General features: G+C 43.6%; 5 protein-coding genes across 6 annotated transcripts in view; 3 read left to right on the top strand and 2 right to left on the bottom strand.

The window, feature by feature from the left end:
- The window catches only part of LOC311105577 (gap junction delta-2 protein-like), a gene marked incomplete at both ends in the record, with an annotated part of 27,632 nt that extends 10,755 nt beyond the window's left edge, over positions 1-16,877 (bottom strand). The window contains one exon of the mRNA XM_084147763.1: positions 16,807-16,877. Coding sequence (XP_084003889.1) covers positions 16,807-16,877 — 71 coding nt within the window. The remainder of the gene's footprint in view (positions 1-16,806) is intronic.
- Positions 16,878-22,952: 6,075 nt separating this feature from the next.
- Positions 22,953-28,063, bottom strand: LOC311105754 (ribosome biogenesis protein NOP53-like; the record flags this gene model as incomplete). The annotated part of the gene is made up of 10 exons (XM_084147962.1): positions 22,953-23,635; positions 24,282-24,358; positions 24,784-24,850; positions 25,176-25,351; positions 25,452-25,601; positions 25,705-25,806; positions 25,962-26,057; positions 26,214-26,269; positions 26,427-26,565; positions 27,992-28,063. 10 exons carry the CDS (start codon positions 28,061-28,063, stop codon positions 23,575-23,577), a joined length of 996 nt encoding a protein of 331 aa, XP_084004088.1. The 3' UTR covers positions 22,953-23,574.
- Positions 28,064-28,768: 705 nt separating this feature from the next.
- On the top strand, positions 28,769-32,985 carry LOC311105819 (histone H3.3A). The gene is made up of 4 exons (XM_084148023.1): positions 28,769-28,883; positions 31,265-31,408; positions 31,545-31,698; positions 32,223-32,985. Exons 2-4 carry the CDS (start codon positions 31,281-31,283, stop codon positions 32,349-32,351), a joined length of 411 nt encoding a protein of 136 aa, XP_084004149.1. The 5' UTR covers positions 28,769-28,883; positions 31,265-31,280; the 3' UTR covers positions 32,352-32,985.
- A 320-nt stretch (positions 32,986-33,305) lies between these two features.
- Positions 33,306-37,048, top strand: LOC311105647 (histone H3.3A). 2 transcript variants are annotated; one of them, XM_084147858.1, is made up of 4 exons: positions 33,306-33,591; positions 34,879-35,022; positions 35,242-35,395; positions 35,667-37,048. In XM_084147858.1, the coding sequence occupies exons 2-4, from the start codon at positions 34,895-34,897 to the stop codon at positions 35,793-35,795; spliced, it is 411 nt and encodes a 136-aa protein (XP_084003984.1). In that variant the 5' UTR covers positions 33,306-33,591; positions 34,879-34,894; the 3' UTR covers positions 35,796-37,048. The 2 variants fall into 2 exon arrangements, with proteins under 2 accessions (XP_084003984.1, XP_084003983.1); XM_084147857.1 differs by having other exon boundaries at positions 33,520-34,013.
- A 24,559-nt stretch (positions 37,049-61,607) lies between these two features.
- On the top strand, positions 61,608-63,820 carry LOC311105600 (homeobox protein otx5-like; the record flags this gene model as incomplete). Its single annotated transcript, XM_084147794.1, has 3 exons — positions 61,608-61,704; positions 62,869-63,020; positions 63,188-63,820. The coding sequence occupies 3 exons, from the start codon at positions 61,608-61,610 to the stop codon at positions 63,818-63,820; spliced, it is 882 nt and encodes a 293-aa protein (XP_084003920.1).
- Between the last annotated feature and the right edge of the window lie 8,269 nt (positions 63,821-72,089).

The following is a 72,089-nucleotide window of genomic DNA, read 5'->3' as shown; positions in this document are numbered from 1 at the left end:
CAAGTCCTACCACTGGTCTGAAAATACACACATGCACCCTCCCCCCACACACAATATCCACAATCTCCTCCTCAATATCCCAGTGCAGCTGATCAGTACTGAGAGACAGACTGGGGTCATGGCACACTGGTGTCCTCTCTCGGTGGACACACACAAGGGCACTAGAGTGACTGGAGCTGCATTTTGTACTGATGATTTAATTACACACAGCACAGCAGTGATTAATCCGCATTTACCACATGAGTAGCTCCAAGTACACTCACAGTGTCACAGCAGTCCTGTACAGCGCCACAGAGACCTCCACTCCACAGTAATCAACTGATAACAGAATCGGTGGGCTATAGGGCTGGTATCGTCATGGCAACACAGCCATCAGAGTAGAGCGCTGGGTTTGAGAAGGTCATGAGGTGTGAGCTGGGAAGAGAGCAGCAGTCAGAGATCGGGATGGGAGCACGGCTATAATCCACATTTAATCTTTCTGTTTTGGACAATCCAGGGCCTGCGAGTGTGGCCCCTGCCAAGGCCAAAACCCAAATCACTCTCAGTCACACATGCTGGAAGCATTCTCCAGCGACTACCAACCACGCATGGTTAGCACACACTCCTCTATCGCTCCTAAATCTATACTAAACATGTACAGTCGTGGTCAAAAGTTTAGAGAATGACACAAATATAAATTTTCTCAAAGTCTGCTGCCTCAGTTGTTATGATGGCAATTTGCATATACTCCAGAATGTTATGAAGAGTGATCAGATGAATTGCAATTAATTGCAAAGTCCCTCTTTGCCATGAAAATGAACTTAATCCCCAAAAAACATTTCCACTGCATTTCAGCCCTGACACAAAAGGACCAGCTGACATCATGTCAGTGATTCTCTTGTTAACACAGGTGAGAGTGTTGACGAGGACAAGGCTGGAGATCACTCTGTCATGCTGATTGAGTTAGAATAACAGACTGGAAGCTTTAAAAGGAGGGTGGTGCTTGAAATCATTGTTCTTCCTCTGTTAACCATGGTTACCTGCAAGGAAACACGTGCCGTCATTATTGCTTTGCACAAAAAGGGCTTCACAGGCAAAGATATTGCTGCTAGTAAGATTGCACCTAAATCAACCATTTATCGGATCATCAAGAACTTCAAGGAGAGAGGTTCAATTGTTGTGAAGAAGGCTTCAGGGCGCCCAAGAAAGTCCAGCAAGCGCCAGGACCGTCTCCTAAAGTTGATTCAGCTGCGGGATCGGGGCACCACCAGTGCAGAGCTTGCTCAGGAATGGCAGCAGGCAGGTGTGAGTGCATCTGCACGCACAGTAAGGCGAAGACTTTTGGAGGATGGCCTGGTGTCAAGAATGGCAGCGAGGAAGCCACTTCTCTCCAGGAAAAACATCAGGGACAGACTGATATTCTGCAAAAGGTACAGGGATTGGACTGCTGAGGACTGGGGTAAAGTCATTTTCTCTGATGAATCCCCTTTCCGATTGTTTGGGGCATCCGGAAAACACCTTGTCCGGAGAAGACAAGGTGAGCGCTACCATCAGTCCTGTGTCATACCAACAGTAAAGCATCCTGAGACCATTCATGTGTGGGGTTGCTTCTCAGCCAAGGGAGTGGGCTCACTCACAATTCTGCCCAAGAACACAGCGATGATTAAAGAATGGTACCAACACATCCTCTGAGAGCAACTTCTCCCAACCATTCAAGAACAGTTTGGTGACGAACAATGCCTTTTCCAGCATGATGGAGCACCTTGCCATAAGGCAAAAGTGATAACTAAGTGACTTGGGGAACAAAACATAGAAATGTTGGGTCCATGGCCAGGAAACTCCCCAGACCTTAATCCCATTGAGAATTTGTGGTCAATCCTCAAGAGGCGGGTGGACAAACAAAAACCCACAAATTCTGACAAACTCCAAGCATTGATTATGCAAGAATGGGCTGCCATCAGTCAGGATGTGGCCCAGAAGTTTATTGACAGCATGCCAGGGTGGATTGCAGAGGTCTTGAAAAAGAAGGGTCAACACTGCAAATACAAATACCTAATGTCATTGTCAATAAAAGCCTTTGACACTTATGGAATGCTTGTAATTATACTTCAGTATACCATAGTAACATCTGACAAAAATATCTAAAAACACTGAAGCAGCAAACTTTGTGAAGACCAATACTTGTGACATTCTCAAAACTTTTGACCACGACTGTACACTACAGAGAAGTATTCTAAATATATTCTAAACATGTACAGTACAGAGAAGTATTCTACATATATTCTAAACATGTACAGTACAGAGAAGTATTCTAAATCTATTCTAAACATGTACAGTACAGAGAAGTATGCAGGGACCCCAGACGTTCTGATTCACGAGACATTTCACATCACAATTGATGTGTATTTGAGTGTGCATTTGAGCGTGATGAACGTCTACATTTTGGGTGAAGTTTGTGTGTTTTAATGCTTGTGTGTTTACCTGTTTATAGGTTGGAATGTGTGCATGTGTTTGTGTGTGGGGGAGGATATGTATTTATGTTTGTGTTAATGTTGCTGTGCAAACCCAATCTCCTCTTCCACAGTAGTCTCCAGAGTGATTGTATCGTTTATCAGTCTCAGCTTTCACTAAGGTGTGATGCTCTGATCTATCTCTAATCCCCATCTGAGGCCTAAGGAGATCAGACACATGAAACCACTGCTCTCTTATAGCGTGTGTGTGTTGTGTGTGTTTGTGTGTGTGTGTGTGTGTGTGTGTGTGTGTGTGTGTGTGTGTGTGTGTGTGTGTGTGTGTGTGTGTGTGTGTGTGTGTGTGTGTGTGTGTGTGTGTGTGTGTGTGTGTGTGCGTGCGTGCATATATTCGTGTGCATGTACGATACATGTCCCAAATGTTTGTAACACAATTTGCTTGGAAAGAGTGGAAATCAATTCAGTATATTATTGCCAGTCAAATGGCCCCTCTCTCTCTCTCTGCAGCATGGTGAGTTGAATGCTGAATAGTTAATGGGAAGATAAGTGAATTTGATAACATGTGTTAGGTGGAGTGTGAATTCATTGTCACATTTAGCATGCGGTTATTAATATTTGGCTGCTAACAGTGTGTGGCTTACTCAGTTTTGTCAGTGTAAACATTTGTCTGAGAGTGTAAGAGTAAATATAGCATCCGCACTGCAATTTGCTTATGCTTGTGTTTGGCCGGCCATCTGGCTGTATGACTGTGTGTGTGTGTGTTGGGGGATGAACTTGTGAGTCAAACGAGGATCTGTTTCACAAGTGTCTGTTTATGTTTGTCTATCTGTGTTGGAGGGAGCATGATGCATGTCTCTTATTGGTCCATGTAAGGTGTTTCACTGGTGTTTGTGTGCGTGATTAAGTATGTATTTCTGTGTGTGTGTGTGTGTGTGTGTGTGTGAGTGAGCTGTCTGGCTCTCTCATCAGCTCCTATCACTTTGACTCAACCACACACAGCAGCTGCTGCTGCAAGCCCTGAGGGACAACGTTGGACACAGTGGACAAACACACACACACACACACACACCAATGCCATATCTCCCATGCCCTCATCATGCCTATAGCCCAAACATTGCAGCAGAATGATAGGATGCAGGTTGTCTCAGTCCCTCCCTCCCTCTCAAGGCCTTCTAGTTCTATCTGTTCAGCGAACAAGCGAACGAGAGAGAGAGAGAGAGAGAGAGAGAGAGAGAGAGAGACAGATGTCAATGCCATATCTCCCCATTCCCTCATTACGCCTATAGCCCATTGCAGCAGAATGATAGGATGCAGGTTGTGTCTCAGTCCCTCCCTCCCTCGCAAGGCCTTCTAGTTCTATCATTCTGAGAGAGAGAGAGAGAGAGAGAGAGAGAGAGAGAGAGAGAGAGAGAGAGAGAGAGAGAGAGAGAGAGAGAGAGAGAGAGAGAGAGAGAGAGAGAGAGAGAGAGAGAGAGAGAGAGATACAGAGAGGGAGACCTTATGAAAATGAGTTCAGCACCACAAGTCACCGTAGAAAAACATTGAGAGAGGCGGTATAAGAAAATGCATCAGAGATGTATGGGATAGATATGATCTGCACTAGGTGCAAATCAATACCCACAGACACTTCATCCATCTTACTCTCACAGATAGAGTGAGAGCACTGGTGCAGTCAGTGGATCTCATTATGAGTCTATGGAAGCTTAGAACAAATGGAAAAGGTTCCTAACAAACTGAAACAACCTTTCATATGCTTCTTGCTCAGTAAGATAATGAAAACTCACTGTTCTGTTGTTGAGAGCCCAACGCTAGTGTGAGGCCTATACAATGAGGCCTTTACTTAATCTTTGACAAACCATGGTATGGCTCTTTGAGAAGGCTGAATCTATGGCTCCATGGCTGTTTGAGGTGTTGACATGGGTTAAGATTATAAGATAATAATTAAGAGTGGTCTGGGACACTGTGTCTATTCTATTCTCTCCCTGTGAGTCTTACAGTCATTTAAGGTCAGTCTTATGGTCATTTATAACCCCTTTAAGTCATAAGCGCTGACTCATGGACTGAACCCTCATTAACAGCCCAGCCTCTCAACGGCCAGAGTCACTGACCTCTCCTCCACTCTTTTTCTCTCTCCCTCTCTTTAACTTTCTCTCCGTCTCTCTGTCTCTCTCTCGCTCTCTCTCCCTCCTTCTCTCTCTTAAGATTCCTAATCGTCTGTTGATTTTTTACCCAGCTGTTTGGGGGTACAGTAAATAGTAGCGTGCTGCCGTTACAACCGCCCCTAATCTTGGTGATCGTGACGTGGTGTTTCACCAGGACATCTGGATAAAGCCAGTCAGATGAGAGAAAAACACTCTGAAGTCTCCGAATGTAACAATTGTGTATACGATATCTTACACCTTTTTCAAAGTTACATGGTTTATCTAAACACTCATCCATACACTCATACACGTAAGACAAGGGTTTATCTGTATGACTTTAACAGGGATGACAGGAAGCTTAGCATTAAAGTATTGAGTTATTGGAATAATGGAAAGAAAATAAGAAATGGTGAGAGAGGAGGAATGGGTTGTGGGAGGAAAGAGAGAAGTGGGAGATATTGAATGAGTACAGAAAATTTGAAAACCAAGAATGAGAGGAGAATAAAGGAAGTGAGAATATATTTGCATCAAAATGCATTTGTACATATATTTGTACACACTGTGGTGCATGTTGATAGACACGTTTATTGGCTGTAGGGCAGAGGTCGGCAACAGGTGGCCCACGGGCCAAAACCGTCCCGCAAGTAAAACAGGACCAGGACCTCCACATCCGGCTTCTTCACCTGCGGGATCGTCTGACACCAGCCACCCGGACAGCTGATGAAACTGTGGGTTTGCACAACCGAATAATTTCTGCACAAACTGTCAGAAACCGTCTCAGGGAAGCTCATCTGCATGCTCAGCGTCGTAACCGACTTCGGTAGGCAAATACTCACCTTTGAAAGCCACTGGCACACTGGACAAGTGTGCTCTTCACGGATGAATACCGGTCTCAACTGTACTGGACAGAAGGCAGACGATGTGAACAGAGTGCCCCATTGCTTGAAATTGAGCTGAGATGCATCCTGTTTCCATTGATCATCCTTGAGATGTTTCTACAACTTGATTGGCGTTCACCTGTGGTAAATTCAATTGATTGGACATGATTTAGAAAGGCATACCCCATGTCTATATAAGGTCCCACAGTTGACAGTGCATGTCAGAGCAAAAACCAAGCCATGAGGTCGAAGGAATTGTCCTAAGAGCTAAGAGACAGGATTGTGTCGAGGCACAGATCTGGGGAAGGGTACCAAAACATTTCTGCAGCATTGAAGGTCCCCAAGAACACAGTGGCTGCCATCATTCTTAAATGGAACAAGTTTGGAACCACCAAGACTCTTCTAGAGCTGGTCTCCCTGCCAAACTGAGCAATCGGGGGAGAAGGGCTTTGGTCAGGGAGGTGACCAAGAACCCGATGGTCACTTTGACAGAGCGCCAAAGTTCCTCTGTGGAGATGGGAAAACCTTCCAAAAGGACCACCATCTCTGCAGCACTCCACCAATCAGGCCTTTATGATAGAGTGGCCAGATGGAAGCCACTCCTCAGTAAAAGGCACATGACAGCCCACTTTGAGTTTGCCAAAAGTAACCTAAAGGACTCTCAGACCATGAGAAACAAGATTCTCTGTTCTGATGAAACCAAGATTGAATTATTTGGCCTGAATGCCAAGCGTCACGTCTGGAGGAAACCTGGCACAATCCCTACGGTGAAGCATGGTGGTGGCAGCATCATGCTGTGGGGATGTTTTTCAGCGGCAGGGACTGGGAGACTAGTCAGGATCGAGGGAAAGATGAATGGAGCAAAGTACAGAGAGATCCTTGATGAAAACCTGATCCAGAGCGCTCAGGACCTCAGACCGGGGTGAAGGTTCACCTTCCAACAGGACAATGACCCTAAGCACACAGCCAAAACTACGCAGGAGTGGGTTCGGGACAAGTATCTGAATGTCCTTGAGTGGCCCAGCAAGAGTCCGGACTTGAACCCGATCTAACATCTCTGGAGAGACCTGAAAATAGTTGTGTAGTGACACTCTCCATCCAACCTGACAGCGCTTGCAAGGATCTGCAGGGAAGAATGAGAGAAACTCCCCAAATACAGGTGTGCCAAGATTGTAGCGTCATACCCAAGAAGACTCAAGGCTGTAATCGCTGCCAAAGGTGCTTCAAGAAAGTACTGAGTAAAGGGTCTGAATACTTATGTAAATGTGCTATTTCAGTTTATAATTTTTATAAATTTGCAAAAAAAATCTAAAAACCTGTTTTTGCTTTGTCATTATGGGGTATTGCGTTCAGATTGATGAGGGGAAAAAACTATTTAATCCATTTTAGAATAAGGCTGTAATGTAACAAAATGTGGAAAAAGTCAGGTGTGGTCTGAATACTTTCTGAATGCACAGTAAAAATACAGTACCAGTCAAAAGTTTGGACACACCTACTCATTCAAAGGTTTTTCTTAATTTTTTACTATTTTCTACATTGTAGAATAATAGTGAAGACATCAAAACTATTAAATAACACATATGGAATCATGTAGTAACCAAAAAAGTGTTAAACAAATCAAAATATATTTTATATTTGAGATTCTTCAAAGTAGTCACCCTTTGCCTTGATGACAGCTTTGCACACTCTTGGCATTCTCTCAACCAGCTTCACCTGGAATGCTTTTCCAACAGTCTTGAATGAGTTCCCACATATGCTGAGCACTTGTTGGCTGCTTTTCCTTCACTCTGCGGTCCAACTCATCCCAAACCATCTCAATTGGGTTGAGGTCGGTTGATTGTGGAGGCCAGGTCATCTGATGCAGCACTCCATCACTCTCCTTCTTGGTCAAATAGCCATTACACAGCCTGGAGGTGTGTTGAGTCATTGTCCTGTTTAAAAACAAATGATAGTCCCACTAAACGCAAACCAGATGGGATGGTGTATAACTGCATAATGCTGTGGTAGCCATGCTGGTTAAGTGTGCCTTGAATTCTAAATAAATCACTGAAAATGTCACCAATAAAGTACCCCCACAGCATCACACCTCCTCCTCCATGCTTCACGGTGGGAACCACACATGCGGAGATCATCTGTTCACCTACTCTGCGTCTCACAAAGACACTGCGGTTGGAACCAAAAATCTCAAATATGGACTCATCAGACCAAAGGACATATTTCCACCGGTCTAATGTCCATTGCTCGTGTTTCTTGGCCCAAGCAAGTCTCTTCTTCTTATTGGTGTCCTTTAGTAGTAGTTTCTTTGCAGCAATTTGACCATGAAGGCCTGATTCACACAGTCTCCTCTGAACAGTTGATTTTGAGATGTGTCTGTTACTTAAACTCTGTGAAGCATTTATTTGGGCTGCAATTTCTGAGGCTGGTAACTCTAATGAACTTATCCTCTGCAGCAGAGGTAACTGTGGGTCTTCCTTTCCTGTGGCGGTCCTCATGAGAGCCAGTTTCATCTTTGGTTCAAACTGCTGTGTCTTTGTGAGACGCGGTGTGGGTAAACGGATGATCTCCGCATGTGTAGTTCCCTCCTAAAAAGGAGGTGTTATGGTGTGGGGGTGCTTTGCTGGTGACACTGTCTGTGATTTATTTAGAATTCAAGGCACACTTAACCAGCATGGCTACCACAGCATTCTGCAGCGATACGCCATCCCATCTGGTTTGGGCTTAGTGGGACTATCACTTGTTTTTCAACAGGACAATGACCCAACACACCTCCAGGCTGTGTAAGGGCTATTTGACCAAGAAGGAGAGTGATGGAGTGCTGCATCAAATGACCTGGCCTCCACAATCCCCCAACCTCAACCCAATTGAGATGGTTTGGGATGAGTTGGACGACAGAGTGAAGGAAAAGCAGCCAACAAGTGCTCAGCATATGTGGGAACTCCTTCAAGACTGTTGGAAAAGCATTCCAGGTGAAACTGGTTGAGAGAATGCCAAGATTGTGCAAAGCTGTCATCAAGGCAAAGGGTGGCTATTTGAAGAATGTCAAATATAAAATATATTTTGATTTGTTTAACACTTTTTTGGTACTTACATGATTCCATATGTGTTATTTCATAATTTCGACGTCTCCACTATTATTCTACAATATAGAAAATAGTAAAAATAAAGAAAAACCCTTGACTGAGTAGGTGTGTCCAAACTTTTGACTGGTACTGTATATATAATTTTTTTTTTAAATATATATATATTTTCCTTTATTACTTTCCCCTAACTCTACCACCCCTCCCGTAATTGGAGTAAACTAATGGACAACAACACTTCGGCTTCTACTTCCAGCTTATACATACTATATAGATTTTACGGACACAATGTATTTTACAATAGTTCTATTTTTTTTGTTTTTAGTCCCACCCTTCAGCTCCACTCAACCCCTCCCATCTATCTCTTAACACCATCCAGTTTTGATTTCTATTTGCCATATATTTTTCAACTGTGCTGTGATGTTTCACAAAAGTTCTGAACCTTTCCAATTGCATTTTATCTATGTCAATTTGAACGCACAGATACCGTGACTAGATCCTGAGGCCCATTGTTGTGCCATTCATCCGCCGCCATCACCTCATGTTTCAGGATGATAATGCACAGCCCCATGTCACAAGGATCTGTACACAATTCCTGGAAGCTGAAAATGTCCCAGTTCTTCCATGGCCTGCATACTCACCAGACATGTCACCCATTGAGCATGTTTGGGATGCTCTGGATCAACGTGTAAGACAGCGTGTTCCAGTTCCCGCCAATATCCAGCAACTTTGCACAGCCATTGAAGAGGAGTGGGACAACATTCCACAGGCCACAATCAACAGCCTGATCAACTCTATGCGAAAGAGATGTGTCACGTTTAATGAGGCAAATGGTGGTCACACCAGATACTGACTAGTTTTCTGATCCACCGCCTACTTTTCTTTTAAGGTATCTGTGACCAATAGATGCATATCTGTATTCCCAGTCATATGAAATCCATAGATTAGGGCCTAATTAATTTATTTATATTGGCTGATTTCCTTATATGAACTGTAACTCAGTAAAATGAACAGTCAAATCTTTGAAATTGTTGCATGTTGCGTTTATATTTTTGTAAGGTGTAGTTTTTGGTTAAAAAAAAAGACTTTAAAATCACCACGAATTCAACTAAAAATATATATAATTTAGGAAGTCTGTTCCCACGTATTCCCACGAATAAAAAAAGAGATGTGATCGTGTCTCAATGTAATCAAGGTATATAATGATTGTTATTTTCAAATACAATCTCTTTTTGGGCTTAGTTCTGTAAAAAGTATTATTATTATTTTCCAGCCCACTGACAATTCACTCCGATCTAGTTGCCTGCTGTAAGGGGAAGAAGCGACTGTAAACACTCTAGGGGCCAATGTATCTGAAATGAGGATTGTAATAAATAGACCTGTGGGGGACTCCGCAAGGTATGGGTCCTCTAATACAACCACAGTGCATTCTCATCATGGTCTATTATACACACACACACACACACACACACACACACACACACACACACACACACACACACACACACACACACACACACACACCGATGTGCTCTCTCAGTGCTCTCCCTCCTAAATAGCCATTACCTCACAGCTCCCTCATTCCAATACTCTCACCAGAGCTGAACAGCACTCACACTGATTGAACAAAATGATAATTGGTTAAAATGAGCCGGAACTACACAGAGCCATGCTCCAGCAAAGATCAAATAATTTTTTTAATTAAATAAATGTATATAATTCCAATCAATCAATTCATCCAACTCAAAAAAGAATGTTTATCGCATTCAAATTACTCAACTTAAATGTGTGTAGATGACCTGTACTTTAGTATAGGCTATGTGTTTTTGTGTTTATACACTGATTCATGTCTACTATAGACTGTACAGTCGTGTCAAAAGTTTTGAGAATGACACAAGTATTGGTCTTCACAAAGTTTGCTGCTTCAGTGTTTTTAGATATTTTTGTCAGATGTTACTATGGTATACTGAAGTATAATTACAAGCATTCCATAAGTGTCAAAGGCTTTTATTGACAATTACATTAAGTTTATGCAAAGAGTCAATATTTGCAGTGTTGACCCTTCTTTTTCAAGACCTCTGCAATCCGCCCTGGCATGCTGTCAATTAACTTCTGGGCCACATCCTGACTGATGGCAGCCCATTATTGCATAATCAATGCTTGGAGTTTGTCAGAATTTGTGGGTTTTTGTTTGTCCACCCGCCTCTTGAGGATTGACCACAAGTTCTCAATGGGATTAAGGTCTGGGGAGTTTCCCGGCCATGGACCCAAAATGTCGATGTTTTGTTCCCTGAGCTACTTAGTTATCACTTTTGCCTTATGGCAAGGTGCTCCATCATGCTGGAAAAGGCATTGTTCATCACCAAACTGTTCTTGGATGGTTGGGAGAAGTTGCTCTCGGAGGATGTGTTGGTACCATTCTTTATTCATGGCTGTGTTCTTAGGCAAAATTGTGAGTGAGCCCACTCCCTTGGCTGAGAAGCAACCCCACACATTAATGGTCTCAGGATGCTTTACTGTTGGCATGGCACAGGACTGATGGTAGCGCTCACCTTTTCTTCTCCGGACAAGGTGTTTTCCGGATGCCCCAAACAATCGGAAAGGGGATTCATCAGAGAAAATGACTTTACCCCAGTCCTCAGCAGTCCAATCCCTGTACCTTTTGCAGAATATCAGTCTGTCCCTGATGTTTTTCCTGGAGAGAAGTGGCTTCCTCGCTGCCCTTCTTGACACCAGGCCATCCTCCAAAAGTCTTCGCCTCACTGTGCGTGCAGATGCACTCACACCTGCCTGCTGCCATTCGTGAGCAAGCTCTGCACTGGTGGTGCCCCGATCCCGCAGCTGAATCAACTTTAGGAGACGGTCCTGGCGCTTGCTGGACTTTCTTGGGCGCCCTGAAGCCTTCTTCACAACAATTGAACCTCTCTCCTTGAAGTTCTTGATGATCCGATAAATGGTTGATTTAGGTAGGTGCAATCTTACTAGCAGCAATATCCTTGCCTTTGAAGCCCTTTTTGTGCAAAGCAATGATGACGGCACGTGTTTCCTTGCAGGTAACCATGATTAACAGAGGAAGAACAATGATTTCAAGCACCACCCTCCTTTTAAAGCTTCCAGTCTGTTATTCTAACTCTATCAGCATGACAGAGTGATCTCCAGCCTTGTCCTCGTCAACACACTCACCTGTGTTAACGAGAGAATCACTGACATGATGTCAGCTGGTCCTTTTGTGGCAGGGCTGAAATGCAGTGGAAATGTTTTTTTGGGGATTAAGTTCATTCTCATGGCAAAGAGGGACTTTGCAATTAATCTGATCACTCTTCATAACATTCTGGACTATTTGCAAATTGCCATCATAAAAACTGAGGCAGCAGACTTTGTGAAAATTAATATGTGTCATTCTCAAAACGTTTGACCATGACTGTAGATGTGTTGGTGCATGTTTGGAGCACAGTGGGTATAGTCCTCTTCATCTTCCTCTTCCTCATGCTGAGTGACAGGAGAGGAAGAGAGCATGGTGCACACACACACACACACACACACACAGCCATGTGCACATTGACACAAACACATGTAAAAAACACACAATACATTCATATACCAACAAAGTCCCCCAATCCTTTGCTAACACACATATGCTGCCTTTCTAACCCAAAGCTGCCCACGCAGCAAAAGAAAACAGTGTGTAATATATTATATTTTATTATGCTATCTCTAATACACAATGACATTACCCTGAGGCAAGGCACAGATAATGCCATACCATGTAGGCTAGCTCCTCTACCTATGGTAAGTATGGTAGACCCTGTTTCTGGAAGCCATAGTTTGGGCTGGTTGCTTCAGCGCTACTAAGATTAGTAAGTAACTACAAGAAATCCATCAGGTTAAAATATCCTACTAATTGGTGTCCAACCAAATGGTTTCCACCAGGTTTAACCTGACTGGAGCATGGGTTCCCTCACATGTTCAATTTCCTACTCCTCTATCCAAGTCTAACCCAACTCAAAATAATAAGTTACTCTAATTTGTATCTAACTCAAAACAATACGTTTTCCCAACTCCTACTCCCCATGTCTGTTGCTGTCTACAATGTTTTTCCACCAACTGTCCATAGAGTTCATCAGTCATGAAGCTGGTTTATAGCCAAGACATTATGATCTCTGCCTGTTTTGAGGCTCTTCCTTCCAACAATGGGTATCAGTGTCGAGATCAGTGGTTGGTTCCAATTGGAACCCTGGTATGTGGCCAGTGTTCAGTCATGCTCTCTCCCTCTCCAGCCTGCATGTCAATGGAAGGAAGCCACTATCTGTGCTCAGCCAGGAATTCTATTTACAAGTGGACGACGTCTGATAAATCATACGCGCACACACACACACACACCCACACTGTCTTGGGAAAGAAATGTGGCATCTCTCCTGCAAATGTACACAAACACATCTGTGTGTGTTAATGCTAATGCGATTAATGTGATTCATGTTGAAAAGTAGCCAGTTTGTTTTGGCGTCGTCCTGAGGGAATGCACTGTGGCATCGCCAGGGAATAAGGGAGCCATGATGCTTCCTTCCTTATTTCCTCACATCTTCAGACAGTGACCAATGAGGAGCCCCAAACCACAGTAGAAGGACCAATCAGGGACTTGTGCTCAGGAGGATATCCAGTTTCCACAATGTTTCTAAACAGCGATGATGCCAAGGTCGGATGTCATGTCATGGAGAATGATCACTGTCTACCACGGCTGAACAATAGTGAAGGCAATTGCCAGCTAACATGCCAGCAACTTACAGTACAATTTTAGAAAAAGGGTTCCAAAGGGTTTTTCATTTGTCCCTATGGGAGAACCCTTTTTGGTTCTAGGTAGAACCCTTTTGGAAAGGGTTCTACATGGAACCCAAAAGGGTACTACCTGGAACCAAAAAGGGTTCTTCAAAGGGTTCTCCTATGGGGGCAGGTGATTAACTCTTTTAGGTTCTAGATAGCACCTTTTTTTCTATGAGCGTTACAATGGATGAAAAGCAAACATGACTAAATGAGTCAGCTACAAAACAGTACAGACAATTGCTTTAACTCTAACTCTAATACCCCCTCTTCCTCATGGTCATATTACCATCTTACCCTTTAACACCATTGTCAGAGAGAGAGAGAGAGGGGACAGTTCTTACACTGATACTGTAACCATAGAAATATAACTACTAGAACACACACTAGAATGGAGAAATCAGAACAATTACTTGAATAGCGGATTACCGTTCTAGTAATTATATTTCTATGACTGTAACCAGCCTCTGCTGACTGAAGCAATGGCGCCTGCCTCTGTCTGTCAGAGTGTGAATAACACTCTCACTCCTTCTAGCATGGGTGACTAATTCAGATGATCAGTGTGGATCATGAATGAGTATGGGAGGCGTGATCATTCATAGCACCACTACTGCTACCGGATACAGGCTGACTGGTCTGTCTCTTAATGGAAGCACACATCTGTGGAAGCCAGGGTTCAGGGAGCTTTGGCACTATGAATATTATACTGTAATTCTATAGCGCTAGTCCTGGAGGAACATTCATATAGACATAGCGATGGACACACTGATTATGATAGTGTTATGTATAGGTTATGAATGTGTTATGAAGTCCTTATGTAGGTACCCTTCAAATAATGTGTCACCCTATAATGAATGTGCTGAATAGTTGATAATGTAATTTATACACTCAAGGTATCTAATCTTGTATGACAAATTATGGACAACTAGCTATAGGTCCCAGTACTGTGTTATGAGGTAGCCTACAGTAGATATTGGATGTTGGTTTTAATCTCTCTCTCTCTCTCTCTCTCTCTCTCTCTCTCTCTCTCTCTCTCTCTCTCTCTCTCTCTCTCTCTCTCTCTCTCTCTCTCTCTCTCTCTCTCTCTCTCTCGGCTTAGAGTGGATTTAGCAAGACATGATTTTGTGATGAGAATCATCAACAATGACTGACAGTGACAGCTCTTTTGTACTTCGCTGAGCTGCAGTTGCACTTTTAAGCCTCCACTGTGTTAGGACAACCAATGACATAAGAATCTCACAATTAATTTGGGATACAATTCAAAACACATATGTAATATAATGATATATAACTCAAAAAATAGATACAAATGAGATTTCTCTATACTGAGTAACAAAATGTACATCCCAAATGACACCCTATTCCCTTTATAGGATACTACATTTACATTACATTTTAGTCATTTAGCAGACGCTCTTATCCAGAGCGACTTACAGTTTGTGAATATATTAAAAAAATATATATATATTTTATATTTTTAGTTATATCTTTTTTATTAAATGTTTTTATTTTATTTTTTATTTTTTTATTTTTTTATACTGGCCCCCCGTGGGAATCGAACCCACAACCCTGGCGTTGCAAACACCATGCTCTATCAACTGAGCTACATCCCTGCCGGCTATTCCCTCCCCTACCCTGGACGACGCTGGGCCAATTGTGCGCCGCCCATGAGTCTCCCGGTCGCGGCCGGCGGCGACAGAGATATTGGAGATATATATACTACTTATGACCATGATCCATAGGGCTCTGTTCAAAAGTAGTGCACTATACACTGAGTCTACAAAACATTAGGAACACCTGCTCTTTCCATGACATAGACTGGCCAGCTAAATCCAGGTGAAAGCGCTGATCCCTTATTGATGTCACTTGTTAATTCCACTTCAATCAGTGTAGATGAAGGGGAGGAGACAGGTTAAAGAAGGATTTTTAAGCTTTGAGACAATTGAGACATGGATTGTGTATGTGTGCCATTCAGAGGGGGAATGGGCAAGACAAAAGATTGAAGTGCCTTTGAATGGGTATGGTAGTAGGTGCCAGGTGCTGCGGTTTGTGTCAAGAATGGCAACACTGCTGGGTTTTTCACACTCAACAGTTTCCCGTGTGTATCAAGAAAGGTCCACCACCCAAAGGACATCCAGCCAACTTTACACAACTGTGGGAAGCATTGGAGTCAACATGGGCCAGCATCCCTGTGGAACGCTTTCGACACTTTGTAGAGTCCATGCCCCGACGAATTGAGGCTGTTCTGAGGGCAAAAGGGGCGGGTGCAACTCAATATTAGGAAGGTGTTCCTAATGTTTGGTATAGTCAGTGTATAGGGAATAGGGTGCCATTTGGGATGCACACAAAGCTAAATGAGCAGACTTTCTATGGCAGTCTTGGAGCATTCATTTATCTTTATGAAGATGTCAGGGAGGACCAGTGACCACACTGCCCATAATGAGGACAAAACCAACCCTTCAGCCTTCTGTAGTGACTTCCCAGAAGACTTGACACCACTGCAAAGGAGACCACTTTCTGCTGCATGCAGCTCTGAGAAAACAAGCTCTCTGACGCTTACTACACATAGAACATGACACGCTATCAAAGAGTAAGAGAGAAAGAGAACGTGTGAGAGGGTATGAGAGAGAGAGCGAGAGAGTGAGAGAATAGAGAGTGAGAGGAGAAAGTGAGAGGAATGGACTGGGCGAAAGTCAAACAAGGTCTCTGTATCCTCGTGCTGTTCTAAAGTGACAGCTGAAGCCCCTTGGACCAATAGCATCTTTCCTCGCCCCTGTTCTACCCCCTCCATTCTCCCCCTCCCTTCATCATCCCATCACTTTGTCCACAGGATTAAAACAAAGCCTCTCAGATTCTGATCAGCCACTTTGGACAGGAAGCCACAGACTCAATCAGACCATATTTGCAACACATAGAGATGACAGACAGAGGGGAAGGTCCATTGAGAGCCTCAAACTGACCATACAGATGAGAATAACCTCGGAATAAGCCCCCTATCCAATACCTAGCCTACAGTATTTTCTAATCATTCCATTCAAACCAATGGAGGATAGAGTGCCCTTTGCAGCCAACACCAGATACATTTATTAACAATCTGCCCTTTTAAAATGGTAATGTAATGTCTTATTTTATTTTTGTATTATTTTAATGTTATGGCCATTGTGTTTGCGATTGAGCCTTCGGAATGGAAACCAAAGACAAAGTGAATGGGACAGTAAAGCTTTTAAATGTAATGTAATTTAACCTCTAGATCAGGCAAATACAAATCTGGACTTTGAAGCCAGTTCCACTGCTGATTTTCATTATTTCCTTCTAACCAGGGACTGATTATGACCTGGGATACCAGGTGGGTGCAATTAATGATCAGGTAGAACAGAACCAGCAGTACTCCGGATCTGCAGGCTCAGATTTGAATACCCCTGCTCTAGATATCAGTATGCTTGCTTACCTTCCGATCATGGTGGAATGCTGCTGGACGGCAGCCTCCAGGAGGCGCTCCAGGATGGTCCACTCCCCCATGATGGCCGTGGATACTCCTCTGGGTACAGGAAACCCGCTGTAGACCCTACCCTCGGGGCTTCGAGGTGCCCTAGGCCCACGGGCGTCTACCCACCGGAGGGGAAGAGAGAGTGCTGCTGCTGGGTGGGACTGGGGGCCGAGGGCGTCCCCTACTACAGCTCAATGGGCCCCCATGGCTGCCTGATGGATATCCCTGGTCCCTAGCTCCACCTCCGCCGCGTTGACCTGAGATGACTGGACCGGTGCTTCTCTGTGTGTCGCCGTGCAGACGCGCGTACACGTACAAGCACTGTATCTGGTGGCAGAATTGGTGTCCCTGTTTTCACTTGTTCTGTTCTCACGTGGGTTCTCTCTCTCTGCGATCCTGCCCTCTAGGTGTACCTGGCCTCTCTACCTATCTCTGTCTCCAGCTACCCTACTGCTTTCACACAAACACACACACCTGCCCCTGCTCGCTACCACAACACACATAGAAGAGCCTCACACTCTCTCCCCAGCTGTCGTAATCCCTCAGCCACTGTGCTGGGTCTGGTAAAACACCACCCAACACAATGAAACCAGACTCCCACACTCCAAACACCCTGCCATGCACTGAGACTTACAGTGTGCAGGAACAGTGATCCATCGCAGTCTCACAAGCACACTCCTTCACGCTCACACACTCGCACACTGTCCTCAACAGTCAAAGATCAGCATCTGTCTTCTCTCTCCACTCCTCCCTCATCCTCCTCTTCCCTCCCTCATCCTCCTCTTCCCTCCCTCATCCTCCTCTTCCCTCCCTCCACTCTGTCTCTCCTCCGTCCTCTCTCTCCTTCCCTGTGGGTAGTCTTGTGCTTCTCTGCCTCTCTCTCCACCTCTCCTCCACAAGCTACTACCTACCGCTCTCCCTCCACGTTGTCTAGTTTTCTGTTTCCCTCTCTCCTCTCTCCACTCTCCTCGTTCTGTTCACACCGTCAGCGGTGGAGTAGTGTACCTCCCTCCCTCTCTCGTTTACTCTCTCGCTCTCCCCCTCTATCACTTTGGCAGAGAGCGAGAGTGAATTTCTGCTTCGCCGGTGCTCGTAAGGAAAGCTCCCCACTGGTTTCTCTCAGCGTGCTAGAGGAATGATAGCTCTTCTTCTCCTCCCTCCCTCTGCTGCTTCTCTGCCTTCATCTTGTTTCCCTCACAGTTTGTCTCCATCTTCACCTGCCCACTCCCTTTCTCTCACTCTCTCTCTCTCACACGCTCGCTCTTCGCCTGCAGGCACCCGGCTCGTGCGTGTGTCCAGAGGATTAAAGGAGAGGAATCATCTATCTGCTTATCCTCTCCTCTCCCCCCTCTCTCTTATCTCTCACTGTTCCACTCCAAATACAACACAACTGACACACAAACCATTTTCCATTATCACTCGCCTTGCTTTTCCTCCATCCCTCCATTTTGCCCACCTACTGGCGTGCCTGTTATTCCTCTCTTTTCCCCTTTTCTACCTCTCCTCTCACCTTCTGTGTGTACACAGAGCGTTCACATTGACAACTGTGTTTATTTGCACTGGCTTGGTGTCAGGGGATGCAAATGTAGAAGACTGTCATGGTCACCTTTGCTGTTATGGTCACCCTCAAATGCACAAACACTTGCTAAGTCTCTGGTGGAAATGCAAACATACAATTGACCCCCCTCTCTCTCTTTCTACCCACAGCCAAGGGAAGGAGAGAGCAGAGCAAGACTGAAGGCATTTGTTTGTGTGTGTGTGTGTGTGTGTGTTGGAATTAAAGGGAGACGAGATATAGCAAAGAGATTTGACGTTTGGAGCAACTTGCAACTTCTACATTTCACGTTTGGAGAAACGTGGAAAAAGTATAATTCTGTGACTGTGAGAGCTTGTTGATTTTGAGTAATTTACTCAGGTGATGCACTCCCTCTCTCTTCATGCAAACCCTTTCTAAGCAGGAATGACATCACACAACGACGGCGTCAATGGGATTGGAATGCGGTGTCCTTTACAATGTGTATATTCTAGTGTGTCTGTATGTCATCAGTTGGACACCAGCACAGACGCTGGGCTGGGAGAGCCTCCCAGGATAAGGATCCAGAACCTTATCCTCCCTGCTGAATTCAGACATAGGACTGACTTGCTAGCTACTGTATGTACACAGTTCATATCACTATGTTACCCATCCTCTCACATTCAAGAAAGCATCCACTGTGAGGTTCAGGTGAAGATTAGAAATATCTCCCAAGAGAAGGTTCTTTGACATACATGTCCTGAGCGAGTGAGCTATGGTCAGTACCAGTGCAGTCGGTAGGGGAGGGGATGAGGTATTCACCATTCACCTTCACTATTCATGTGTCTTTGAGATTGGAGAAAGGACAGCTTGGTATATAGGACTATAGGTGAGAGGACTGATGGTTGCTGGCTCAGCACATCGACGTGCTCAGGGAGCCGTGAGACACACTACAATGAAGTCATGCAGGTGAGCAGTGAGAGCGCTCATAAATGTGTACCGCTTGGCGCCACTCACGGCACACCATAGTCATCTACCCCATGCTAAAGCAATCTGTCTCCATCAACGGTTTGCACGTGAGTTGAGGGAGAATAGAAAGAAAACATGAAAACCCGCGCTCTCAGACACACACACCTAAATCTGTACACTCAAAATGACTGAAGGTCATTGTGAACCAAAATGAACACCAAGATGGCTGGTAGCATTGATAGAATAGATTAGACAAGAACATTATTGTCCATTGTGAAATAGAAATGTGCCTTTTTACTGCCGTCGACAGCCATAACATAGGTTTACTATGGGCACTGTCTCAGAAGCACCAGTGTGTTGAGGGTACAGTGCATTCGGAAAGTATTTAGACTCCTTCCCTTTTTCCACATTTTGTTACGTTACAGCCTTATTCTAAAATTGATTACATAAATAAAATTCCTCATGTTAATAAGGTTAATATATATTTTTTTTATACATACATTTGCAAACATTAAAAAAAAACTGTTTTCGCTTTGTCATTATGGGGTACTGTGTGTAGATTGATAAGTATTCAGACCATTTGCTATGAGACTCAACATTTAGCTCAGGTGCATCCTGTTTCCATTGATCATCTACAACTTGATTGGAGTCCACCTATGGTAAATGCAATTGATTGGACATGATTTGGAAAGACATGCACAGTTGACAGTGCATGTCAGAGCAAAAATCAAGCCATGAGGTCAAAGGAATTGTCCGTAGAGCTCCGAGACAGGATTGTGTCGAGACACAGATCTGGGGAAACGGTACCAACAAATGTCTGCAGGATTGAAGGTCCCCAAGAACACAGTGGCCTCCATCATTCTTAAATCAAAGAAGTTTGGAACCACCAAGACTCTTCCTGGCACCATCCCTACGGTGAAGCATGGTGGTGGCAGCATCATGCTGTGGGGATGTTTTTCAGCGGCAGAGACTGGGAGACTAGTCAGGATCGAGGGAAATATGAACGAAGCAAAATACAGAGAGGTCCTTGATGAAAACCTGCACCAGAGCGCTCAGTACCTCAGACTAGGGCGAAGGTTCACCTTCCAACAGGACAACGACCCTAAGCACACAGCCAAGACAACGCAGGAGTGACTTTGGGACAAGTCTCTGAATGTCCTTGAGTGGCCCAGCCAGAGCCCGTACTTGAACACAATCGAACATCTCTGGACGCTTCCCATCCAACCTGACAGAGCTTGAGAGGATCTGCAGAGAAGAATGGGAGAAACTCCCCAAATACAGGTGTGCCAAGCTTGTAGCGTCATACCCAAGAAAACTTGTGGCTGTAATCACTGCCAAAAGTGCTTCAACAAAGTACTGAGTAAAGGGTCTGAATACTTATGTAAATGTGATATTTCAGTTTTGTTATATGCTTTGTCATTATGGGGTATTGTGTAAATTGATGAGGGGGGGGGGGGGGGGCGTTTTAATCAATTTTAGATTAAGGCTGTAACGTAACAAAATGTGGAAAAAGTCAAGGGGTCTGAATACTTTCCAAAGGCACTGTAACTACACTGTGGATAGGGGCAGGGTGATGTGGGCACCGGATGGTGCCTGGCTGGCAGGCGCAGGGATTAGCGGTGTGGGGAGGGATCTGAGGCAGGCGGTGGGCCACTCTTTAGGTAAAATATAAAATTTGCACCCCGATTAAGGGACAAGCAGCTTTGTCAGCACTCCAGGCACCCACGGGACAGGGGGATAGACGTCCATACCGCCCCGCCAGGGGTAATTAAGGTTTAAGCCAATAGGGTGTAATCAATTACCCCCCGCCCCCCAACTCCATATTAATGCCTATGATTTTGGAATGAGATGTTAGACGAGCAGGTGTCCACATACCTTTGGTCATGTAGTACTCCCGAGTGGCGCAGTGGTCTAAGGCACTGCATCTGCTAGCTGTGCCACTAGAGATCCTGGTGATTTTTGAATGACCAACCCTTCCTCTAATAATAATAATAATATATTCCTCTGTCCCCAATACATCTGTAAGGTCCCACAGTCAAGCACTGGATTTCAAGCACAGATTCAAGTACAAAGACCAGGGAGATTTTTGACTGCCTCATAAAGACGGGCAGTGATTGGTAGATGGGTAACAATAACAAATCAGACATTGAATACATCTTTAAGCATGGTCAAGTTAATAATTATGCTGTGGATCATGTATTAAACCACCCAGACACATCAAAGATACAGTCGTCCTTCTGAACTGAGCTGCAGGACAGGAAGGAAACTGCTTAGGGATGTCAGCATGAGGCCGTTTGTGATTTTAAGAGTTCAATGGCTGTGATGGGAGAAAAATTAGGATGGATCAACATTGTAGTGACTCCACAATAATGACCAAAATGATAGTGAAAATAATACAAATATACAGAATATTCCAAAACATGCATATGTATGTTACAAGGCACTAAAGTAATACTGCAAAAAAAAAAACAGCAAAGGAATACTTTTTGACCTAAATGCAAAGCCTCATGTTTGGGGCAAATCCAACACAACGCATTACTGAGTAACTGCCTCCTTATTTTCAAGCGTGGTGGTGGCTGCATCATGGTATGGGTATGCTTGACATTGGCAAAGACTGGGGAGTTTTAAAGGATGAAAATAAACGGGATGAAGCTAAGTCCAGGCAAAATCAGAGGAAAACCTGCTTCACACCAGACACTGGGAGATGAATTCACCTTTCAGCACCACAATAACCTACAACACAAATCTACACAGGAGTTGGTTACCAAGAAGACAGTGAACGTTTGAGTGGCCAGGTTACAGTTGACTTAAATCTGCCTGAAAATCTATTGGCAAGTTTTCAAAAATGTGGTCTAGAATTTTGAAAATAATGTCCAAATATTGCACAATGCAGGTGTGCAAATCTCTTAAGAGACTTAGCCAAGACTCTGCAATTGCTGCCAAAGGTGTGATTAACATGTATTGACTGAGGGAGGTGAATACTTATCTAATCAAGGTAGTGTTTTATTTTTCATGAATCTTTAAAAAGTTAGAATTTCATCCACTTTGACAGTATTTGTGCAGATAGTTGACAAAAATGTACAATCAAATCTATTTGAACCCCACTATGTAACACAAAATGTGAAGAAATCCAAGGGCGGTGTACATTCTATAGGCACTATATAATAAGTTATAGCCACTATTTTCCCAAAGGTCACAAATGTGACCACTAAGATATTTTCATATACCACGAGCATCATGGATACAATGTATGGAAAATTAAGACATGTAAACTAGAGCCGTTAAACATTATTTTTGTAAACAATTGGAAGAATGTATTGGTTTTTTAAGCAGTTGAATACAGACTTCTGGTGCCAAATTCGTAAAATTACACCTTGGAGATTTGCTTGTGGTCTAGAGACCATTTTGAGAAATCATATGTAACTTTTGAAATCATACTAGACACCTTACTTATTTTGTGGATAAGTACAACTAACTCCTCTAGAGCCTGTAAAGTACACGTTTTCTCTCTCTCACTATTGTGACCGATGGGATTAAATAGGTTACAAATAATTTATATTGTTACCACAAATGCAATGAGGCATTTAAATATAGCATAGTCAGAGTAAAAAAACAACAACAATTTCAATAATTAACTTGCTTTAATGAAATAAAGTGATTTTGTACAAAATAATAGATGTAACTGACACAAGTCAGTTGCACACAAGTCCAACTCTTGACACGTGGTTTTAAAACGTTAAGTCTGTCATTAATTGCTTTGCGTATTCACTCAGGCATCCACCCCTTCTAATGAGGGCATTAATCTTGATGTTTGGCAAGAGCAAAAGACAAGATTACCAACTACGAGAGGGAGACAGCACCCTTCAATGTTCCCAACTGATGTTGACAAACCCAGAGTCAGTGGATTTAAATATCCTGCCAAATAACTAATTTAAACTCTAAATGCATTAGAACTGAGCCTGAATCTGTATGACACTATCTGGGTTGGGCTGGTTCATGTTGTATATAGGTGTGTGAAAATATCAAGGCACGGCAAATAATGTTCAAAATCGTGGGGACTTGGATCTTCAATATTTTCCAACAACACAGATTTAAAAAGGGTGGCAACTCTGTCAACCTTGATTGATGACATTTTGAGGGAGCAAACAGTAGCTCTCTGGCTGGCTGTCACTCAGTGGTGGTGGGTGCCGCTGTGTTGTTGTGAGTGACAACATAGTCCTGAACAGTTCAATAGGTTGGTTTGGTCGCTAGGTGATCTCCTTGAAGGCCCTCTTCTCAACATACTTCACCTTGTGTCTCCTCTTGAACCTGCAGGAGGAGGCAGAACACACAATCAAACACTGTCCATGCTAAAGCACTTCAATGGCTTATTAAACCAAGACTATATTCTCTTAAAAAAGAAATGTGGATGGGAAGCAGCACAGCATGTTGCCCTCAGTTCCCAGGAGGCTGTTCACACAACAGCTCCCTGAGTTCCATGATTGTCTTCACATTTCTGTGGAAATACTGTGAGAGCAAGGATGGGATCATCACTGGACACTGTCATGCTCAAGCTGACTGAACCAAGGGGGTTCTACTACAATGCAGGTTAGCCAGCTAACTTTGATAAACAACCAAAAATAACTATTTCCTGGTTCATTATGAAAGCTAAATGTGTTTTTGGTTGTTGGGTCAATTAGATCATGCCCATTTCAAGCTCAACTTTCCAAAAAGTTATTTCACAATATTTAGGCAAGTTAACTGGCTAACGCATTGATCCTGCTTTGTAATATACCTCTCTGGAAACCGCCAATAATGCAAACACAAATCTAGAACGTTCTACTATGAAAGTTATGAGTTATAGACATACACGCACCACTAAGTATACGACATCATTGTCCAATATCAATTATAGGCAAATATATACCTGACATGAGATGCTGTTTGTTTTAAAGAAAGGGGGAGAATAACTTACTTGGCTCGTTCTCTGGGCTCAATCATGTTCCTCTTCTGCATACTCTTGAAGCGGTCCTTGAGGACACTGCCCTCTGGCTGCAGGACACATAATTACATGTGGAGAAGGGAAACATGTCAGTACATTTACATTTTAGTCATTTAGCAGACGCTCTTATCCAGAGCGATTTACAGGAGCAATTAGGGTTAAGTGCCTTGCTCAAGGGCACATCGACAGATTTTTCACCTAGTCGGCTCGGGGATTAGAACCAGCGACCTCTCAGTTACTGGCACAACGCTCTTAACCACTAAGCTACCTGCCGTCAGTAAACCCATATAAATAAATGCTCTGATGAAGGACCTTCTCCGAAACAGGTCAGCATGAGATATTATTGAAGGGAAATAAGTTTCTATCCTGAAACTTTTTTCAGCATTTCAGTTCCACATACATGTACATGGGTTCAAAAGGTCAGCCCAGTATGAATGTATTGTAGACAGTGAGGGGGATATAATCAGTCACAAACCTTGAGTGTCCGCAGGGATCCAGGAATCTCATCACTCAGCTGGATCTCTAGATCCTGAGCCTGGAACCTGGGGAGATATGTGGGGGACAAGTTCAGAGAGTATGGAGATCACAGACAGGACAACGGCACAGACAACTCACACTAAGGGGAAAGCAGCACTATGGAAATCAGCCTAATTACTTGGTTTGGATGGAGTATAGGTTCTACTGGAGCCCATTGTTACAGAAATGTCTAGAGCTACTTCCAGTTAATCCTAGGATGCATTTTACCTGCTGTTCAAATGGGCCAGGAAGCTCTATGGGGGAAACTGTTGGATCTCACTCTAGATATAAATTGTAATAAATAACCAAGATGGTAGATGAGAACAGTGGCAGCCCTGTGGAGGTACTGACTTGAGTCTGCCGAGACGTCGGGGCATGGACTTCTCTGCCTCCTGGTTGGCCTTGCACTGGGCCACCCTCTCTCTGGTCCGCTGCTCCCGCCTCTTCAGTGTCGCCTGGATGGAGCGCAGCTGGAAGAGCTGCTGCTTCTTGTCAGTGAACGCCCTCGCCGCCTGCTTCTGTTGCAACTGCACAGCGAGAGAGACACCGTGGGTCAGATCCTAAGCTAGTACATGGAGGGGAAAGGCTAGGGCACATTAGGAAAAAAGGCTTAGTAGTCTTCAGTACCTTTATCTTGTCGGTGCGCTCTCTCTTCCTTTCTTTCTCTGTCTTTTTCTCCTGCTGCAAGCCGCCACGAATAGAAACATCCTCTTCCTCCTCATCTTCTTCTTCGTCGTCTTCCACTAGCCCTTCCACTTGTTCCTGGAAGACCGTCTCCTGCAGAGAAACAACAGAGGAAGGTCAGGCTAAATGGAGCTGGACGGACCACATATAGGTCTGAACTGTGAAATGATGAACAGTTGGGAGGGGGGGGTCGTACCTCAGTGGCGGTATCCTCTCGGTTGACAGCCAGCTGTCTCTCTATTCTCAGTTCCGCTTTCTCCCGCTTCACCTCCACCTCATGGGCCTCCAGTAACAAGGCCTGGGAGAAAAAGGTCAGCACTTCAATACATCAACCACAGCATTACTCAACATGAATTGACAGAACACCACACACATCATGGGAGCAGAAACATTGACAAATGAACCGGGATTGAAGGTTTTGGCATTTAATCACTGTTAAGCGTATTAAGTTACCTGATGGGAGAAGAAGTCTGGGTTGTAGGAGCCTCCGGGGGCTATGACCTCCACTGCTGGGAGAATAGAGGGCTTTGCATTGAGCTTCTCTGGTCGCTAAGAGTGAACAAGATAGCGTTTAAAACCTCATGGTCTGACAGAGTAAATATACAAACACTGATATTTGCCTAAGTATCCCTCTTTACTATATAGCACATACAATACTGAGAGACCATAAACTTTAAGGCAGTGACAATGCTGCATTTGTCTCACCTTCACACGCCTTTTCCCTGTTTGCTCAAGGTAGTAAGGATCTGCTGTCTCTATGGCTGCAATATGAAGAAAAGATGGTCACAAACACTGGCTGAAAAGAACTCCCAACAATTTATTTGAATTAGTTTAGCATTTTGAATAGTCAAACATGCCCTCTCCTCCCCACAGGTCATAATAGGGTCTGTCTGGGAAGTTGTTGGCCGCCGTCTTTGCCTTTCACGTTGTAGTTGCCGGTCTGCGGTTCAAGAGCCGTTTCTGTCTCCGTGGCAACACGCCCATGGCTGCCAATCTCTCTGCATTCTCTCCAATGCGGCGGAGTTTCTTTGCGTTCGGTTGCTGGTGGGCCAAAACACTGGGGGAGAGAGGAGGAGGGAACTGAATTTTAAGTAGTGTCCTAAAGAAAAGGAAGACTTCAACAGTGTGTACAATCACAGCTTGTTACGAGAACAAGGAATAAGCTAACCAAAGTACACTTACATTTTAGTCATTTAGCAGACGCTCTTATCCAGAGCAACTTACAGTTAGTGAGTGCATACATTTTCACACAATATAGCCTTGCTGCATGGCTCCAGTTTACAAAGTGGAGGGAAATCTGGGTAGTATTAGTTCATGCACACATTAGCAAAACCTTACGCAACAGAAAACAAAAACAAGTATTTCTTATTGGACAAGTTCAGGTAGTCCCTTCACGTTCATTACTAGTAAATACGACCCTGGAGAGGGGAAACAGCACATTGCCCTCAGTTTCCAGAGGACTGTTCACACAACAGCGCCCTGAGTTCCATGATTGTCTTCACATTCCCGAGGAAATACTGTGAGCGCAAGGATGGGTTCATCACTGGACATTGTGCCATGCGCAACCTGACTGAACCATCTCCAGGTAAGGGGCAGGATGATGGGTGTGAGAGGGCAAAGGTCAGGGTACATCAGAAAAACTCACTCTTTAGGCGGAGGGACAAGGGAGTCATGCTGCAGAATCAGGTCTATCCTCAGGGGCTGTGACTTTGACTTCTTCCCCTCTTGGACTTCTGGCATCAGACACAAAAAACACTAACTTCAGTGATTTGACACTACAAACGTTAACAAAGTTGAAGCAGAAAATGTATTTTACGTAAACAGTAGTATCGCTTACCTGGCTGGACACTTTTTCTCTGCTCTCCGATGTCCACAAAGAACAGGCTATCATCTGGCTTCTCAGATATCAGTCCTCTGTCTAATAATATTTTTTTAAACATGTAAAACTAGATCATTCTATTTGCTTCAAAATGTGTAACTAATGCATACAGCATGTGTTAAACTGTAAATAAAAGTATTCACGTTAGCTAGCTAGCTAAGTACAAAAGCAGCCGAATCACAAGGCATTAGTAAACCGGTCAAGAAACGATTCAGTTTAGGTGTGTTGCTCATGTTTGGATAATTATGAGGGTGATTATAGTTAGGAATGTAGGTTGGAAATGTATTATTATTTTTTTTTAACATGTAGTTATCTAGCCAACTCCCTTGGTTAGCCAGCTTAGCTTGTTTACTAGTTAGAATAAACAAACCAACGTGTACATTAGCATTGCTAGCTAGCAAGGTAGAATTTCCATTTTTGTAAGACTTGGACTGATTGACATGAAAAACTAGCTAGCTAGAATAATCAGAGGTTTGATAATAATGTCGCAATACCTGCTAAATAATCTCTTATTAAGTAATACACCTGTTAAAAACTAGCTAGACAGTTAGCGCTATTGGCTAACACACGCTGCTCACCCTGTAGCTCTTTCCTGAAGTCTCACGTCATCCAAAAACTCTTCAATATCTTGAATATCACTGTGTTTGTTCCTATTCTTTTTCTTATTCACACGCATTCTCCGGCCACTGTTCAAGTCATCTGAGTCGGCCGACGATTTTAAAGATATGAATCCCGACTGCGACGCTGCCACGCGTTTGGGTCTCTTAACCACCGCCATGCTGGATCAACTGTAGATGATGCTGCCCTATTGAGGTTCTGCACGAATTGATGGGCCCCTATCGCCACCTTGAGGAGGGCTTGTGTAAAAAGAACACCCCTGGAAATAAGATATTTGTAGGCCCAAAATGTATAAAATGATAATAAGATAATTTCTTGCTAGGTATTTTAATAGTTTTTATTTATTTAAAACGTGTATATAAAACAATTCATACCAAAGCAATGTTTGTCACAATACACAAACCTTCCAAGAAATGTCATCTGAGAATCTAAGTTGTTTGATTTCTTACATGAACAACTATAGGTAACAGAAATCCAGTAATTGCTAATTTTGCAATGATATACCTTTTGTCTTCCACTCACGTGGAATCATCTGAGTCCCCTAAAACACCTTCAATTAGTCCATAATTGTCATACATTTAAATGGTCAATATCTGCCAATGCAATAAAAGGAAATTTCACAAACATCGCACATTATGGAGTATATCACGCTTTTCTTAATTTCTTGATCATGTATTTCAGTTAAGATGATTGATAATTGATTGAATGGGTCAATTGATAAACGTGTAGAAAAGTTGGTCTCTCTTGTCGCAGCAGATGCATTGTGGGTAACCTGCCATTTTAACCCAATATAGGACTCCATTCTGTTGTGTGAACAACGCAATAAATAAGGGCACGAGACCAGTTTCACATTTGTAACATTATCTGTTGTATCAAAGGTAAGTGTCGCGTTTGAAATATTTTTTACAATTTTGTGAATTTTCACTTTTTTGTTCTTTAGATAGTATCTTTTTGCAACTATATCTGCAATCATAGGGAAAACACAAGCCCGACGACCGAAAAAGCAAGCTATTATCTGCTTGTAGTAACTAGAGACCAAAGCACTCCTTTCGAATTTGACACGGTTATGCACCGGTTCTGAGTGATCTTCTGAGTACTGAAGTTTTTCAATCGATTCCTAATGGTGTCTAGAACAATCTTCAATGTGTTTATTAGTTTAAAGCGGCAATGTCCTCCATTAAATGTCGTTTTAATTGTCACTCTTGTAAAACACATTCGAATTTTCCTACCCGTTAATACGTTCCTGTTACAGCAGCCATCGTCTCCAATGCGTAAGAGGCGGGGACCTATTTGGTGAAAAACATTGCTCATTGGCGGAAAGGGAAGAGAATCCCGCCCCTCAGATCACTAAACAAGTTCCTATTGGTAGTTGTAAGAAGCCTTTACACTGTAATTCGCTCAAATTGATGTACGTCTTTGCGTAATTGAGCCACAGACTTCGATACAATCAGTGTTGTATACAAATAATATCAAATTATATAAGGATGTCATTGATTGGTAGGGTACTTTCTAAATGTTGTCGGTTACCTGTCCAGATGTGTACTCTGTAACTTAATGTTTGGATTAACCAAACTCAGTAACGTAATCTGATTTACTTTCAGTTACACTTGGATTCATTTCCCATTTGTTTAAATTTTTAGTCATTTAGCAGACGCTCTTATCCAGAGCGACTTAGTTAGTGAGTGCATACATTTTCATACTGACCCCCCGTGGGAAACGAACCCACAACCCTGGCGGTGCAAGCGCCATGCTCTACCAACTGAGCTACAGGGGGGTCAGCCCTTAGTTATTAGACAGATCCATCAAACGCATTTGGTGTGTCTGACTTGTGGTCAGACTCGCTTAGGTGGAACAAATTTAAACGTGCCTTTTTTCAATGATGAATTGAATCTCATTGAGATTAAAGGTGTCATAATGTATTTTGCAAACATTCTTTCTAAATGTAGAAATAATCCTCTAGTTTTTCAAAAGTATCTGATTACAATATTTTTGCTGGTAATGTAACTGATTAGTTCACTACTTTGTAATCAGATTACATGCAAAATATTACTCCCAACCCTGTTGATTGGATACAGTGTAGCTGATCATTAACCTCTTAAGAATCTTGGACTCTTTTATTTTTTCAATTTTCGCCTAAAATGACTTACCTTAATCTAACTGCCTGTAGCTCAGGACCTGAAGCAAGGATATGCATATTCTTGATACTATTTGAAAGGAAACACTTTGAAGTTTGGAAATGTGAAATGAATGTAGGAGAATATAACACATTAGATCTGGTTAAAAAATAAAAAACATGTTTTTCTATTTATTTTTTTGTTCCATCTTTAAAATGCAAGAGAAAGGCCACAATATTGCAGTTTAGGCGCAATTTAGATTTTGGCCACTAGATGGCGGCAGTGTGTGCAAAGTTTCAGATTGATCCAGTGAAGCATTGCAATACTGGACTGTTTTGTATCAAGTCTGCCCAAATGTGCTGAATTGGTCAATTGATACATTTTCAAGTACATAACTATAGAGAACATACATTTTGTATTATCATATCATTTGTGTAAGTTTACACACTCCCAGGAATGTCATACATGATGGATCATTAGCTTATACACTAACTTTCACACATCTAGATGGCGGGGTGGGTGTGTAGCCAGAGACCCTAACCTAGTTCCTACATTTGAATATAAAAATGGATTTAATCAAACAAAACTATGCTACATTTTATCTCTGGGACCCTCAGGATGACAAATCAGAGCAAGATTACTGAATGTAAGTACATTATTTACCTTCAGAGGTGAATGTATCAAACCAGTTGCCATAATGCATTTTTTGTTGTTGTGCACCCAAATCAAACAATAGCATGGTATTTTTTCACTGTAATAGCTACTGTAAATTGGACAGTGCAGTTAGATTAACAAGAATTTAATATTTCTGCCCATATAAGACATGTCTATGTCCTGGAAAGTTTGCTGTTACTTACAGCAGTCATGCTAATCACATTAGCGCACATTAGCTCAACCGTCCTGTATATGGGACACTGATCCCGTAGAGGTTAATAGACCAAACAATGCACTTTTATGGTTTCAGAGCTAAAAAAATGTATCTCACCTAAAATCAAATGCCTCTGTCTCTGATGAAAGCATGGCATTTGGAAATATGTTGACACGTCGCATTGTGGTGTTTAGCAGGCTAACATGGTTTTACGCCGCAATTTGATATCTAGCTACACTTCCATTAACATTCCTGTCTCAATTTCGCCTTTATTCAGGTAATTTGTAGGCGCCATGGCCCGTACCAAGCAGACAGCCCGTAAATCTACTGGAGGCAAAGCCCCACGTAAGCAGCTGGCCACCAAAGCTGCCCGCAAGAGCGCCCCTTCTACTGGTGGGGTCAAGAAGCCCCATCGTTACAGGTGATGCAGAGTGACAAAACGCATAGTGCCTGAACACACAGGCTTTGACCCACCTGGTGTCGTGGTCTCTCCTTTAATCATTTTATGTAGATAAAGGACCACAGTGGTGTTACTTAATTACTGTGTTTCCCTCCAGGCCTGGTACTGTGGCCCTGCGTGAGATCCGTCGGTACCAGAAGTCCACTGAGCTGCTGATCCGCAAGCTGCCCTTCCAGCGCCTGGTGAGAGAAATCGCTCAGGACTTCAAGACTGATCTGCGTTTCCAGAGTGCAGCCATTGGAGCCCTGCAGGTCAGTGTTTATGACTTTCGTTAACCCACCAAATAACACTGTAAAGCCTATCAGGAATTTGTACACTTAAAGGGATACTTAGGAATTTTGGCAATGAGGCCCTTTCTCTACTTTCCCAGAGTCTGATGAACTGGTGGATGCCATATTTATGTCTCTGTCCAGTATGAAGAAAGTTAGTTAGGTTCGCGAGCCAATGCTAACTAGTTAGCGTTAGCACAATGACAAAGTCTATAGGTATCTGCTAGCATGCTTGTAGATACCATAGACTTTTAGTCATTGCACTAATGCTAGTTAGCATTGGCTCGAGAAACTAATTTTCTTCATACTGGACACATAAAAATGATATCCACAAGTTATTCTGTTGATAAAGGGCCTCATTGCCAAAATCCTGAAGTATCCCTTTAAAGGTGGTGGCCTGCTGGCAGGACTCTCCCCAAATGTTCGAAGAATGCATTGGTCCATACCAAGTTACAGTGCTTATGCATGTCAACTGAATTGAACTTGTTTTTTGTTTTTGTCTGCAGGAGGCCAGCGAGGCTTACCTGGTTGGTCTGTTTGAGGACACCAACTTGTGCGCAATCCATGCCAAGCGTGTCACCATCATGCCCAAAGACATCCAGCTGGCCCGTCGTATCCGTGGGGAGCGTGCTTAGACGCCTCCCTAATTTACCTCTCCTCAGTTTGTCTTCTCCTCCCTTCCCACTTTTCCTTATAAGTAGCTTGATTTGAGTAATGATGTGACAAAAGTAAAGTGTGTGTAGTCTTGTCCCCCTTAGTTCTCTTAGCAGCAAACTTTTAGGGTACTTTGTGTATCATGTATCTGTTTTGAAGCTGATCTGAGTCACACCTTTAATGTGTATGCAAATCAGCACAACAAAGGGTGCATGCATGAAGCATCTTGGGCAGGCATTCCCCTCCTACTATTGACGATACTATTACATTTATTATAACGGGGTTGTTTTCTAATTGATATACATGCATTATTTTTTACATGTACCATTTAATTTTTTTCTTTTACTAGTATTTCTACTGTTTACAGGATACAATGGTTAATTCTGTTCTGAAATTGATCAATAAAAAATACATTGCATGACAAATATTGCAAAGGCCTATGTGTAGCATAACGTTTATGTATTTCTCCCATGTTTTTATCCAGTTAATATTTTAATTCCTTTCTCAGGTTGTGATACCGTTTTCTTACTGGTTTTGAGTTTCTGTAATTTTAAGCAGACATTTGTAATATCCAGAATTCTCATACAAAGGTGATAATAAACTACTGTTCCACAACTGGTTGAGTAAAGTGATTGATCTATACAAAGTACTGAGTTGCATGCTGCTGGCAATGGTATTTTAATCGATTTACTGTATATTTTAAATAGTGAGTTTCATTCAGTCGTTTTGAAGAACTGTCATATTCATTGGGGGGAAAAGTACCCAATTGTTTTACTTGATTAAAGATACCTTTTTAATAGAAAATGACAAGTGAAAGTTGCCAGTGAAATACTACTTGAGTAAAATTATTTTAAATATACTCATGTAAAAAGTGTAAATCATTTCAAAATCCTTATTAAGCAAACGGTTTTTTTTTTTTACGGATAGCCAGGGGCACACTAACACATGTACAAACAAAGCATGTCCATACTGTCCAATCTCTCTATACATCACATATTTATACTCTGGACTCCGACATTGCTCGTCCTAATTTATATTTCTTCATTCCATTTTTTGATTTGTGAATTGTTAGATATTCCTGCACTGTTGGCGCAAGGAACACATTTCGCAATAACCTCTGCTAAATGTGTATGCGACTGATTTGTGTTTAGTGAGTGCCTGATCAGAGGCAGTAGGGATGTTCTTGGTAAAGCAGTGGGGATGACCAGGGACGTTCTCTTGGTAAGTGCATGAATTGGACCTTTTTCCTGTACTGCTAAGCATTCAAAATGTAACGAGTACTTTTGGGTGTCGGGAAAATGTATGGAGTAAAAAGTACTTTTATTTTTAGGAGTTGTCGAAAATATAAATAGTAAAGATCGCTAGCAGGTAGGCTACGATGTTCGCTTATGAAATTCTGAGACTGATACAAAGTAACATTCAGTGGAGTACAAAAAACCTATCCAAAGATGTGTCTGAAGCGCCACAAAAGAAACGAAACAAGAAATGTTTGTATACACTGTTGCATTCTGGGAGAAATGATTGACATAGCGGCCATTTTCCCGCTTGACGCTTGTTCCCATTGTGGATACGAGGAAGAAAATACTGACACGACCAGACAAGCTAAACACTTCTCACATCCTTTTTAACCACTTTTGGTATAGGTAAGTCAAACACTCGACTGCTTTTAATTTACGTGAACTTCACATTTGAAAAGTTTCAAATTGCTTCAATTCTGGTGTTATTTAGTTGGAAATCCATTTCATTTTCGTCGTAGAGAAAAATAACAAACCCGACTGTCGAAACCGCACAGAATTGCAGCCTTTTCTATACCTAGTGCAGCCGGAGAAAATTGTTTCAAATTATGCGCGGGTTCGCTTCGGTTGTACGCAGGCTTTGGGGGTCGAAGTCCGTTTCTGTACCAACATACGAGTTCCCTGAGATGTCTTCTTTTATGTACATTAGTTGTTTGATGAGATTGTCAAACAGCTGTTTATTTAAATATCAAAGTTTTAGTGCTACTCCTTTGCTCTTCTGCCTTTGGTCTTTATCCCGTTTGCGCATCAAGCAGCCGCCATCATCACAGCTGACTGGGCGGGGCTACTAACAACGTCTGGGAGCTGTAGATCCCGCCTCCTCTTGATAGAACACACGCTGATTGGCCTTAGTCATATGTTTACACAATTAGATTGATGAAACCAACCAATGCCGTTGTTTTCCCCGTTGATTGATTGTTTGGCCCACTGTCGACTTTGATTGGGGGAGATTCATGTTGTAGCCTCTCAACACTTTTTGTTCTAGATGTGTTCAATGACAATGAGTGGAACACCCTATTACTGTACAGAAATACTCTTGTTTCACAGGGCTTTTCACATTTTGTGAAAGTTTTGAATCAGCTGAGATAAAGGATGGATACAAATTTAGTGACTTGATTATCAGGTATAATTGCAATGACTAAAAGTTAACATTTTTAAGCTATAGTAATTATTATATCTCAAGTCTATGTATGTGGTTCTCCCCTTCATTCAGGTGATTTGTTGGCACCATGGCCCGTACCAAGCAGACAGCCCGTAAATCTACTGGAGGCAAAGCCCCACGTAAGCAGCTGGCCACCAAAGCTGCCCGCAAGAGCGCCCCTTCTACTGGTGGGGTCAAGAAGCCTCATCGCTACAGGTGATGCAGAGTGAGAGAGGCTGAAAGGTCTTACCAAAACTGCCCTCTGTCCCTGAACCACACTACTGGCCCTTATTATGACTCCATCACCACCTGATGCAAGATAGAAGGATTTAGGCCTAAAGAGTTTGATGACATGTTTGACTCTGGATTTTTGTAATGAATCCATACAGTGGTGTTAGTCATGGGATTCTTCTAACTGTGTGTGTTTCCCTCCAGGCCTGGTACTGTGGCCCTGCGTGAGATCCGTCGTTACCAGAAGTCCACTGAGCTGCTGATCCGCAAGCTGCCCTTCCAGCGCCTGGTGAGAGAAATCGCTCAGGACTTCAAGACTGATCTGCGTTTCCAGAGTGCAGCCATTGGAGCCCTGCAGGTCAGTGGTACACCATCAACCCAACTAAGGGACACAAACACCCACCATCACAGTTGTAGTTGCTGTCATAAACCACATCTCTCAAGTTTGAGGAAGGAGGAAAATAATTGCATTATATTGATGCTTTTAAAAAATCACACACTTAAGAGGAATGCTTCGATCATGTGCCTGAGTGTATCACAAAATACAATTTTATAGGCTGATATTATCCACACATTTTTAAGTGTGTTGTTGTGAGCCATTTCTCCAACGTGCTCTTTGTTGTTTGCAGGAGGCCAGCGAGGCTTACCTGGTTGGTCTGTTTGAGGACACCAACTTGTGTGCCATCCACGCCAAGCGTGTCACCATCATGCCCAAAGACATCCAGCTGGCTCGTCGTATCCGTGGGGAGCGTGCTTAGACGCCTCCCTAATTTACCTCTCCTCCCCTCACCTCACCAGTCTGTCTTCCTCTTCCCTCTCCTCTTATGTTGGTAGTGATTAGAGAAACAATGATTATGATAAGAATAACGTGTATAGTGGTGTTTTCTTAGTACTCTCGGCAGCAGACTATTATAGGGTACTGTCTATTGTGCATGTACCTGCTTGTTGCTGGTCAGATCCCCCACCACCACACCAACATCAAATCAGATGTTCCATTGTCATGATGCCATGTGGAGAGATCAGATAAAACATAGAAGACATGGAATCTGAGATAGGTGGTAGTCACAGGAGGAAGGGGTTAGGTTTTTGTCTGCAGAGGGGAGTAACTCTTTCTCTGCAGGGTGCTAGAACAACTGACCTAGTCCCCTTCCTCCTTCCCCACTCGACCAGTGAAATGGAGACTGAGCTGGTATCTTTCATGTCAACACATGAATGAGTCCAGCCCTCCCCCTCCCCACCTTTGTGTGTGAGCGTGTAGATTCTGATCAGCACAGCAAATTGTATACAATTCAAAAACATCTCTGGAGCAATTGGTTATTATTACAATATTGATCATTATCATGGTTATTATCTTTTCTTTTCTTTTTTATGCTTACACACCTTTTTCATAGTGGAAAAAAGATTTGTGAATTAATTGGAGATGGGGGAGATTCGAATTAAATTTTGTACAGAAAACAAAATTGAGGTAAGCTATCATTTCTACAGGTGTTGAAGCTTGTGATTTATTTTGACTGTCAAAGGGGATCCTTGATTGTTCACTCTCATTTCATTGCCTCTTATCTGATTGACACTATTTTCCCTTCCCTTTGTCTTTGAATTCTCAAATTTGGCTTCTGTGATAAATAATTGGAGACTGCATTTTAAGGCTTTTGCAAACAAATAGTGAATCCAGTGATATTCTTTGTGATCACTCCTGAGGGGCCTTGTTGTGAGGTTTATGAAACTTGGTGGTCAAGGCTGTCTTGCAAACCAAAAATAGTCTAATTGGTAAAGTGATCATGTATGTTAATGTTATGTGAGCTATAAATGGGATGGTCAGGGATATTTAGTCCTCCCCCTTCACTTCGCTCCAGATCCTACATCTGTGTAACGTTTCTCAGGTTGATGTGTCACCCTTTTAACTTAAATCATTTTGATTTCTTAATTTGAATTTGAAATGTTGAAATAAAACAATGTTTGTAATTTCCAGATTTCTCATATAAGGTGGTAATAAATGGATGTTACACACACACATCTGTCTGTCTGTTTAGTTCATTGACTGTCAATCATTTACTAACATATATATTTTATATTATGGCCAGAGCTGTAAAAAGCACACCTTTGATCAAACGACCATTATGTTAGTTAGGTTTGTTTACTATCACAATCTGGTGTTCTCCTGAATGCATTAACGATCTCAGTTAAATGTTGTTTCAAATACAGGATAAAATAGATGATAATATGTGTGATTATACTTTTTTTTTAAATCCTTGTGAAAAGGAGTTACACAGAAAGTGTCCAGTACTGAGTTTTGAGGCAAAACTTGGTTTGTTCGCTTTATAATTTTTAGAGCTAAAAAACGACCAGTAGAGAGCAGTAAAGTACCACATTTGAACAACGAGCCATGTAGACAAGCCATACTCTGAATGAAGTGAAGTCCATGGATGGAGGGGTATCCGTAGAGCCCTATACTAAACATTATTTTAGGTATCCCTTCAACAATATTCAGACCATTGGAGCTGTGCTGCTGTATCTGAGATACAACTGAAACCTTACAGAAACAGCATTGTATCAGATAAGTTAGGCCTAGACCACAGTGTCATGCTATGTGTCCAGGTTTTTATGTGAAGTCTTCAAATCAGAGAGAGAATGTTCAAAAAGGGCTCAGTTTCTTTATTTCTTCAGTCATCACCTTGATAAATACATTAACACTAGCATAAAAACTGGGTTCAGCCTCAGAGACCCTTGCTGTCTCTTCAACATTCACAATTTTTATACTGGCCCCCCGTGGGAATTGAACCCACAACCCTAGCGTTGCAAATGCCATGCTCTACCAACTGAGCTACATCCCTGCCGACCATTCCCTCCCCTACCCTGGGCCAATTGTGCACCGCCCCATGGGTCTCCCGGTCGCGGCTTGCTACGACAGAGCCTGGATTCGAACCAGGATCTCTAGTGGCACAGCACAGTGTCAGTGGTCTTAGATCACTGCACCACTCGGGAGGTAAAGATTGAATCTGTCTTCTTAACTTTTAGAATTTCCCAATGAACAAGTATATCTGAAGTTTTCCACCATGTTGCTTAACATGTTCCGGAAACTAATAGAAACCTGTTTATTATGGTAATCGAAATATGTGCATAGGAAGTGAGGGGACGCAGCCTAATTAAATTAGGCTACGTCCCCTTAATTCAGGCTATGTCTCCTTAATTCCTGTGCACATACCTATCTACTCAGGTGCTACTTTTTCTATTGTAGGCGTAGTTTGCGGACTTGTTCATTTTAACAAGTCTGCAAACAAATCTGTTAATAATGCCTACAATATAAAAAAGTAGCACCTGATTAGAAATGCTAATCAGGGTTGTTGTCCTCTGAAGTAAATTAGGGTAATGATCTATTGTGTACATCAATTTGTGTGTGAGTGTGTCGGGCAGCAGGACAGAAAGGTCTTTATTCTCTGATTCAGGAATAGCTGTCCCTCACTCCTAGTTTCCACCCACACTGACCTTCTAATCTAGCCACCGGATCAGTGTCCTTGTCAATTACTGTCACACACCTGACAATCTGTACACACAAAGGCACACTCAAATATGTACAGTACATATAGCTACCATACAGATTAACACCAGCATAAACACACAACAGTAGGTACACAGACAGGAGAGACCGAAATAAAAGCAGGCTAGGTACGTTTATTAAAGGAAGAAATACTATATACACGTAGGTCGTCAACTGTAAATAGCAAAAGCACAATGTAGCCTACAGACATTGCAGCAAAGTCAGATTGTATTTTTTGCCATTTCGTTTTATTGAATTACAAGAAACACTAGACCCTTGCTATAATTCGAAATAAAATCTAATTCTAAAGCAGTAACATTTTCTTGATTCCTATTCATTTATCTGTGTCCACATATCCTGATTGTTGTGTCTACACTCTTAGAAAAAAGGGTTCCAAAAGGGTTCTTTGGCTGTCCCCACTGGAACCAAAAGGTTTCTACCTGGAACCAAAAAGGGTTATTCAAAGGGTTCTCCTATGGGGACAGCCGAATAACCGTTTTAGGTTCTAGATAGTACCTTTTTCTCTAAGAGTGTATTACCTATGTAATGTGACTTTAGCTATAGTACTTACCTACAGATGAAGTGCACCACTGAACTACACAGTACATCAGAGAAAGTTGTATAGATGTGCTATTATTTTATTATTTTTTCACTATATACACAGAAAAATAAATAAAACGCAACATGTAAAGTCTTGGTCCAATGTGTCATGAGCTGAAATAAAAGATCCCAGAAATGTTCCATATGCACAAAATGCAAAATGCTTATTTCTCAAAAATTTTGTGCACAAATTTGTTTACATCGCTATTAATGAGAGGTGTGGCATATCAGGTGTGGTATATCAAGAAGCTGATTAAACAGCATGATCACTACACAGGTGCACCTTGTGCTGGGGACAATAAAAGGCCACTCTAAAATGTGCAGTTTTGTCACACAACACAATGCCACAGATGTCTCAAGTTTTGATGGAGCGTGCAATTGGCATGCTGACTGCAGGAATGTCCACTAGAGCTGTTGCCAGAGAATTTAATGTTAATTTCTCTACCATAAGCCGCCGCCTCCAACTTGTTGGAGCCCGGCATGCTAGTTGGCTGTGGCGTCATATGACTACGTGCCCTGGACGCTTTTCACGGAAGAATACTGTACCAAGTTAGCTAGCTGAATAAACTAAGTTAGTCTATTCCTAGAAAACATTGAACCGCTGTAGTTTACAACATTATAGTTTCTGAGGTGGAAGTTGGGAGAGTTATATTTGGGTGTTTCAGTGAAACGTAAGTGAGGGAGGCCCCACTCTCTCGCTTTCCCAGATGTTTAGTTCATTTCATTCCGATCTCCTTTGCATTATTGTAGCCATTTTCTGTAGCCTGTCACCTATGCCTCTGTCTATCCCTGTTATCTCCTCTCCGCACAGGCTATACAAACTGCCTCACACTGCGTGGCTGCTGCCTCTCTAATCTGGTGGTCCCTGCACGCACGACCCACGTGGAGTTCCAGGTCTCCGGCAGCCTCTGGAACTGCCGTTCTGCGGCCAACAAGGCAGAGTTCATCTCATCCTATGCTACCCTCCAGTCCCTCGACTTCTTGGCGCTGATGGAAACATGGATTACCACTGAAAACACTGCTACTCCTACTGCTCTCTCCTCGTCTGACCATGTGTTCTCGCATACCCCGAGAGCATCTGGTCAGCGGGGTGGTGTCACAGGAATCCTCATCTCTCCCAAGTGGACATTCTCTCTTTTTCCCCTGACCCATCTGTCTATCTCCTCATTTGAATTCCATGTTGTCACAGTCACTAGCCCATTCAAGCTTAACATCCTTGTCATTTATCGCCCTCCAGGTTCCCTTGGAGAGTTCATCAATGAGCTTGACGCCTTGATAAGTTCCTTTCCTGAGGATGGCTCACCCCTCACAGTTCTGGGTGACTTCAACCTCCCTACGTCTACCTTTGACTCATTTCTCTCTGCCTCCTTCTTTCCACTCCTCTCCCCTTTTTACCTCACCCTCTCACCGTCCCCCCCTACTCACAAGGCAGGAAATACGCTTGACCTCATCTTTACTAGATGCTGTTCTTCTACTAATCTCACTGCAACTCCCCTCCATGTCTCCGACCACTACTTTGTATCCTTTTCTCTCTCGCTCTCCTCCAACACTACTCACTCTGCCCCTACTCAGATGGTAATGCGCCGTCGCAACCTTCGCTCTCTCTCTCCCGCTACTCTCTCCTCTTCCATCCTATCATCTCTTCCCTCTGCTCAATCCTTCTCCCTCCAATCTCCTGATTCTGCCTCCTCAACCCTCCTCTCCTCCCTTTCTGCATCCTTTGACTCTCTATGTCCCCTATCCTCCCGGCCGGCTCGGTCCTCCCCTCCTACTCCGTGGCTTGACGACTCATTGTGAGCTCACAGAACAGGGCTCCGGGCAGCCGAGCGGAAATGGAGGAAAACTAGACTCCCTGCGGACCTGGCATCTTTTCACTCCCTCCTCTCTACATTTTCTTCATCTGTTTCTGCTGCTAAAGCCACTTTCTACCACTCTACATTCCAAGCATCTGCCTCTAACCCTAGAAAGCTCTTTGCCACCTTCTCCTCCCTGCTGAATCACCCCCCCCCCCCCCCTCCTCCCTCTCTGTGGATGACTTCGTCAACCATTTTGAAAAGAAGGTTGACGACATCCGATCCTCGTTTGTTAAGTCAAATGACACTGCTGGTCCTGCTCACACTGCCCTACCCTATGCTTTGACTTCTCCCCTCTCTCTCCAGATGAAATCTTGCGACTTGTGACAGCCGGCCGCCCAACAACCTGCCCGCTTGACCCTATCCCCTCCTCTCTTCTCCAGACCATCTCCGGTGACCTTCTCCCTTACCTCACCTCGCTCATCAACTCATCCTTGACCGCTGGCTATGTCCCTTCCGTCTTCAAGAGAGCGAGAGTTGCACCCCTTCTCAAAAAACCACCACTCGATCCCTCCGATGTCAACAACTACAGACCAGTATCCCTTCTTTCTTTTCTCTCCAAAACTCTTGAGCGTGCCGTCTTTAGCCAACTCTCTTGCTATCTCTCTCAGAATGACCTTCTTGATCCAAACCAGTCAGGTTTCAAGACTGGTCATTCAACTGAGACTGCTCTTATCTGTGTCACGGAGGCTCTCCGCACTGCTAAAGCTAAGTCTCTCTCCTCTGCTCTTGTCCTTCTAGACCTGTCTGCTGCCTTTGATACTGTGAACCATCAGATCCTCCTCTCCACCCTCTCCGAGTTGGGCATCTCCAGCGCGGCTCACTCTTGGATTGCGTCCTACCTGACCAGTCGCTCCTACCAAGTGGCGTGGCGAGAATCTGTCTCCGCACCACGTGCTCTCACCACTGGTGTCCCCCAGGGCTCAGTTCTAGGCCCTCTCCTATTCTCGCTATACACCAAGTCACTTGGCTCTGTCATATCCTCACATGGCCTCTCCTATCATTGCTACGCAGACGACACACAACAAATCTTCTCATTTCCCCCTTCTGATAACCCGGTGGCGAATCACATCTCTGCATGTCTGGGAGACATATCAGTGTGGATGACGGATCACCACCTCAAGCTGAACCTCGGCAAGACGGAGCTGCTCTTCCTCCCGGGGAAGGACTGCCCATTCCATGATCTCGCCATCACGGTTGACAACTCCGTTGTGTCCTCCTCCCAGAGTGCGAAGAGCCTTTGGTCGTGACACTGGACAACACCCTGTCGTTCTCCGCTAACATCAAGGCAGTGACCCGATCCTGTAGGTTCATGCTCTACAACATTCGAAGAGTACGACCCTGCCTTACACAGGAAGTGGCACAGGTCCTAATCCAGGCACTTGTCATCTCCCGTCTGGATTACTGCAACTCGCTGTTGGCTGGGCTCCCTGCCTGTGCCATTAAACCCCTACAACTCATCCAGAATGCCGCAGCCCGTCTGGTGTTCAACCTTCCCAAGTTCTCTCACGTCACCCCGCTCCTCCGCACACTCCACTGGCTTCCAGTTGAAGCTTGCATCTGCTACAAGACCATGGTACTTGCCTACGGAGCTGTGAGGGGAACGGCACCTCCATACCTTAAGGCTCTGATCAGTCCCTACACCCAAACGAGGGCATTGCGTTCATCCACCTCTGGCCTGCTGGCCCCCCTTCCTCTGCGGAAGCACAGTTCCCGCTCAGCCCAGTCAAAACTGTTCGCTGCTCTGGCACCCCAATGGTGGAACAAGCTCCCTCACGACGCCAGGACAGCGGAGTCACTTGAAACCCCACCTCATTAAGGTATACCTGGGATAGGATAAAGTAATCCTTCTACCCCCCCTTACCCCACCCCAAAGAAAGAAAAAAAACATATTGTAAAGTGGTTATCCCACTAACTATAAGGTGAATGCACCATTTTGTAAGTCGCTCTGGATAAGAGCGTCTGCTAAATGACGTAAATGTAATGTAAATGTACATTTTAGAGAATTTGGCAGTACGTCCAACCGGCTTCACAACCGCAACCACGCCAGCCCAGGACCTCCACATCCAGCTTCTTCACCTGCGGGATCGTCTGAGACCAGCCACCCGGACAGCTGATGAAACTGTGGGCTTGCACAACCGAATAATTTCTGCACAAATGGTCAGAAACAGTCTCAGGGAGGCTCATCTGCGTGCTCATCATCCTCACCAGGGTCTTGACCTGTCATAACCGATTTCAGTGGGAAAATGGCACGCTGTAGAAGTGTGCTCTTCACTAATTAATTCTGGTTTCAATTGTACCGGGCAGATGGCGTTGTGTGGGGGCAAGTGGTTTGCTGATGTCAATGTTGTGAACAGAGTGCCCCATGGTGGTTGTGGGGTTATGGTATGGGCAGGCATAAGCTACGGACAACGAACACAATTACATTTTATCGATGGCAACTTGAATGCACAGAGATACCATCACGAGATCCTGAGACCCATTGTTGTGCCATTCATCCACCGCCATCACCTCATGTTTCAGCATGATGATGCACTGTCCCATGTCGCAAGGATCTGTAGACAATTCCTGGAAGCTGATAATGTCCCAGTTCTTCCATGGCCTGCATACTCACCAGACATGTCACCCATTGAGCATTTTTGTGATGCTCTGGATTGACGACCACGACAGCGTGTTCCAGTGCCTGCCAATGGTGAAAACCGTTAGCGGTCTTTTCCATTGTCCGTGGCTTGCACTACCTACCAGCCAGCTCTAGCCTGGTCAATTATCGGCCAGTCTGCACAATCTGCACAGCGCGCTATTGACCCAGAGCATATAGAATATTCTGCCGGAATCACTGAATCACTGGACCTTAACACCGGATCATCGCAACTAGCTAGCTGCAACCGAATGGATGTTGTTGTTGTTGGCTAATCACCACTGTCCCGAAACAAGCAACAGTTAGCCTTGAGCTAGCCTCGAGCCAGGCCAATCTCCAAGCTAGCTACCTCTCTGTCAACCGGACGGGACCTCCTAGTGTCAACACGGAGCCCCGCCGATCGTCTGAAGTGGTTTCAACAGGCTTCCCGTTGCGACGACCACGAAGATCCATCTGCTAGCCCCGGCCCGCTAGCACACGCAATCAACAGCCGTGCCTCCTGTGCCGTAGCAGCCACCGAACTGCTCCCGGACTCACCTATTGCTGTTCACTGGACCTTATGATCACTCAGCTACATAGCTGATGCCTGCTGGACTGTTCCTTTACACAGTACCCCATCCTGTTTATCTGTTTAGCCTCAGCCCAAACTTTCGTCGCCATTACCAGTTGTTGTCTTAGCTCTCTCGAATAACACCTGTGATTGCTTTATGCCTCTCTCTGTCACGATCGTCGTATACAGAGGAGGACCAAGGCGCAGCGTTGCAGGCAAACAACATACTCTTTATTAGAGACACGATCAAAAACAACAAAACGATAACGTGACAGTTCACGGTCTAACACAAACAGACTAGAAACAAGATCCCACAAACTCTGTGGGGAAACAGGCTGCTAAAGTATGGTTCTCAATCAGAGACAACAAGCAACAGCTGAATCACGTTGCCTCTGATTGAGAACCACACTGGCCAACATAGAACAACAATACTAGAATGTGAAACCTAGAACAAAACACATAGACTTTACACACCCTGGCTCAACATATTAGAGTCCCCAGAGCCAGGGCGCGACAGTACCCCCCCCTAAAGGCGCGGACTCCGACCGCGCCCACCAAATACCACAGGGGAGGGACCGGGTGGGCACTCCGCTTAGGCGGCGGATCCGGCTCCGGGCCTGATCCCCGCTCCCTCTCCAACCCCCCAAAGTACCCCTGGTCCGGTCTGGCCCCGCTGGCCGGAGCTGGACTGCACACTGGTGGAGCGGATTGCTCTAGCTCCGGCGTGAAGCATCTGACCGGTGCCGGACCAGCCACCGGTGGAACAGGCACGGGCCGTGCCGGACTGACGACGCACACCACTGGCTTGGTGTGGGGAGCAGGAGCGGGCCGAGCCGGGCTGACGAAACGCACCACTGACTTGGTGCGGGGAGCAGGAGCGGGCCGGACCGGGCTGACGAAGCGCACCACTGACTTGGTGCGGGGAGCAGGAACGGGCCGTGCCGGGCTGACGAAGCGCACCACTGACTTGGTGCGGGGAGCAGGAACGGGCCGTGCCGGGCTGACGAAGCGCACCACTGACTTGGTGCGGGGAGCAGGAACGGGCCGAGCTGGGCTGACGAAACGCACCACTGACTTGGTGCGGGGAGCAGGAATGGGCCGGACCGGGCTGACGACGCGCACCACTGACTTGGTGCGGGGAGCAGGAACGGGCCGGACAGGGCTGACGAAATGCACCACTGACTTGGTGCGGGGAGCAGGAATGGGCCGGACTGGGCTGGCGACGCGCACCACAGACTTGGTGCGGGGAGCAGGAACAGGCCGGGCCGAGCTGGCGACGCGCACCGTAGACTTGGTGCGAGTGGCAGGAACAGGCCGGACCGTACTGGGAACACACACCACTGGCCCTACGTGGGGATCAGGAACAGGCCGGACTGGACTGGCAACACACGCCAGTACCTCTCGCCGTGCCTCTACATCCTCCTTCCCCCTGGTGACCAGTGACTCCCGTAACCTGGCGGCCTCCTGCTGCCCCGTCGTCCATGGCGTTAGCCCCCCCCCTAAAAAATTTATGGGCTTCACTCCTACCCGTGGACCAGGTCTCCATGCTTCTCGCCAGCCTTTCGCCCTTCTGCCTCCACGTCAAGCCCCTCTCTTCCTCACATGGCTTGACCCAGTCGAGGAGGCGAAGGAGATCCGCTAGAGATCTCTCAGGCGCTGGCTCCTGGACTTGCTGCTTGGTCCAGTCTTGGTGGGATCTTCTGTCACGATCGTCGTATACAGAGGAGGACCAAGGCGCAGCGTTGCAGGCAAACATACTCTTTATTAGAGACACGATCAAAAACAACAAAACGATAACGTGACAGTTCACGGTCTAACACAAACAGACTAGAAACAAGATCCCACAAACTCTGTGGGGAAACAGGCTGCTAAAGTATGGTTCTCAATCAGAGACAACAAGCAACAGCTGAATCAAGTTGCCTCTGATTGAGAACCACACTGGCCAACATAGAACAACAATACTAGAATGTGAAACCTAGAACAAAACACATAGACTTTACACACCCTGGCTCAACATATTAGAGTCCCCAGAGCCAGGGCGTGACACTCTCCCATGTCAATATGCCTTGCCTATTGCTGTTTCGGTTAGTTCTTATTGTACTATCTCACTGTAGAGCACCCAGTCCCACTAAACCTGCCTCAGATAGCTCCTTCGTCCCACCCCCCATTCACGCGGAGACCGGCTCAATCGGTGCCTCCAGTGATGCTATCTCTTTTATCGTTACCCAACGCTTAGGTTTACCTCCACTGTACTCATATCCTCCCATATCCTTGTCTGTAAATAATGCCCTGAATCTATTCTACAACGTCCGGAAATCTGCCCCTTTTATTCTCTGTACCCAACGCACTAGAAGACCAGTTCTTAAAGCCTTTAGCCGTATCCTTATTCTACTCCTCCTCTGTTCCTCTGGTGATGTAGAGGTTAACCCAGGCCCTGTTGCCCCCAGTATCACTCCTACTCCCCAGGCGCTATCATTTGTTGACTTCTGTAACCGTAAAAGCCTTGGTTTCTTGCATGTTAACATCAGAAGCCTCCTCCCTAAGTTTGAGTTATTCACTGCGTTAGCACACTCCGCTATCCCTGATGTTCTAGCAGTGTCTGAATCCTGGCTTAGGAAGACCACCAAAAACTCAGAAATGTCCATCCACAACTACAACATTTTCTGTCTAGATAGAACTGCCAAAGGGGGCGGAGTTGCAATCTACTGTAGAGATAGCCTGCAGAGCTCTATCATACTATCCAGGTCTGTGCCCAAACAGTTTGAGCTTCTACTTCTAAAAATCCACCTTTCCAGAAATAAGTCTCTCACTGTTGCCGCTTGCTACAGACCCCTCTCAGCCCCCAGCTGTGCCCTGGACACCATATGTGAATTGATTGCCTCTCATCTATCCTCAGAGTTCGTACTGCTTGGTGACCTAAACTGGGATATGCTTAACACCCTGGCCGTCCTACAATCTAAACTAGATTCCCTCAATCTCACACAAATGATCAAGGAACCTACCAGGTACAACCCTAAATCCGTAAATATGGGCACCCTCATAGATATCATCCTGACTAATTGACCCTCTAAATACACCTCCGCTGTCTTCAACCAGGATCTCAGCGATCAATGCCTCATTGCCTGCGTCCGTAATGGGTCCGCGGTCAAACGACCACCCCTCATCACTGTCAAACGCTCTCTAAAACACTTCAGCGAGCAGGCCTTTCTAATTGACCTGGCCCGGGTATCCTGGATGGATATTGACGTCCTGTAGCTCAGTTGGTAGAGCATGGTGCTTGCAACGCCAGGGTTGTGGGTTCATTTCCCACAGGGGGTCAGTATGAAAAATGTATGCACTCACTAACTGTAAGTCGCTCTGGATAAAACCGTCTGCTAAATGTCTAAAATGTAAAACAAATCCGTCAGTAGAAGATGCCTGGCTGTTCTTTAAAAGTGCTTTCCTCTCCATCTTAAATAAGCATGCCCCATTCAAAAAATTCAGAACTAAGAACATATATAGCCCCTGGTTCACCCCAGACTTGACTGCCCTTGACTAGCACAAAAACATCCTGTGGCGTACTGCATTAGCATGATCAACTCTATTCGAAGGAGATGTGTCGCGCTGCATGAGGCAAATGGTGGTCACACCAGATACTGACTGGTTTTCTGATCCACTCCACTATCTTTTTTTCAAGGTATCTGTGACCAACATGCATATCTGTATTCCCAGTCATGTGAAATCCATAGATTAGGGCCTAATGAATTTATTTCAATTCACTGATTTCATTGTATGAACTGTAACTATATGAACTGAAATTGTTGCATATTGCGTTTATATTTTTGTTCAGTGTAGTATATGAAACATTACATGAGTATCGCTGGGTTTCAGCTTTATGTTGATAAGGCCAAATTGTGTCATTCACTTAATCTAATTCTTTATCTGTTTGCAGACAGTTAAATTAGGATTAACACTTCCAAAAGAAGCTTTGACAATTAATTCTAAGTAAGTGAGACCATTCTAAGTGAGAAAATGAGAAACCCCTGCATCCCCTCTCATCCAGGCCCTCTCCTCTAATTCACTGCAGCCCTTTGGTTTACTGCGAGCCGAGCGCACTGTCTTCATAGGCTTGTGGCTCTCTGGACCTTTCAGGGGTGCAGAGTTGGTAGACATAGTGACAGGACCTACAGGGAGACACAAAAGAGACCGACATCAGCAACATGAGCATGTCTGACTCTCAAATGCATTCTCAGAGCACAGAAGATATATTGTTCACATAGTACCTGCAGAATAAACAAAAAAACAAATGCTTATCATTCGATATGACAAGGACAATAGAACCAGGATATCTGTGTTGTTGGAAATGGTTATTTTAGTATGTGTGTCCTGGTCTACAGCATACATTCTCCTAAACCATCTTATAGCATCCCTACTATGCTAAACACTACTAAAACCAACACTCCAACTCTACTCAGCTGGCTCTTGTACCCCACTTCCCCCCCTTGCGCTTCTCCCTTCCCCCCTGGCACAGAAGGTTGACCCTGCAGCTCGTGTCACCCAGTGCTGGGACCGGCCACCCGCCAGGGCCAATGGGCCGCCCGGTGTTGGTGTGCGGTGGCTGTGGGCGGGCGGCTGTGTGTGTGTCTGTGTTGGGTCACGGCATGGGGATTAGGCATGTGTGAGTGATTGGGGGTGACAGCGGTCTCAGTATTAGGGGCCTCGCAGCAGATTTCTCGGGCCTGTTTTAGACCCACTAAGCTGGGATTTGGACCGCAGCAGTGTGTCAGCAGTGATGCTGCCCGGTCCTCCTTCGACCCACCCACCGCCACCTGACACGTCCCCCCCCCCCCCCCCCCTTCTTCCTTCTTGTCTGACCTCCTCTCCCTCCACCCTCCCTTTTCTGTCTCATTCCTTTCCTCTCAATATTCCTGTCTACTACTCATCTGCATCATTTAACCTGTGTATCATCAGCTCTTGGCATCAGTACTGCCACCACTTTGTCACTGTACAGACTTACACACAGTCTACTCAGCATGACACCTGTCACTAGGCCCAGTGCTGACTGTGTCTGCTTCCAGCATGCCCTCCAGCATGCACTTTACCCAGTGAACAGGCTTGGCTCTGGAAGGCCTTGTCATCATTAACTCCATCATTTTTGGTGGTGCTGTTATCCTCATCAGGAAATGTTTTATCAGAGTCAGGCTGAATAGAATCCAGTCATATTATAGAGTTTTTTTTTTTTATGTTCACACCCCATTGCAGGCGAAGCAATGCATGGCCTTAGTGGGATAGCTATCACAGCAAAATCTAGCAAACAGTAACTAGTATGAAAAATGTATGCACTCACTATTTGTAAGTTGCTCTGGATAAGAGCGTCTGCTAAATGACTAAAAGTGTAAAAATGTAAATGGTTCATTGCTCATGCACTGAGGCCTAGTCTAGTGACGACAAACACAACTTGTGACTCTATAGCCGGGCTGGGCCTAGATCTACCATGGAGATTCAGTAAAGTGAGCTCAAGGTTTACAGTACTGTTTGCCAACAGTTAGCAAGACATCCAATAACATGACTTGTTGCCAGATAATGGCTTCTGAAGTACGTCTGAGGGAGTAAGAAAAAGTGTGTTCTATTGAATGGTGTACTGTAGCTAATGATTATCCGTTTGTCATTTATCATATGTATTAGATGTGCATATTTTTTTCTTCAAATGCCAAGCATTCAACTGTCCTAGATGCTCTATTTACTAATCAATATAAATGCATTGGATTACTGTCACTGACACCCCAAACTGACCTCATCATGGAAACCTGATTGGAAATGAAAATCATGAGTATGAATGACTTTGCATGTGATGAGGCGACAGTGTGTGACTGTAACAGTCTACAGATTCTGCTATGTGTGTGTGTGTGTGTGTGTGTGTGCATGTGTGAATGAGTGTGTGTGAGTGTGTGTTGTGTGTTTGTGAGTGTTGGGGAAAGGGAGGTAAGAGAGTGTGGTCCGAGATCCCCATTACAGCCAGTCTATTGTAATATTGAGTAAGATCCTCACCCGCCAGCGTGTACTAATTAGAGACATTCCACAGGATTAAACAGCCAATTAACAATAAGAGGACCATTGTGAGAGTGTGTCCTTGTGCGTCACCGCAAAGGGGTTTGTGTGTGTGTCTGTGTGCGTGCAATGTGAGTTTTGGTGGGTTAACATTGTGTTTTGTGATAAATTGATAATTTGTGTTAAGGTATGTAAATGTATGTGCAAATGTGGCCCTGTGATTTATTTGTGCATTAAATGAGGATAGATGTGTGTAGTTACGATATACAGTGAGACAGCTGTGCTGTAGAAGTTCCTGCACGTCTATGAGTGTGTGTGACAGCATTTCACAAAGTGCATGAATGACACCCTTGGTTCGTGCATAATTTTTTTGTTGTATTGTTTGTATATCGTTGTATTTTAAAATTGTGTGACTGTCCTTGTCTATCAGTGTATCAGTGTTCTGTTACTTGTCCTGTGTTGTGTTTTTTGTGGGCCCCAGGAAGAGTAGCTGATGCTTTAACTAACGAGGATCCAAATAAATAAACAAACAGTAATGTGTGTGCCAATGTTTATTGTACTTATTGTGACAGACTGTGTACTCTATGTTACCCTTTCGTGAGTAGTACCTGTGTAGGTAAGGCAAGCATGGTAGTATGCAGTTGGTAAACAGTATGAGTGCAGGGTGGCAGGTAGCCTAGCAGCTAAGAATGTTGGGCTAGTAACTGAAAGGTCGCTGGTTCGAATCCCTGAGCTGACTAGGTGAAAATAAACTTTAGGTGTTCCCTTGAGCAAGGCATTTAAGCCTAATTTATTTTGTAAGTCGTTCTGGATAAGAGTGTCTGCTAAATGACAAAAATGTAAGAAAATTGGGGCCTCCCGAGTGGCGCAGCGGTCATGAGGCACCACTACAGACCCGGGTTCAATCGCAGGCTGTGTCGCAGCTGGCCGCGACTGAGAGACCCATGAGGCGGCACACGATTAGCCCAGCGTCGTCCGGGTTAGGGCAGGGTTTGGCCGGCCGGGATGTCCTTGTCCCATTGCGCTCTAGCGACTCCTTGTCGTGGGCGGGGTGCATGCACGCTGACTTCGGTCACCGGTTGCAGCTGGCTTCCGGGTTAAGCTAGCAGTGTGGCTTGGCAGGGTCGTGTTTCGGAGGACGCATGGCTCTCGACCTTCGCCTCTCCCGAGTCCGTAGGGGAGTTGCAGCGATGGGACAAGACTGTAACTACCAATTGGATATCACGAAAAAGGGGTACAAAAAAATGTGTGAGTGTGTTTTTAGATGTTTTGTATGTCAATGGTGTGGCGCTCATCTCTTCTTTGTGTGCATCTGTATGTGTACGTATGTATGTGTGTACATGATGTACATGTTTGCATGCATGTGTGTGTGTGCGTCTGTGCGTACGTGCGCATGCATCCAAGTGTGTTTGTGTGGCGGGTGGTGTAGGCGTCAGCATGGCACGTGTCAGAGTGTGGCTAGGGATTATAAGGGCTCAGGCCTGTTGCTCCACTTCCTTGATTACTACTGCTGTCTGCTGCCATATGGGCCAGGGGAGGGTCCCCAAGCCACTGTACACCCCTCTTACCCCACTCAACCCCCGCGACCCATTCAGGCCCACCAACACACCACCACACACATTATCTGTCAGGACACATGGGCACACTCACACACACACACACTCCCAATGTGCCCCAGCACAAACAATAAAGCTAATATGTGCATTCATGCGTGGTCTCATATGCGATGCCTTATGGAGAGCAGTGTGTTCCTACCCTACCCTAACCTACCCTACCCTACCCTACCCTACCCTACCTTACCCTAACCTACCCTACCCTACCCTACCCTACCCTACCCTACCCTACCCTAACCTACCTACCTACCTACCTACCTACCTACCTACCTACCCTACCCTACCCTACCCTACCCTACCCTACCCTACCCTACCCTACCCTAACCTACCCTAACCTACCCTACCCTACCCTACCCTACCCTAACCTACCCTAACCTAACCTAACCTACCCTACCCTACCAAAACCTACCCTACCATACCCTACCGTAACCTACCCTACCCTACCCTAAACTACCCTACCCTACACTACACTACACTACCCTACCCTAACCTAACCTACCCTACCAAAACCTACCCTATCCTAACCTAACCTACCCTACCATACCCTAACCTACCCTACCAAAACCTACCCTACCCTACCATAACCTACCCTTCCCTTCACTACCCTAACCTACCCTAACCTACCCTAACCTTCCCTACCCTACCCTACCCTACACTAAACTACCGTACCCTACCCTACCCTACCCTACCCTACCCTAACCTAACCTAACCTACCCAACCCTACCCTACCCTACCCTACCCTACACTACCCTACCCTACCCTAACCTACCCTACCCTACCCTACCCTACCCTACCCTGGGCTGTGTCTGGTACCTATAGCACAACCCTGCCAGCCTGGTTACACAGGCATCTATGAATCAGACATTAGGCTCTATTTCTGACGAGCGGTTTGAATGAATGGTTAAATCTATGAATTTAGATTGAGTCTGTCTAAGAATAACATAACTATGGATTTATTTTCAGTAGTATTAACAGAATTAGTGTAGTAGATGAGTTACTGATGTGTTCTAGAAATGTGAAAAGAAAGGAAAATATCCTCACACTGCTCTTAGTTTTATGCGGCAACAAATTTACTTTGTGATTAACAACCAGAGTTCTTCCTCCAAACACACTGACACTATTGGAACATAACTTCTCTTCAGAGGCGTCATGCCCATAGGGGGCAAAGGGGGGTTCTCTGTAATACTACTAGCTAGCCACCTAGCAATTTTATGAAGTTGGCTTTAGGTTCCCAATGTCCCACCCTCATAACTAGCTACCAAGAAGCCATTTCAGGCTATCAATCAAGTTAGAGTAGCTAGCTTGTCTAACTAGCTTAGCTGGCATGCCTGCTGGCAAGGTTAGTAGACTTTAGAAAAGCAAGCAATAACTAAATGTACTGAATAAGACTCACATTCCTTTCAATCTTTTACACACATTTTAGCAGAGATGCAGAGAAGCATATTTAGTTTCTTTTAAAAAAGAACCACCTGTCAGGAGCATACAGACAGCTCAAGAGGTATGCTTAGATATGCAGAAAAATATACATATTCTTGACATAGAATCAAGCATAATGATTATGGCTCTAGATTGCAGGAAAAAGCTGTTTCAGGTGTTTGAAAAATGGAAAATTCTCCAATTGATGGACTGGGGGCATGGCACCCCTCCAAACTACCCCCCAGCCATCCTCACGTACTTTGTGTCCTGCTTCTCTTATATTACGCCTGTCTTACTGCAGAGTTGTTAACTCTAGCCCTGTCCACCACAGAATGCCCTCTCTAAATGGATGTACAGTACAAATACAAATACATATTGTCCCCTACTCCAAGGAGGGATGAAATGGGAGAAAGACTTGGTCAACTTTGCAGCTCGTATTCCTTGAAGGGGGAGGGGGGGGGGGGGGGGGGACTGGTGCAAATTATTAGCAATTCAGGGGCAGGTCACAAAGTCATTTGACAGATTATACATATTTGATAAATGTATACCAATAAAAGATTGCATGAATTGATACTAGTAAGTACACTTATGCTATGTGACATAGCAGCATAGGTTGAAATGTAGTGGATTTTACCAAAAGATAATTGAAAAGGTAATTTGAGTGGAGGCCCAGTGCATGTTGAAGCAGCATGGCAGGTGTTAACCTGTGTAATCCCCAGACAGGACAGTGTGGTCCAGGCCAAGACAGGGTGTCTACTCTAAACACTGGCCATTAGCACAGTTAAACTGCTGCCTGCCCTGCTGACACATGCAGTCCCAGACCCCACCTGCTGCCATCTGCACAGGATTAGGAATCTGCCCGTCTGCCCTCAGACGCAGTCACAAATCCTGGCTGAGGACTGTGTATTAACACTGCAACACAATGTGTCTCCGTCAATATCCAATATCTTTACAATACTAACTTTAATAAGACAGGAATATTGATAATACAATCAACAACAAAACCCTTGCAAAAATAGACAGATAACATAATCTAACCATGAATGAATGCAAACATGAAAACTTTGAAAGCATTATTTAATTACCATTTTTTCAGTATGTCTCATATTGATATACAGCATAGCACACATTCTCAGAGTTTGGCAGGACTGATTAGATGCATAAACAATGGGCAGAATAATTGATGAGTAAATATCTTGGTGAGCAGCACCAGACCTGGACTGTATAATGAGAAGGCCCAATATTTTCACACAGAAGCAATAGTTCATAGAGATAGTAATTCAAAGGTGTCTGGGCATAGGCCATTTTTACTTTACCTACCCATCCGTCTTATAAGAAACCCTATACAAGGCTTACTACATTGTAAATCTTTAAACTTCCCCATGCACATATACTGTAGTAGGAACCCTATCCTAACAAATGTACCCAGACTGAATGGCCTGTGATAACAAATGGCAATCTGGGATTGGTACATCCATTTTTGCTTTGCTGTTGTTTGAATCACAGATTGCTCCTTTAATACACGTTCATAATGAGAAGTGCTATGCTACCATATCATAGGATCCATTAACTCTAATTTACATTATACTGTAATATACATAAAACATAAAACAATGTATGTAACATAAAGCAGGAACTACTAATGTAAATATAAAGAGCATCCTGTCGGGCTGTATCACCGCCTGGTACGGCAACTACACCGCCCGCAACCGCAGGGCTCTCCAGAGGGTGGTGCGGTCTGCCCAACGCATCACCGGTGGCACACTGCCTGCCCTCCAGGACACCTACAGCACCCGATGTCACAGGAAGGCCAAAAAGATAATCAAGGACATCAACCACCCGAGCCACAGCCTTTTCACCCCGCTATCATTCAGAAGGCGAGGTCAGTACAGGTGCATCAAAGCTGGGACCGAGAGACTTAAAAACAGCTTCTATCTCAAGGCCATCAGACTGTTAAATAGCCACCACTAGCCGGCTACCACCCGGTTACTCAACCCTGCACCTTAGAGGCTGCTGCCCTTCATACATAGATGTGGAATCACTGGCCATTTTAATAATGGAACACTAGTCACTTTATATTGTATACTTACTGCTTTACTCATCTCATATGTATGTACTGTATTCTATTCTACTGTATTTTAGTCATGCCACTCCGACATTGCTCGTCCTAATATTTATTTATTTCTTAATTCCATTATTTTACTTTTAGATGTGTGTATTGTTGTGAATTGTTGGATACTACTGCACTGTTGGAGCTAGGAACACAAGCATTTCGCTACACCCGCAATTACATCTGCTAAATACGTGTATGTGACCAATAAAATGTGATTTGATTTGAAGTGATGATATACACTGAGTATACGAAACATTAGGATCACCTGCTCTTTCCATGACATAGACTGACCAGGTGAATCCAGGTGAAAGCTATGATCCCTTATTGATCTCACTTGTTAAATCCACTTCAATCAGTGTAGATGAAGGGGAGGAAACAGGTTAAAGAAGGATTTTTAATTAAGTCTTGAGACAATTGAGACATGGATTGTGTGTGTGCCATTCAGAGGGTGAATAGGCAAGACAAAATATTTAAGTGCCTTAGAACAGGGTATGGTAGTAGGTGCCAGCACCGGTTTGAGTCTGTCAAGAATGGCAATGCTGCTGGGTTTTTCACACTCATCAGCTTCCTGTGTGTATCAAGAATTGTCCACCACCCAAATGACATCCAGCCAACTTGACACTACTATGGGAAGCATTGTAGTCAACATGGCCCAGCATCCCTGTGGAACGCTTTTGACACCTTGTAGAGTCCATTCCCTGACGAACTGAGGCTTTTCTGAGGGCAAAAAGGGTGCAACTCAATATTAGGAAGGTGTTCATAATGTTTTGTACAGTCAGTGTATCTGTGCACACAGACCCACTACTGTCACTGCCTGGCTTAGTTACACAATGTAATCCCTACATCAGTTTAATTTCATTATTAACACAGACTGACCTTGATACCACGACAACCACTGACATGGATGTTAACCCTTCACCATTAACCCTTTACGATGAAATGGAAATGGCAGTATTTTCAAGATTTACACATGACAATCACATACAAAAACACAATCACGCAAGACACATACAGAAACCTATTGGAATCCAAATGTAAAACATAGCACAACAAAAGGGTTCAAACCACTCTAAATGTCTTTCTTAGCCAAACACACACCTGTAAAAAGCATTTAGCTATGCCCCTTGTTATGTCTCTGTGGACAGGTCCGACCCCACGCCCCTCCCACTATGCCCCTCCCTTCCTCTCTCTCTCTACACTCCTTCAACAGGAATCACGTTATTATTTTTCCTTCCAACTATAGAAAAGGCCCCCAGTGGGGTCCAAACACTCTACCCTCCTCCTCGGGGGTTACCTGGTCATCCATCCATCAATCCCTTCATCTATGTACGACGGTGGTCCCTCCATGTCCATCTGTCAATCATATCTCCCAGTGCCACAAAGACCTATGTTCCTGGGTACAACACTTCCCCATTATATTGGCGCACGGGCCCCTGTATCTTATCAGTCATCAATTCGTTCCAAACAGTTCCTTCATGTCCTCCCTATGGACCAGCAGACTCGCTCCCTCCATCCTCTCCCTTCCTCTGCCAATCTGACTACAAGCCCCACTATCCTCCCTTTATCCCGAGGTAAGATACTTACTTTTCAGATAAAGCATATTATGATAAATCGGCTGAACTCTGTGCGTGTGTGTGTGTGTGAGCGTGTTGGTGTCACACTGTGTGTATCGAACAAATACCACGATGTCAGGGCTCTAGCAGCTGCACACTAACACTGGTGGGGTTTTGGGGGTTTTGGAGGAGGGGGTTGTTGTGTTTGGTTTGTATTTTTTGGCCCATGCTTGATGCAAACCCATCACCAATGCGTTATATCGGTGACCTCTTAAACTCTGTGGTGATCAGTGGGTAATCTCCTCTTTTCTGTGCTTACACAATCTCTCTCTCTCTCTCTCTCACACACACACACACACACACACACACACACACACACATACATTCCCTGAGAGCCATAGCACTGTCATCCATGACCATAGGCCCTGTCCATCCAAGATATCACACACTCACATAAGTACACTCAAATTGGTTACGCAACCAATCAAGGTTACATTGTCTTAAGATGGCCTGGATGTTAAAAATACATTAATATCCCTCACTAATAAGTCACATCCTCACATTCATGACAGTTCTTTCAGTGGGTGCCTGAATATATACAAGCCTCTGCTTGTTTTACAACAGAAGGCACCAGGAGGGGAGACTGGCTCCACAAACTAATGACCCCAGTAAAATATATCAATACATGTATAGCCCAATTACTACGTGTCTGGTGCAATTATTTTGTTTGTTTCACATTTAGACATTGTTTATTGTAATGTGTATCCGTTTTCTTTGTAGCCAGACAGCAAACAGAGTGCATGACTTGGACAAATTGTATAGTGAAAGAGCTTGCATCTTTGGTAATTAAATTAGACAAGAGCAATCATGCAACATATGGCTGCAGTCTTCTGACAAAGTGGGAGAGAAGTCGGGGTCAACTGGGGAATAAAATAGTTTGGAGAAGATGAACATTTTATCAAAATACAGCAGTTGTTATGCATGCCTCTGAGACCGATTGCATGCCAGTTTAAAATAATATGATGTTTCTAAGTGGTATGTGTGTGTATGTGTGTGTGTGTTTGTGTTATTGTGTGAGTGCATAGATTAGATATGGTAAGCCTCTTATATGGTGGTTGTGTCCTGAATTTGTATCTGCCCTGGGTCCTAGTGCAACCATAGTACAATTAATTGCACTGCACAGTACATTTCCAAGACAAGAACCTCCTAAAAACCAATTCACAACAATTATTAAAGTTATTATTAACAGGACAAAAGAACAACATCAAAAATAATTGCTTTAACAGCAACACTTTCAGAAAATAAATTGGTACGAGTTTACAATGTTCCGGAAGACTAGACATTTAATAATGCTAGGCTACTGCCAGATGTCTCAGAATGCAGTGGTTCTTCATGCACAATTTGTAGGCTATATTTTTTTGTATTTAGAATGTCCTCCGTTTTAAACACAATCTTAGGATAAAGTCGTGTAGACTAGAATTAAAAATAATGAATGAAGAAATAGGCTAGTGTAGGTCAAACCCAAACACCTTTACCGAGCGTGTCTTTCCCTTTTATCGAATTAATTCGATAAACCAAATGCATCAAATTTGCATTTTATGCAACACAATCGTATACAAAAACAAAAATAATCTGAAAAAGTATGGAATTTTCAATGTTGTGCATGGAAATGTGCCTGACAAAAAGTCAATAACTTTTATGAATACAATTTGGTTGTCTTTGAAAAGGCTACCGGTTTGATCATGGTTAAAGAATATACAATCACGAAATGCGTGGAAAAACTGACATAATTCATGTTAAATACTATATTTTAAAATGTTTTGTAAATGTTAATTGTTTCTCTCAACGCATAAAAGCATATACTAAAATTGTACTGAAGGAATGGTAAGAGAGCGAGAACTAGATGGGCAGACGAGAAGGTGCATGTATGAGTGCACGTGTAGGCCTACTCTGACACGCGCTCTTGGTTTTGCTTCTCAGAAAGTATATGACACTTAGTTCTGAAGTCTTGACCGTTGCGCTTCTTGTCCTATTTACAAATAATAGGCTATTTCGATCGCCAGCTTTCAATATTATCTATATGAAAATGTAAAGACCAAAACCATACCTGATAGCCTAGTTGAGCAGGTGATGTGGCCTCTTGAAACAGATATTCCAAAGTTGGACTGTTAAAACAACACACATACTCACGCTGTGCGCACTGGCAGATGCCGCAGGTAAAGACGTTTATTTGAGATTTAAAATGTTCAACATGCGGGTATAGTCTCTCTCTCTTTATATCTCCGCCGTGGCTTTACAGATTCAGATAAACCCCTTATACAGTTTGGGCAGTACATGGGTCTGTGTGGATTTTAAACTATAAGAAATCCGATTCAATTAACAAGAGCAGAGAATCGGCTTTGGACACTGTGAAATTGTCTGGCCACAGGGATAGGATGAGGCACAGGCCAACAATCGCAGGATGGACAACAACTCGTCGCATTTAAAGAAATGCATCAGCAAAACTTTAGACAGACCATTTGCATCACCTGGGTAGATTTCTACAACGAATAAAAACACTGGACAAAGTAACCTACAGCAACGCAATGTTCAGAGTCCCAACTCAACAACAAGTGGCTTTGCGGTTTATTATACATTTTTGGCCAATCTTAATGCTGCCTCTAACATTGTTTTACACCACAACAGACGGAACTATCAATCAAACCATTATGGTCATGATTTATAATTAAATGCGCAGAGGGACATGCGCTAACGAGAACAACTTAAATAGACTTCTGCAAAGTTTGCCAATAATAATTCACCCACTTATTTGGAATGAAATGCACCAAGAGACTTAAAAAATGTATGGATTTAAATTACAATCATGACCATAATGTTGTTATCATGTTACTATTTTGATAGACAATAATACTATGCACTGTTATCCCTGTTAATTATAATATTATAACAAATAACAGCATTCCATTATTATTATTATTATTATTATTTTATTTTTGTGTATTATCATAATTATAAGTATTATTATTGTTATTATTATTATTATTACAGAAAGAGGAATAGCAAAAGATGGAGTATGTTGGGGATCAGTAGGGGATTTAATAGAGAACAACGCGGCCTTTGTGTAGTTTTAATCCTGCTTGTACACCCACTCCACCCCCAGCCCCTTCCATCCCTTGAACTTCCTCACTCAGACTACATCGCCCAATTATTTCTGTTTTTTAAAAGCGGTGTAAAATGAATGAAATGTGCTCTCCCCAAACAAGACAAGAGATTCGATACGGATGTACTCTTCTGATGGCTTTCCCTGATAGTGCAGCACTGCTATTCAACTCCTAAAGGTCCTCTTCGTCTCCAGGAAAATAGCTTGTCCTTTTGTCTTTAACAAAACGTATAGGCTACTCAGAAACGATGAGTGGCACATCTATTTAATTTCACAATTTAACTTTCATGAATCAGTGTAACATTCTATTTTTTTGGTTAAGTGGATTGGTAGGCTATGCAGTTACTGTACGTTTTTATTCCAAATTGTAATACCAAAGTTTCCCCTTTTAACCCGAATATGGATAAAGAAGATCCTAAAAAATAACAGGGCAAATCAGTTTGTCTCGCCAGTGTTCAATTTGGTTTGTGTCCACCTGTTGTTCTTTAGCCTACACATATCAAACTGTTGTTTTATTTGACTGGATGAATGTGAATGGTGTGCTGTGCTGTGAAAAGAAAGACGGAATCAAATCCAACAAAGTGCAAAGTGTGTGTCAGGACAGGGACAGGGACAGGGACAGGGAGAGAGAGTGAGAGAGAGAGAGAGAGAGAGAGAGAGAGAGAGAGAGAGAGATAGAGAGAGAGAGAGAGAGAGAGAGAGAGAGAGAGAGAGAGAGAGAGAGAGAGAGAGAGAGAGAGAGAGAGAGAGAGAAAGAGAGAGAGAGAGAGAGGGAGGGAGGGGTCAGCGTCTACTCCGCGCAAGACATTCACTCTAATTAGCCAACTTCTTTCTTGGTTCGCTCAGTTCCGAATTCTCACCCCTGCTTATCGCCACTCACGGGAGGCACGACTTGATCCTCTTTGCTTCAACAGACAGGCTCGAGCTCTGTCCAGGGTACGCTAGATCTGACACGCGAAGAATAAGGAACCATACCTTCCCTTCTTGACGCCGATGCGCACTTCGAAAGCGCACGTCTTGGATTGAAAGGTTTATCACACTTAAAACTGTGATCATACCATTGGTTAGTGTGTTTAATAGTTGGTTTCAGGCTACTTTGTAAGTGAAATAAAAAAAATACACCGGCACCACAATACCTATTGGCTGTGCTTTGAAACAGCTTGATCAACAGGTGTGAAGGCAGCAGAACAAGAAGTACCGGCGCCCTGCACCTGAACTCTTTACCGGCGAGCACAGGTGCTACTGTAGCCTCAAAGGTTGGCAAAATACTGCGACAGGGTCAGAGACAAAAGAGGAAAACTAAAACTAAAAGCAGATCGACAGTTATAAAGAAAAACAAGTGACAGAGAGAAAGAGAGAGAGGGAGGGACAGAGAGAGAGAGAGAGAGAGAGAGAGAGAGAGAGAGAGAGGGACACACCTTGGAGAATAGCAGAAGACCCGGCCCCCGGCCTGAGTGTAAGAGAGAGAGAGAGAGAGAGAGGGTGAGGGAGCGTTTTAAAGCCGGCACAGGCATGATGTCCTACATTAAGCAGCCTCATTACGCCATGAACGGGTTAACTCTGTCTGGCCCGGGCATGGATCTACTTCACTCTGCCGTCGGATACCCAAGTAAGTAATATTTTTAACTTTTGCATGTTTTAGAACTGTTTGTCTCAACAATTGCACTTTATATTATGGAGAAACTGGCGGAATTCAGCCTCAATTCCAAGCGGTACTGATAACCTATCCATGAGCAACGAGTGCGTAAAAGGAGCATCCATTATGTTGTTTTCGTTCTTATTGTTAGACTTATGACAGCGAATTGTGGATAATATATATTCATACTACGGACTCCATATATTATTCTTAGCTGATGCCAAATTTCGAGGGTCATCATTGAACTACATTGTTTCAAACTGAAATGCCTTATGCGCACTTACAACAAACCTCAACGTCCATAGTAACTCGTTTCAAGGGCCTAGGAGTAAAATGGCAGCTTTAAAATGAGATGACCTACATACTTGATGTGTAAGTGTAACAACTATTTGTATGAAAAAATGCTGTTGTTTTTGTTCAATGATTTATCCAGGGCGTTATGAACACCTGTCTAATTCACAAAGACCTGTAATTCTATATATTGTAGGTTCCTGTCAGTTGTGAAATCAAGGTTTATAGAGCTTCATTTGAAAATATTCATGTTTTATCAAGATACTGTTCGTTCCCTTTATCAAACGTATTTTATTTCATGTTTGTTTATGTTTTATAAAGCCACAGTGTTAATCTGAATCAATGGATAATGTGAAATATTCTTATTAAAGATAGAACACTCGAACATTAACTAACACACATTTGTAATAAAGGGAAATATATATATAGCCTATATATTTTAACCAATATTAAAATTAGTATTGTTTATCTAATGATGTAACAAAATAAACGACTTTATTTTCTATAACATTGGAAACAAAGCGTCCCTGAATATACAATATATGTTTTAGTAGAGAACATCATGTATGCCTCAGTATAAGTACTTACTAGTAACATTTTATTACACGAATATACACGAATTCAATTCTAAATGAGCATAATTGAATTTAGACTATTATTTCATTTGGCAATTCGACAACATTTGTACACCAAACAAGTGATTCATAGTTCGTTCTTCCGTTCTCTTTTTCTCATGTTCCATTTGAAAGCATGTTGGCAAAGGGGGAAAATGTTCACAAAACCAAATATACGATGAGTTAACGAAATATAAGAAAAAATAAATAAATGTGTGTGGGTGTATTTTAGACATCCCCAGAAAGCAGCGTCGGGAAAGGACCACGTTCACGCGCGCACAGTTGGACATCTTGGAGGCACTGTTTTCCAAAACGCGCTACCCCGACATCTTCATGAGGGAAGAAGTGGCCCTCAAGATCAACCTACCAGAGTCTCGTGTACAGGTAATAAACAGGATATATACACTCATGCATAAATGCCCACCAGAATTTGTTAAATTATCTTGCAAAAATTAAAGTGTGGTTCAATTGTCTTTTTACAAAACTTCAGTGATTGTTTGGCCAGAATGGGAGCTGAGTTGTCTGAGAACTCACCATGTGCTCCTCCACAGGTATGGTTCAAGAACCGCCGTGCTAAATGCCGCCAGCAGGCGCAGCAGAGCACGGGTCAGTCTAAACCTCGTCCACCCAAGAAGAAGGCCTCTCCAGCCCGAGAGGCCAACTCGGAGGCCAGTGCCAACACTAACGTCTCCTACAGTCCAGTACCCCCTCCCCCTGGCACCGCCATCACCCCTAGCTCCAGCAGTGCCAACGCGACTGTGTCCATTTGGAGCCCTGCCTCCATCTCCCCGCTGCCAGATCCCCTGTCAGCCTCCACCACGCCCTGCATGCAGCGCTCCTCTGCCTACCCCATGACCTACACCCAGGCCCCGGCCTACACCCAGAGCTACGCAGGCTCGTCCTCCTACTTCACTGGCCTGGACTGCAGCTCCTACCTGTCCCCCATGCACTCACAGCTCTCCGCCACCGGGGGCGCCCTCAGCCCCATCACCTGCATGAGCGGGCACCTCAGCCAGTCCCCTGCCTCTCTGTCCTCGCAGGGCTACACAGCCGCCTCGCTGGGCTTCGGGGCCGTCGACTGCCTGGACTACAAGGACCAAGCTGCCTCCTGGAAACTCAACTTCAACGCAGCTGACTGCCTGGACTACAAAGACCAGAACTCCTGGAAGTTCCAGGTCTTGTAGGGGGGAGGAGGTAAGGAAGGGACCAACCAGGAGAAGCTCCCATTCCATTCAGTGTTAAAGACTTGGACACATAGATGGTCAACTAATCATTTCAGTCCATGAACTCACTGACTGAGAAAATGTCATTATTTTTTGTGTTATGGAAAGCAATGTGGAAGCAGATCCAATGATGTTGGGCTTTGTGATTTTTGGGAAGGTGACAAGAAATCAGTGACCACATCAATATTGTTAAATCAATGATCTCCAATTAATACAGTATTATCAATGTGAGGATGCACAATCAATGGGACATTGAGGTAATAAAGTTAGTCATATAGAAGTGATGACAAACAAATCGATATGTAAAAAGAGAATTGAGATACCAAAATTGAGAACCGATTTTAAAAAGGAATACATACCACACTATTGAAAGCAATACCTGTAGAATGAAATTGAATACATTTATAATTTCATGATTACATTTAGAAAAACAGCATAATTGACAAAGGTCCATTCTTGTATGCCATAATCAGGATTTTGTGGACCAAATGAATAGAGATTGCAATTTGAAGGATGGATGAAGTATCAATTTGATGGAGGGAATGAACAATTGATTTAAAAAGAGGAGAAAAGAGAAAAAAGGAGATTAAAATATTGGTTGCAATGGATCCCATTGGTCAGGTAGCTGATAGTCAACCCCAAGTTGATTTCTGAACAAGATCTGTCACTCCTTTAGTGGTCTTGTTGTGCTTAATGGTAAAAGTGGAATTCAACCCCCAAGATGGGTGGGCTGGCCTTGACTTTAGACCAAATTTGATCCAGTGGTTATTTTTGTAATTACTTCATAACAATTGAAAGTTGTGTACGTTGTAATGAAGAAAATGACTCTGCCTTGAATTTGATATTGAACAAACAGAGGGAGTTCCAGCCATAGGTGAAGCCTGACTCCAATGGGGACAATGTTGTTTTCTTTTTCCCTCTGTCATTTGTTTTATGGTTTATTTTTGTTATGAAGCTGCTTTTCATTTTTGGTGAATTGAGAGATCCTGGAGCCAAACAGACACACAGGCAGACACACAGACAGCTGCACAGACATGCATGTGTTTCTCAATAAGCAAGAGGGGATGGGTAAAGCAAGGATAACATGGGTCTTTGGTACTGTCAAGTTGATACCATAACTATTTATGTATCTTTTTCCCCAGTAGCTTTGAAGGGAGGTGACCCTTGGCAGGCAGTGTGTTGGAGTGCAAGGGTGGTAAGGGTGTAAGTGAGGGGGGCTGGGTTAGGGCTATCGGGTTAGTAACAGACCTCTTGTCTTTGAGCACCAATCGTGGAATGAATCACATCTGGGCACAAGGCATTCTGGGATATGCAAGGATGACAAATGTGTAGCCTTTGCGTTTCTATCCAACTCTGTGTTTGTTGGGTGTGGGGGGAGGGGGACTTTGATGATTACGTCACCAGTACTTAAATACAACATTTTCCCTTAATGACTTAACTAACCCTGTTGCCGAATATACTGTTACAATGAGATATTTGCAGGAGAGAAGACTCAACAGTAGAAAGGGAAGGGTCTGGCCATGATTGCGCTAGCCTTGCACAGAAAGCATGGAGCTTCTCTCAGTTGTTACCTGTAAAGGGGCGAGGGGTACCATTTTGTGTTGATGTATCATTTCATCTTTTTGTATTAGAGTGTAACATATTATGTTTCTTTAAATTTGTGAGTCCTTTGAAGTAAAATTGTGGTAATTTGTTTGAAGTTAATATTATCATTATTACTATAATAATAATAATTATTATTATTAATTCTAAAGCTATTATGAATATTGCTATTATTCTGTTTGTTGCTATTTTTGTAAATATTAAACTTTACTTGAAAATGCAACTCTCACTCTTAATTTCTAGAAGACTGTCAATTTTTATTTTCCTGTTTTCTGAACACTGTTTTTCAAATTCAGGGGTTTATCCAATAAAGTTAGTGGTGATAGGATACAATGCTGTGTATAGTTCTTGATCATATACTTTAATTATTTGCCTTCTATCCTATGCTTTTTTTCTGATACCAATGACTCCCCCTCTTTAGCAGTTGTATATCAGACATATCTCCTGTGTGTTTGCCCACCCCCGCCTCTACATGGGATAGCTATTTAGTTTTAAGACATTAAACAACTGAAGAAAACCTATGGGTTCATTGAGTTTCATGGCCATGTTCCTGTACCCTGAGCCACACAACAGGCTAAAAGACCAACTGGTGGTTGATGGATACAGTACTACTAATAGGAGTAGTATAACTTTGTTGTCCGAGAGAAAAATTGCTTTGCAGCTAAGTAAATAACATTTCATCAAAGACCAGAACAATCAAAGATTATCCCTACACACTGATTACATCTAGTTCATTATGCTGAAAAGCTCATTCACTATGTTGACACACCACAGATCAAATCAAATATGTAACATTCCTCTTTTAAAACTGGTACATAAATGCTTGCATAATAACCACGTGCATAAAAATGTGCCCAACAAAGTAATAACACAATCCTACCAGTGTGCAATGACGTGTGCAATGAACAGCAGCAGTCCAACTTCATTGTACACTTTAGTGGCACTTAATCATCCAACCAATAAGAATGAAGCAACTGCTATTTAGATCGCAGGCCTCTCCTAGATCACTTTCCCACTCTTACATGTGTTATCCTGTTGTATCCTTGTATCCCTGCAAAGAGAGCAGGAGGTAAAGTATCTGTCATACATACAGATACTGAAATGTGACGTCCGGGGACACTACTCTAATCCATGTAAAAGTTTGAGAGGGGAGATGTTGAGAGGAGAAAGAACAAGGTAGATGCCAGTTATGAAGATTAGAAGTAGGCCTAAGTCTGTGGGAGCCCATTGATTAACCTCCTAAAACAGAGACATGAGAGAGGTAGGGATTTGGATGGCTAACATATATTTCCATGTGCTTTGTCAGTAAGGTCAGCTAGACCAGTGTTATGAAAAGTGCACTGGACAATTGGTTGTAAAAAGACCAACGCATGTAAAAATAAAAAATAAAACATCTGGGACCGTATTCACAAAGCATCTCAGAGTAGGAGTGCTGGTCTAGGATCAGGGTCCTTCCTGTCCATGTCATCATATTAATTATTATCTAAAAGACCAAACCAATCCTAGATCAGCACTCTTACTCAGACTATTTCTGAATATGGGCCCTGGTGATTGAGCCTAAATAAAACTTTGTACAACCATCTAGAATACCTGTTTTATGAGTCCATTGTGATATTTGTTGATTTGTATAAAAAATACTTCCACACTATCAACTGAGTATGGCATTGACATAATTGGGTCAAGGTTTGTTTTAGGACTGTAATGGCACAGCATCACTGTTCAGATGAAAATCTCATTGGTGAAAAATATTCTTGCTCTGTAGATCTTTCAACATGATGTCCACAGAGGGAGTTACATAGATTATATAATCTATGTGACTTCCTTTTATTTATTTATATATGTTTTAGGAACTCGGTCCGGCTTTCAACTTACTCTTGAAAGTTGTAACAGTAGAATGCACAAGGTGCAATTTCGAAATTGGGTAATGCATCATCGGTTTTCTTCTTGTAATGTCAGTCATTGTATAGCTTAGAGAGCTATTTATAACTTGTCAGAAATGTCCAGATCAACTAGTCCATGTCAGATATCGTTTTTTAGCTAGGTTTTTTCGCCCATAGATTTTGTTGTAATGTTTGAGTCACTCAATGCTGGAAAGGGGGCCTGAGTGAAATTTCTTTGGGAACTCCTGACATAGATGGTAAGGATACCTAAAAGATAGTGCAGATTAAGAAAGGAGATATCTAGTCAGTTGCACAACTGAATGCATCCTCTGAATTAGAGAGGTGCGAGGGGCTGCCTTAATTGACATCATCGGCGCCTTGTGAGCAGTTGTTGGGGGATAACTGCCTTCCTCAAGGGCAGAACGGCAGATTTTCCAACTTGCCAGCTCGGGGATTTGTACCAGCGACCTTTCAATTACTTGTCCAACGCTCTTAACTGCTAGGGTACCTGCTGCCCCTGTATTCATTTGCGTGTCTACAGTCAGGGAGCAGAGACATGGTAGAGAGTGAGAGAGACAAATAGGAGAGAGAGGAATAGAGAGAGAGATAAAGAGATATGAGAAATGAGAAATGAGGCAGGAGAGGAAAGAGAGATGAAAAGAAAGGAGAGGGATAAGAGATGAGAAAGAGGAGTAGAGCGATGGAGGAAACAGACGAGAGGACCAGAAACTCCCCCATGGTAATCCCTGGGAGCAGCATATGGACTAGTAAAGGACAGACACGGAGTGGGACAGAGTGGGAGACACAGATACACTTAGGACTTAAAAATATGATTCATTTCTTTGCCTCTAATCCCTGGCAAACAAGCTGGACACCGGGCTGTTCTGTAAATACTGTAATCATCTTGCGGCCGGGCCGGCGGCCCTGCGAGACGTAGCCAGCCCTACAGTCTAATTTACTCTTAATCGATTCCTAATCCCAACAACCCAACAACCCCCCCACCCGTCCACCCCAACATTCTGCACGAGCGGGGTGGGTGGGTTATAAGGAATAAAAGTAAATGAAAAATAAATCACATTTCCCAATTCTGTTCTGTCCGAGGCATAGTTTCACAGAGATGAATTGGCGTCACGTAAGAGATGAGTTGGGGGGACCATTGTTTGTGAGAACATGATGGCATGTAGGATGCTTGGGTTCTCTGGCTCTGGGTTCTAGACTGGGTTCTAGACTGCTCTCTGGGAAAGGTTGGATGGAACTAGAAGGTGTGTGTGTGTGGGGGGGGGGGGACCATTGTTTGTGAGAACGCGGTGGCATGCTTAGGTTATTTTGGTTGAAGACTGGGTTCTAGGCAAAGTTCTAGACTGCTCTCAGGGATAGGTTGGATGGTTCTTTATCTACAATCGTCACATTATCTACAATTGGCGTCACATAAGAGTTGGGTGGGGGGACCATTGTTTGTGAGAACGCGGTGGCATGCTTAGGTTCTTTTGGTTGAAGACTGGGTTCTAGGCAAGGTTCTAGACTGCTCTCAGGGATAGGTTGGATGGTTCTTTATCTACAATCGTTTGTCATTTATTGTTGGTTAAAACAACTGGGAGGTTATGTGAACAGAAAGGAGCCAATCAAAGGATACTGCATACCACATGTTTTGTTTGTAAATCAAGCTGATTACAAGTCAATTCCAATTCTATGGGTGCAAAATTCCTTTATTGAAAGGAGGAAAATCCATTGAATTTGTTCATCTCATAAAGTCCAAAATAAGACTTAAAAGAGGAAGAAGACAGACGCTGAGAGAGAAAGTTACATTTTGTAGATAGAGAAGATGGAGACAATTTGTCTGCCTTTGTTTTAAATACCATCTGTGATCATTTACAATCCCCAAAATCCTGTATTCCCTATGACATAAAGCCTAATCCTAATATGCTATTGGTTGTAAATTTACATCTAAATATGACCAACCTTAACAAATAGCTTATGTCTATCCCTGTCAAGCTCTATGTACCATTCACTGTATTTCTCTTCAATCCACCAAATGGCGTCATGGATGTCCATTTGAATCTTTAAATGGTGTCTAATTCTGATATTGGTTGTTTGATATGACAAGGCTGAAAACCTCTTAGTGGTAATAGAACTACAGTATGAATGTAATCATATTCTATCATTATCACTGCGATTACTGTTAATTCCATCATATTGCAGATTCAGTGACTCTTTTTATATTGTGAAGATGCACTTTTATAAAGATGCTTTTAATGTTTGATTTCAATGTATGATTTGAATTAGCTATCTTCCTTTTTTCATTTCTCCTTCCTCTTGTTTTTGTTTCTTTGTTAGTACTTTTATTTTATGACGTGAAGCACTTTGTTACTTGTATTAAGAAGTGCGATACAAATCAAGTTATTATTATAATAGTTTTTATGAAAATGTTCTGTGATTATTATTGTTATGATTTATCTCAAATAGAGTTTTAACAGGAATGACTCACTCCATAATTCATTTAAAGGGTATGCACAGTATGCTCAATTGAATTTAGTGTAGTAATAAGATCAGTATTATGGTCATCTCTATGTGCATTATTCTCTTGACATGTTTCTCTCTGCTGGCAGGTTTACTGTCGTTCTCTCTCCAGATGACAAATTAGTTCCAACATTACCCATGACAGCTGCCCTCGAAGCCCAGTGCATCCTGGGAAAAATGATATTTAATTAAACTTTGACCTGGAGTACATAAATGAGGAAAGAGAATGAGGCCTACATATAGACAGGAACAAGAGTGGAATACAAATACATTTGGAAAAAACATGAAGAAAACTAGACAGAATACCTGAAAATTACAGTAAAATACATTCCATCCCTATCATGGGTCTTCATGGCAATGCTGGCCGTATTTGGAGTGTAACTTCTTCCAGTAGCCAGTCCCAGTCCTGTCAGGCCCTGCTGTGCCGGTCTCTCTGTGATTATTATTGTTATGATTTATCTCAAATAGAGTTTTAACAGGAATGACTCACTCCATAATTCATTTAAAGGGTATGCACAGTATGCTCAATTGAATTTAGTGTAGTAATAAGATCAGTATTATGGTCAGGCCTATCACTGGAGCAACACTTGACTGACAATCATGTTATATACTTTTACTAAGTCAATACTGGGGCTTAAAGTTTAACACCTAGTTATTATCGAGAGTAAAAGTCAGTGTTTGGATCAAAGATTATTGTTAATGTCTTGGACTGAGATTATTGTCAGGATTAGATTTGTTTGTGAGAGAAGTCTGATTTTAGCGTAGTCAGGGTTGGAGGAGGGAGGGAAAGGGTGTAGGTCAGCCTTAGAATTAGGGTTAAATTGAAGTAGAACTAACTAGGGGATTCTGGTTCCTTCTCTGACTTGGAGAGAAGTCTCAAACAGGAGCACTACGTCAACCTGTTCTGATGTCTGTCAGTAAACATGTCCATTATCATCCTTAGTCCCCCTCTGCTGTCCTGTCCCCCTGGCATGCCCCCCTGTCCTGTCCCCCTGTCCTGTCCCCCTGTCCTGTCCCCCTGTCCTGCCCCCTGTCCTGTCCTCCTGGCCTGTCCCCCTGTCCTGTCCCCCTGGCCTGCCCCCCTGTCCTGTCCCCCTGTCCTGTCCCCCTGGCCTGCCCCCTGTCCTGTCCCCCTGGCCTGTCCCCCTGTCCTGTCCCCCTGGCCTGCCCCACTGTCCTGTCCCCCTGGCCTGTGTCCATGTGCCCACATGTCCACACTTCTTCTCACCTCTCCTTGCACTTTGTTATTTTTACTAATCTAATTTAGAGAATGTCCCAATCCTCTTAGTGTCTTGCCCCCTCAGCACTTCACTAAGTGAATTAGACAGGATTACAGTCTCTTCTTCCTCCTATCTCTCTCTCTTTCTCTCTTCTCTATGGTGTCGCTGTCTCTCCATCCTTTCTTCTTCTCCATCTCTATGTGCATTATTCTCTTGACATGTTTCTCTCTGCTGGCAGGTTTACTGTCGTTCTCTCTCCAGATGACAAATTAGTTCCAACATTACCCATGACAGCTGCCCTCGAAGCCCAGTGCATCCTGGGAAAAATGATATTTAATTAAACTTTGACCTGTACTACATACATGAGGAAAGAGAATGAGGCCTACATATAGACAGGAACAAGAGTGGAATAAAAAATACATTTGGAAAAAACATGAAGAAAACTAGACAGAATACCTGAAAATTACAGTAAAATACATTCCATCCCTATCATGGGTCTTCATGGCAATGCTGGCCGTATTTGGAGTGTAACTTCTTCCAGTAGCCAGTCCCAGTCCTGTCAGGCCCTGCTGTGCCGGTCTCTCACAGACTAATCTGGAGATTCTGGCTCAGAGGAATTCACTGGGTTATAGCAACTAGTCCTAGTCCGTTTAGGATTTCCATCTCACCTAAATGATACGTCTGACAACATACCGCAGATAGTGACAGATTTAGACTGCTATTATGAATCTGTCTTTGTTATAGATTAAGACTGCTGTTATGTACCTGTCTTTGTTATATATTTAGACTGCTGTTAGGAACCTGTCTTTGTTATAGATTTAGACCGCTATTATGAACCTGTCTTTGTTACAGATTTAGACTGCTGTTATGAACCTGTCATTGTTATAGATTTAGTCTGCTGTTATGAACCTGTGGCTGTTTGTTATCTCCCAGTGCGTGTTGATATGGTATGTACTAGTGAATGCTGTTAAGGAGCTGCTACCACTGACTGTTATCATCATCAACCATCAA

Source organism: Coregonus lavaretus (genome assembly GCF_964263955.1).
Source record: "Coregonus lavaretus genome assembly, chromosome: 30".
NCBI classification, from domain to species: Eukaryota; Metazoa; Chordata; class Actinopteri; order Salmoniformes; family Salmonidae; genus Coregonus; species Coregonus lavaretus.
This window is presented reverse-complemented; position numbering and strand designations above follow the sequence as displayed.

What these genes read in the sequence shown, in the direction of transcription:
- LOC311105819 (XM_084148023.1), top strand. Translation starts at nt 31,281, where the DNA reads ATGGCCCGTACCAAGCAGACAGCCCGTAAATCTACTGGAGGCAAAGCC. An exon ending in AAGAAGCCCCATCGTTACAG is followed by an intron (nt 31,409 to 31,544) that starts GTGATGCAGAGT and finishes GTTTCCCTCCAG; the next exon opens with GCCTGGTACTGTGGCCCTGC. An exon ending in CAGCCATTGGAGCCCTGCAG is followed by an intron (nt 31,699 to 32,222) that starts GTCAGTGTTTAT and finishes TTTTGTCTGCAG; the next exon opens with GAGGCCAGCGAGGCTTACCT.
- LOC311105647 (XM_084147858.1), top strand. Translation starts at nt 34,895, where the DNA reads ATGGCCCGTACCAAGCAGACAGCCCGTAAATCTACTGGAGGCAAAGCC. An exon ending in AAGAAGCCTCATCGCTACAG is followed by an intron (nt 35,023 to 35,241) that starts GTGATGCAGAGT and finishes GTTTCCCTCCAG; the next exon opens with GCCTGGTACTGTGGCCCTGC. An exon ending in CAGCCATTGGAGCCCTGCAG is followed by an intron (nt 35,396 to 35,666) that starts GTCAGTGGTACA and finishes TGTTGTTTGCAG; the next exon opens with GAGGCCAGCGAGGCTTACCT.